Below are 72,089 nucleotides of genomic sequence, written 5' to 3'. Positions count from 1 at the left end.
ACCTTTGATCGATCTACGCTCACAACCCCTAAGCTAGCACGAAAATTTCATATTCATTTTGCTAATCGAACCGTAATCCCGAGTTGGAACATTGATTTTGTCAAGCTCAATTATTTCCATTTTGATGTGCTTTTCGCGAGAATGGGTTGGCTTCCTATTGTCTCCATGAAAGAGTTTGTTTATCCTAGGGTTGTCAAATGTTTCTACTGCAGTATGAAATTTGAAGATGAAGAACCAATTCCTACAAGCATTAATGGTGTACCGATCAATTTTGATGTGGCTAAACTTTGTAAAATTTTAGACATTCCAAATGAAGGGGTTTGTTTATATGAAGGAAAGAAGTGGCCAAGGGTGGAATGTTTCAAAGCTGTAGAAGCTATGCAGAGGCTATGTGGTTATCCAAAATCTGGTAGACCAACTTCTCATTCATTGACCTTGTTGAGTCGCATCCTACAACACATGATATCGTACATTTTCATCCCCAAAGGAGGCCATCGAGACGATGTATCTTTCTTGGAGGCATTTTTGGTTGACAGCATTCTCACAGAAAGAAAGATTAATATGGGTTACATATTTTTTCGGCATTTGAAAGCTTCTTCATTAAGCGAAGATTTAGTGCTCCCATATGGCATGTTTATCACAAAGATTGTCAAATACTTCAATGTCAATTTGCGGAATGAGACTGACGGGAAGAAACTCAAATCATTTGATACATATAATGCAACTTCACTTCGGCGCATGCATTTTGTTAGAAAAAAGGATGGTTCATGGGCAAGGAAGTCGGTTGTCCCCCCTTTAGAGGTGGATGTGTCTTCGGACAACGGGTCCTCCGAAGATGTTGAAAATGAAAATCAGGCTGTAGAGGCAAGAACTTTTGAAAATGCAAATGTGACACCAATACCGTCAAAAGAGGGTGTAGGAGCTACGACGGATGCATATCATCCTTCACATATAGGTCGGAACGAGGTTGAGGCTTTGGATAACCTGAGTGCCCAAATTAGCTCTCTTGGTACCCGCTTAAAGGAGATGGCATTAGCCAATGATCTACGGTTGACATATTTGGAGACTCGCATTGATGGTTTCCAAGAGGAATTCAAAGCGGGTATGCAGGTTATACGAGGGCAGCATGATGAGATGATGGCATTCTTGTAAGGCCACTTCCCACTTCATGGTCGAGACCATATTTGACCCCTTCTATATTTTCCATAGAAATATATTAAGTAACGTTTGGGAAATTTTTTTAACATTTGGATTATGTAATATGTTTTTCTATTTATGACTTCATTTTAAGACTTGTTTTGTTACTGATAGGCCATTCACATAAATGGCATAAACGTTTTCCCTCTAGGTTGGTGATGGTATATGGATGATGTACTTACGTTTAGATTTATGGATTATATTATGCATCCTTATATTGTTATTACAAAGTTGGTTTTTCATTTCCATTATTTTCATATTCGATGCGCCTCTAATCAAAAATTGAAAATCATTATGTTTTCCTATTCATGATTGGTGAACTTCCAGTTAAGTAGGAACATTGCTTTTTATTTTTCCTACCAGTAGGCATTGGACATTTTTGTGGTGCCTCAAAAAAGTGGCAGTGGCTACCGGTTGAGAAAGTGTATCAACCGGTAGCATTTAACCGGTCAACCACATAATGTTCAATGTTATAAGTTGGTAAATGAGTGCCTTCCTGCATAGTATAGAGTGAGAGCCAACTATTTGGAACATGGATAGAGCTGATTGTACTAGTTCAACTTCACTAGCCATATTTTGAATCTTGTTAATTTGAAGGGAAGCTTTTGTTTTTGTCCAATTCATTGCCCTTTAACATTTCCTTCTTCTTACATAAAGAGTTTGAAGAGTGGAGGTTATTTGAAAGGAGAATTGTAACAAGAAATGATGATTATTTGAGTGCTTGTTTGTTGTATTGGTCCGCTCTTCGAATGAGCAAAATTTAAAGGTTATGTTGTTTGTTTTTTATGAATTATCTTTACTCAAGTAGTTTTCTAGAGATGTTGAGCTTGCCCAAGCTAGTTTAGTTGTTTTATTGCAAGGTGAGGTGTTTCGTTGAATTTATGTTTCAATTTGTACTCAATTTTTTTTTATGGGGTTGGTTTTGATTAATCAATGACTTATATATAGGCAATAGAAGACTTTAAGATTAATTGAACAGTAGGCCTTCTAATTCATATTTAGCTTTATCATTCTTAGCAAAGAAAGTGTGATTTTGGATATCATTTTGTCCAATAATGTTTTATGATACCAATTTGATGTGCTTCAAAATGTTTGATTTCATAGATTTCTTTTCTTTATTACAATGTTGGTGAGGGAACAATTGATTTGTTCAACTGAATATTTATATATCTATGAATATCACTAGCTACCTTATTATTCTTGTAAATCTCATTATTTCTATAAGCGCTATAACTGCTGAGCTGTTGCCACATGTTGAGAGACTAAAATTTTCATATTTGCAAGTAATTTTGTTTCTTTACTCCATTCAATCCATGGAAACAACAAGAAGAATAAAGGCATTTAGATGATAAGCAATTTTTCCTCACTCAGCTGATAAAAATAGAGGAAAGGAATGTATATGTGGTCAAGTAGAGGAGAAAATATTTAATAGACAAGAGTATTAAATTTCTTCTTAAGAGTGAGCAAAATGGGGTATAGGAGTGGGGAAATTCTATTGGAGTTGACCTGTAAGCTTAGATAGGCAAATTCTAATTAGAGGTCTGAGTTCTCTCTTCTCAAATTCCAACCAGAGGACTTCCTTCATAACCCAAAAGGACATGGAAGTGGTGTGTTTACTTATCACAAATGACACTCCTACAATGAAAGGATGTGGCCAAAGTTTATGAGGTACACCACACATTGCACTTTTCCATTAACAAAATTTTGCCTATTTGATGGCACCTGCAAAACCAAAACAAGAAGAGAACAGAATGCTGCTTCCTACTTAGGTGGAAGTGGAAAGCACAAATAAAAAGCAATGTTCTCTGAACATTCCTACTTATTTGGAAGTTGACCAATCAAGAATAGGAAAACATAATTCCGTCAAATTTTACATTATTTGGGGCACACCGAATATGAAAATAATGGAAATGAAAAAACAACTTTGTAATTACAATATAGGGATGCATAATATAATCCATAAATCTAAACGTAAGTACATCATCCATATACCATTACCACGATAGAGGGAAAACATTTATGCCATTTATGTGAATGGTCTTTCAGTAACAAAACAAGTGTTAAGATGAAGTCGTAAATATAGAAACATATTACATAATCCAAATGTTCAAAAAATTTCCCAAACGTTACTTAATAATAACTATGAGAATCCCCATAGCTTTGAAGAAGGCAACCAGTTGAGATTTGGCCTCAATCGTTTGAGAAAATTCCTCAACCGGTTGCCATGGGTCAAAAAAATCCTCAATCGATTGAGAAAATTCCTCAACTGGTTGCTAAAATTTCTCAACCGGTATCCTTCATTCCTCAACCGGTTGCCACTGGTCAAAAAATACCTCAACCGGTTGTGAAAATTTCTCAACTGGTATCCTTCATTCCTCAACTGGTTGCCACTGGTAAAAAAAAAAACCTTAACCGGTTGAAAAAATTCTTCAACCCGTTGCCAAAAACAATCTACCGGTATCCTTCATTTCTCAACCGGTTGCCACTGGTCAAAATATTCCTCAACTGGTTGAGAAAATTTCTCAACCGGTATCCTCCATTCCTCAACCGATTGAGAAAATTCTTCAACCAGTCATTCGAACTCCGACACTGGTAGAGTCTACATTGAAATTTGTTTGAGCCGGTTGGGACAAATCATCAACAAGTTCACACTGCATCCATAGGGTCATTATCCAATTGAGGATTGTTCTCAACCGGTTGCCATAATTCGTATGCCTATGAAAACTGGACTAAGGTAAACCGATCGACCGGTTCTTACCGCTTGAATGTCATTCCTCAACCGGTCTCCTAATGTACTAACTATATAATTTTAGCATAGATAAATGAGTATTTGAAAATCTAATTAGGTAAAAGATCTTACAAAGTCACACATGTCAAACAGGAATGATACCAATATATTACAATTTCATTTTGCCAAAAGAAGAGTATTTGGATATTCAAATAAAATGGACTTAATCATTAACAATGTATGGTCATCCAAGGTCACAACTTCCCAATAAACATAACGATATGTGGAAATGGAAATGATAAATATTATAAAAACAACAAATATCATAATAATAATTTTTTCATTGCTCGTGTCGAAGTCTTTGTACAAACAATAGCCACGATGGTTTGTTTTTCTCTATTTCCCTCGTGTAAAACTAAATCACTTGCTATTTCCCGACGTATTTTAATAGAATTACATAAGTCGGACACCGTCATCGAATCACCATTTTTGAATCTCTGCATATGTTTAATGACATGCACTCTACAGTCCCACCTAAGAAAAAGAAAAGAAAAGCAAATATTAATGTGAGTTATGTATTCATACAAACCCATTATCTTGGGTCGGAATCGAAGGACCCCAATCAATGGAGAATTGGAAGACATCTTTCCCTATGTCATACAGTTTGAAGAACATTTGACAAAATTCAACCTAATTTATTTTGAAAGTGTTAATAAATATAGAAGAGAAAAAAAAAAAGCAAATTAAAAGGAAAACAAAAAGTTGAAAGCATACCACTGTTTTGACACTCTTAAACGGGAACTCGTCCCGACTCTTCGATCGTAATGAATCCAAAATTTGGATATCAAAGTTTTTGAAGTCAATGACACACAGATACCAATGACCGGGGCAATCGTCATGCATTGGAATAAATAGCTGTAAAGGTAGGAAAACAATATATATGAGATGGGGCACAAAATATATACTATATTATAGGTGAAAATGATATCTACTCTAAATTTCATATATGCAATTAAACATTACAAATAATTACTAACCTTCTTGCAATCATCCAATTCGCTAATGTGCTTACTCATGATGGATGTTTTTCTATCAAAAAAAGGATGAGGACTCCCGCACAAAATCATTTGCTAATAAGAAAACATAATATGAACATTAGTATATTATACTTAATATGTAAGTAAACAACAAGAGAAATATGAGCTTACTGAAAATGTCGTAGGAAGATAGCATCTTATTGATTACTACCCAAAAAGTGTTATTTTACACCTTTAATTCAATATCTTTTAAGCACTTTTGTGTAGTAATTCTCCATCTTTATTCCAATTGGCATGTTAAGGACCTAGCAATGACTTCTAATCATATTTGTGGCTAGTTTTAGTGTTTTGACAGCCTTTTGGATCATTAAGACAAGCCAAGTAAAGGAGAGAAGCAAAGAGAAGCAAAGAGGAAAAGCAAGCAAAGTGAAGAGAAGCAAAGAGGACAACAGCTGCAGTCTTCTTTCGCACTTTTGGAGCACTTCCCGAAGTCCATTTTCTATATGCTATATACCATTTCAAAGCTCAGGAAGTCAAGAATCCAACGCTTCAAACCGTGTATGATTTGGAGCTGAAATGAGGAAGATATGGCCTTTGGAAGACAACTACTCCAGGCTTGTGCGAAATTTTCGCACAACACCTTGTTTTGTGCGAGTGTTGTGCGAAATTCGCACAACACCTTCAAAATTCGCACAGCCCATGCGTGGTGCGAATTTTGCTCTGTTTTTTCCGACTCCACTTTAGATATTTTCTTATGTATTTTTTGATGTAATTTCCTTTCTTATCCTTGTAACTAACCAATCACAAGCTTTTGCTTTTGTAAAGACTATATAAGGGGTGGAAATCACCTCTTGGAAAATATAGAACATGCGTGTTACGTTTTACATTGAGTGATATACAGAGCTCTCTCGTTTCTCTTTTCTCTTTACTATTTTATTTTCTTAGTAGCCAAACAACCTCTGAGGGCTTTTCCTCAGAGGATGATTGGCTAAAACTTTTAGTTTCTCAAAGTATGGATGTTATGTGATGACTTGGATGCAATCCCATGGAAATTTCTCGCACTTGGAAGGTAAGGTGGTCGTTTTTCATTAAAGGTTCATTAATGCAAAGTTTGGTTTTTATTTCCTTTGGACAACTTCCAACGGCCAATACTTGATAAGCTTTTGGATTTCTATCCATTAGTTATCTCCTACGAGCTATTGGAAGGTGAGGTTTTCAATTCCAAGGTTTGCATTAATCCGTTAGAACCAATTTCAATGGCCATTGAAAGGTGAGTTTATCACTTGGAATGACTTTGAGTTGCCAATATTTGGTAAGCTTTTGGCTTTAGACCATTAGTTATCTCTTACGAGCCATTCAAAGGAAGTCTAAGGTGAATAACCATTGATGAAATTCACTACCATCTGTTTTGCCATTTTAAAGGATTAAAACTTGATTTGCTAAATCCATACCGGTTCGGGAAGCAAGCATCACCATAGTTGCAACCCCAACGCGAGGAGCCTATCCTGAGATTTCCAATTTGCATAAGAGCCAGAGCATAGCTATCCTATCTTTGAGAAACTTGTTTTTACACCCTTTCATTTTAGTCTTTAATGTTAGCTTAGATTAGTTTAAATCTTTCTAAAACATTTACATCTTCTTTTAAAGCTAACATCCATAAGAAAATCACCTATTTTCCTAATTTGAATATCACTAGTGTTTGCGAAAACCCTTCCCAGTGAATGATCCTAGAACCACTATGCTATAGTAGCTTGGCTACTTTAGTAATAGTATTTAAGGTATAAATTTTGTTGATACGCCTTTAAAGCTAAGCTACCATGAGTTGCATCACTTATACTTCGTATGCCTATGAATTGCCTTTCAAAATAATTTATCTTTGAGGCTTCTAGATTTATTACCTAGTGTTGAACAATAACTTCAATAAATTTATTTAATTAATATAACATGCATTTGATATAAATGAAGTAGGTACTTACAACATCCATCAAATTTTGTTTAGGACATAAGCACTCAAAATCTCCACGAACTCCATGTTCATGACCAAAGTCAACAAGAAGCTCACTAAAATAATAATATGTTAAAACATTCTTGACTAAATTGGAAGCATATGAAGGCTAAAATTGTAACAACACATCTATGAATGTTCTAGACACGACAAACCTTTTTGACAATGCTTTATTGAAAACATAATCAACGACAAGAGATTGAAGTACATTGAATGATTGAGTATCCACTAAGTCTTCACTAATGGACATGGGGATTGACTAAATCGAAAACAAGACATAATTATTAGCTATATATATTGAGTATCAAAAATAAGAACATGATATGAAACTATTTTATTATACCTCTGATGCTTGACGTTTTACGATCTTCTTTAAATTGTGTACAAACGAGGAGACCTTGAATTTACTTGGTTTCCTTTCCCTTGATGTACGTGTTTTCATGACATGATCAGGATAACCACATAGTGCTCGTAATGGTTCCTAATATGGAAAATGCCATTAATATACATCTATTTATTATGTAATGGTTAAGTAGTTGTAAAGAAAATAATTTTTCCTTTAATATGATACATACCTTTCCATAATCTCTTCTATTCCTTTTGATTGGAAGTGGTAAACTATCTACATTTTCGTCTGGAATGATATGCACTTCAATTGATGTAGCACATGCATCTTCATTATTTTCATTTAAGTCCTCGGTGCATAACTTCTCAATTGACAAAGCGTGAACATAATGTTCATTCACATTCTTATTGTTCTTATCTTCCAAACTTCTCTCGCATGAGAGAATGTCATTGTTCGTTCCTTCCTCGTGCATTCTGAAAGGTTTTCCGCTTGACCTAAGGAAGAGACCTTTCACTGTAGTATAATTCTCCTCAAATTCAGTCAAAATTTGTTCACAACTACTACTAATTGCACCATGACACAAATCAATTAGATGTGTCTTTAATTGTTGAAAGGTTTTATACATCTCCATTAAGTTCCCACCATCAACCTAGTGATATATATGAACTTGATTAATAACATCATAATACAAAGGTTCAATGCCAATATAGATAATAACGATGAATATTGTAAAACTTACTCGTTTAATAACATCTTTGTTTGGATTGATTTCAAATTTCTCATCCTTCTCATTCTCACTCGCCATTGTTGTCGCATTTCCATCAACGCAATCCCTTATCTCATTTTCTATCACCCATATTTTGAGCTACAATATATTCATCAAAATATAATACATATCAGATTAAAAATCACTAAAAACTTAAATCAATATTAAACGACTTTTGAAACTATAACTTACATTGTCATTTGCATATCCACCAAGTTTTTTCAATCTTTGTTTCGTGTCCAATACTTTATCATCTCCCCAAGCAGTAATCCGAGGAGAAGGTCGAGTATATAGCGGTAGAAATTTCTCTTCAAACGATATATGCTCGTGGTAGAATAACTGCGATTATATTTGACATAGATATATAGTTAGTTCACAAATTTTATTATAACAAAATCGAAATTCACTATGATGTAAATTAATTACAAGGACATTATCATTAAAAACAATAAGCAACCGCAAACCCCACTTTGTTGTTTCTTCTTAAACTCTTCAAAATCGTGCACAAGATAAGACACACAAATTCAACCCAATTCATCTTCTTTATTGAATCGATGTTTTCCACAAGATGTAAGAAAGAACGATTCACAAAAAGCTTCATTGTTGGGCACAATAATGCACTTAACACAAATAATACAAAACGAACTTTGAAATCGTTTCCACCCTCTTTATCCTCCCTAATTTGATTTTCTAACATCACTAATGGAAATCACCCTTTTTTTATCACAATATTTTTTACATAAATCATTCTTATGCCTAACATCTTTGTTCATGCCAATCTTGAACCCTCTTGCCCTCAATCCCATAATAAATTCAACATCAATGGGGGATAATTTGATACAAGTATTATACAACTCTAACATATAAATGTTCGGATTAAAACTATTTATCTACCAAAGACATAACCCATGATCAATTTTCCTACATCGAAGTTGCAAGAGGCTACCAAATCCTATTTCTTCTATGGCTGCTTTTTGCTTTGGTTCTAATTCTTCAATGACTCTAATCACTCGCTCGGGGAAGCATTGAGTCTGAAGATATAACTGAAACGATACACAAACATCAAACATGTTTACATTAATATAATTTGCAACAAATACATAAGTAAAGAAATTAAATATTCATTACAAAAAAAATTACCTTTGGAACCACACCCTTTTGAAGTCAATATTGTTTTGAACTTTCTTTGGACTTTGCCATGAAATTTTCTTTTTCTACTTTTGAAAGTGCATTCCACTTCTTGCCCAATTTTTTCCTCAACTACATTAATTGGTCACATAATTTAAATTCTAATTTTAAAATGTAATTATATTACACACAGCATATTACTCCTTACATCATCATTTATTTTCACTTCTTTATCATTCTCTTTGATCATGGCTAATTGATCGTTACTACAAAACAATTTCAAACAAATTTAACTATAAAAACCACAAAAATTACATTAAAAAACATATCATTTTACATATTTCTATTTTCCCTTACTAGTAATGTATCCAAGCGCCGATAAGCCTCTTTGAATTTCTAACAACTTCAACACCATCATGTTCACTCCTAAAAATTAAATCAAATCATTTAAGTCAATTTATATAATATGATTTCAGATATAATAAATCAAACATACTTTCACCGCCACATTATCTCAACATACGTTTTTTTTTCACATTTCAATAAATTTTATATTTATATCTTACTACAATCAATCAAATGCCAATTAAAAAGCAAATATCATTACAACTACAACATCCTCCCTAAATCTCTTTACATTTTAAATGATAACAAAATCAACATATAAATTTTTTTCAATGTTCAATTATGGATCTAACCACACTATTTTTCATTAATGTAATCAATCCATAAATCTAACAAAAAACATGAAATATGGATACAATATTGTAAACCACATAATTACTACTCACATTTTTTTCCTTTATATAGAACTCGACAAATAATCACGATACAACCGCCTTTTGAGTAACAAAAAATTGTGTCCTTCTTAGCTTTCTTTTTCTTAGTACTACACGTCTTCTTCTTCTTCTTCCAGCTAAGTCTTCAATTCAGGTTTTTAAACCATAAAATTTAGAACCTGAAAACACCCTCTTACACCTCTTAAACAAAATATAAAATATGAAGAACATACAAGGGTTATGAAAATTCCACTAAAATTTATGATAAATATTTATGAAAATAAATACCATTCCGTTGTGTGGATTCCAAATTTGACCAAGGCAAATTATTCCCACCTTTGTTGCACACAATGACATGTCACCTCCAAGTTCTTATCACTAAATTTACTTACCATTTTTTAAATGCAAGCCAATTAACTCTTTATTAATTTATTTATTTTTATTAATATTATTATTTTGGGTCAGCAACACTCACTCAGGAATATCATAAACAGTAAATTAAAAGAGAAAAAAAAACAAACAAAACAAGAATAACAACTAACAAGGGACCACCCCCCATTCAAATGACATTAACCCCGGACAGTGCACATTAGCACAATCAGCAATTATGAGAGGTGCATTTCAGCAGAAAATGAGCAGAGATAAACAAAAGGAGAGAAGGTAGTGGGTTTCTCAGATGCGGAGCAGTTCACATCGGCCACCTCCTCCACCACCGCCGACATGAGAGAATTTTGGCCTTTTTCGGATAAACAACTGCAATTCTCCGTGTGACAAAATGTCGGGGGGGAGGAGGAGAGGGAAGGGAGGAAGTAAAAATTTTGAAAATTTAGATAGAATCTTGGAGAAGAAGAATCTAATAGAGAAAATAGTTGACCTGGACATCGGGAGAAGTGAAGTCTAAGACTCGGATCTTGGCACCGACCTCGCCTAGAATCTTGAGCTTGATGCAGTCGTTGAGGGAGACGTCTTTGATGAGGTCTGCGACGTCGGCCTAGAGGAGGTTGGCCCAGTTGACGTGACGGTGGTCTCCACCCAACTGTGGACAATGAATGGAGAGAGAAACAGGAAAAGGGAAAGAGAAACACAGGGGCAACAACTACCCAGTCCGGCGACGAGAGCAAATTAAGGGAGGGGGAAAACGGGAAATGGGTGAGAGAATAGGATAAGAAACAACTGCACGGTTGGCTATGGAGGATGAGAGCACAGGATGAGGACGGGGAAGAGCTACACAGCCAGCTATGGAGGGGAAGAGAGCAAATTAGGGGGGAAAACGGGAAAATGAGGAGAGAGGGGGGAGAGAACAGGAGAGGAGGTACCCGGTTTCAAAATTTTTTTTTTTTTTTGCTTTTCATTTGGATGGCTAAGATTTAATCAATTTCATCCAACGGCTGAAAAAAACGGAGGCATGGTACCTCCTTCGGTATTGTAAAATTTTCCATATTGAAAGAAAAAATAAACTATAGAACGATATATAATTAGTTTTATGAAAGTTAATAGGATTTAAAGATATTCAAACTATATCACCATATGAAAACATTGAATACTAGAATTTTAAAAAAAAATTAATTTAACAAAATATGAATTTAATGTAGTTCACACTCATCACAAAATTCACAAAAATAAACTTTTTAAGTTTTTAGATAAAGTTTTAGTTCCAAATTTTACTAAGTATATGTAAGCATATGTGTTGACATATATGTCTTTATATGTAATCTTTAAACCTCCAACTTTTATATTTTCAAAACTAATATATTAAAAAAAAAAAAAAAGGCTTTTATTCATCAATTACCATCATTTTAAATATTAAAATTCAAATCATTCAAATAAAAATTCTATAATATTCATTCAAAGAATAAATTTATTTAACTTCCAACATGACCTTTGAAAAAAAGAATGTAGCTTTTCATATAAGCCTATTTTACCTTTATATCCCTTTTATGATCAATTTCTAATCTTACCATACATTTTAAACAATTAATATAATAATTCTTTTAACATGAAATTTTTTAATTTGATTTTTCTTAAAAATTATAAAAAATAATTAAAGGTGTATGCATTGTTGTATTATTAGATCTCATATTGTATTGTGTGTCATAAGCTCTGCTTAAGATATGATACATGTAATTAGGTAATTTTGCAGTATTTTAGGTTCTCAAAAGTTGACATAAGTTGTTGAAATTTGAGTTTCATTTAGTATTTAACAAGCTTTTTATTGAAATTTTCTCCTTAAAAGAAATTTGTATATTTCTAAATTTTGATTTGGTAAATGTCTTTTTTTTTTTTTTTTAAATAAAGTTTCTATATTCGAGTCCTTTTTAGAATATAAAAGTGTTCTTTATTAGAAGTTTCTAAAAGTTTTTATAATGTTAAGTTTTTAGTTCAAAAATAAAGTTTCTATTTCCTATTTAGTTCCAATTTGGGAATATTTAGGAGTGATAAGAAATAAATAAGAGTCCTAATGAGTTACTATATCAATTAGGTTTTTTACTTGGTCTTATTGAGTTTTTAAGGTTTTCTAAAGCCTATAATAAGGCTACTTATTGTGAAATGAAATTGATGATGAATAATACTAAGTTGTTTTGCATGTTTTTGCAAGTTTCAATGGTGAGGCTCCATTACTTTTCTTCTAAATAAGACTCTTAGAAGGCTTTAATGAAACTCCCAGGTTTCCTGTCTTTTCTTTATTTTTGTTCTGGTCCATACTTTTTTTTTTTTTCCCCTACTGCCATAATTCTGGTTCATTGTTTCTCTCCTTAATCCTAAAAGATTGAAGCCCTAGCACAACTTATTTGATTGTAGAAAACTATCCTAGGGTTATTCTACTTCGTATTTGCATGATATGCACCAAATAGAAAAAGCTTGAGAATAAGCTTAACGTTGTGCATACACCTAAAAACATGGTGCCATCTGCAGATTGAAGGTGAGCTACTCTCATAGTATCTTTACCAAATTGAAAACCACCCTCAACTATATTCCTCAGCCCTGGTTATCAATCTTTGCAAGAGTAAACAAGAAGAATAAAAGAGAGACTGTCAATACAACTATTACTATAGCTTCCCAGTTCCCACTAAAATTCAAAACTTCAAAGATAAATACAGAATTTGAATGAAGTTTCACATTGCAATAAATGAAGATGTACTTAGAAAATACATTCTCAAGAAAGACTCCTATAACAATAATGAAGATATTGTCTTGAAACCATATTAGTAGACAAGTAAATGTCAATGTTTCTTCAAAGAGGAAAGATGGCACTAAGTGGTAAATAATTGCATCTAAACTCAAACCACTTTTATTTTAAATGATTACTTCCTGTCAGATGTGCAAATAAGGAAATTTATCTAAAATATATGAAATAAACTCCTTTTGTATAAATATACTTATATATGGACAAGTTCAATTTACTCATTAGTTTTATTTATAAAATAATTCACTTTATACTCAAGGAAAACATGAAATTTATGCCTACATCAACTAAATGCAATGTATCTACTAATGAATTAAACTGACGGTAGTGAATGCCAATGTTTAGAGGGATTTATTCACTATAAGAAATTGCCAATGAAGAATGAGGATATTTCACATGTAAAGCTAATTGAACTACCTTATTTCCCTAAAAGAAAAAATGTAAAAAAGTAAAAAGAAAAAAAAAACATTATCATCATTGTAAACAATTCATGTTTTTTAATCAAAATTTCATAATTATTAAATTATTAAACTCAATATCCAAACATTTGATAAGGAGGAACCTATTTGAAACTTCTCAAAATCATATATAGGTTATGTCGAAGTACCTCTAGCTAATAAGATATTTATGGAACTTAATACAAACATATATTGGTCAAGCATTTAGCATGGTCCATTTTAAGTCATATACCTAAAATCTAAGCTTGTGTGATCTGACAAAGTAATGTTACAATGAAACTCGAAAAATCTTAATATTTGATCAAATTTCATGAGGAAGACAGTGTCATAGGTTTGTAATCTCAATTTGCTTATAAGAAGAATTTCAAATAAAAAAGGCTCATTTCTAGCATCAAAATGTATTTTTAAATTTTGTATTGAAGTTTTGTAAGATTAGAGCCTTTCATATTTTAATTAGAGTATTGTTTAAAATACCAATGCATGACAGCGCTTGCACACATATTTGTGTCTGTGTGTGTCCCTTTATTCAAGATATTCCTATTTTGGCTATATATACACCTAATATACAACTTATAAAACCAATTTCATTTGGTTGATGTAGGCACAGTACAAAAAAATCACATAAATTTCATGTTCTCCTTATGTGAATACTGAAATTTATCTATAATCTTACCTTATATATACATATATATATATATATATATATATATATATATATATAGAGAGAGAGAGAGAGAGAGAGAGAGAGAGAACTAATGATTAATTTGAACTTGTCCATATATAAGAAATTTAATAAGATTTACATGATTCGATGGTATTGTGCCTACATCAACCAAATGAAGTGGACAATTTCATTCATAGGTAGTCATTGAGAGTTGAAGAGAAAATAATAAAAATTATGGGAAAGAATCTCAACTTTCACCAATAAAGAAAGGGTAATAAGATGCCATTCTTAATAAAGAAATACTCATAATATTAGAATGTATCTATAATACACATGATGATTTCCTTCAATCTTCTTCTCTTGCACTTCAAGTTACTATGAAGATATCAACAAAGTTCTAACTTAGATAAGATCTTATAAAACTTTGTCCAAGGCATGACTTTTAATAAAAATATTTACAAATTGATATTTATTTGGAAGTATGCATAATATTGACATGTGTTTTTCTTGGATAACATGTTTTGTTATTTGATGAAATACTAAATTCTAAGGAATGTACATAGAATCTTGATTAAAACAAAAAAAAAATCACAAAAATGAATATGACATGAAATCATCAACTCATTAGTAATAGATGTTATCCCTTTGTATTCAACGGTTTCACATGATCAAACAATAACAATTTGCTTTTTATTTTCCAAGTGATAATATTACTGCAAGCAAATTAAAGGTGAAATACTCAATGATAGAATCTCTATTAATTAATGGAGCCTTAGCTCAATTAGCATCTACACACCCCCATAATCCTGGTATGACAACTTCTCTACATTTAAATTCCTCGAGTTGAAAAAGTCTTTAAGTACTAGAGGATTTTGTTAACATTAAGTATGAATATCTTTTGGATCATGCATGAATTTACTAACTAAGCTTCTTTTTATTATGGATAGATATACAATCTAGGAGAGAGTGCCTCCATAGTTCGAGATTTAATAAAGTTTATTTTTAAATTTATTTTGTCTTCTTCTCATTCATTCTTGGTTGTAAGATGAAGTCTTTTCTCCATATTTAGCTAAGTTCTTTTGATTTAGATGAAAGACTGCTTCATAAAGGAAGATCCTCAGCCAAGGAGTACATCTTCAGGTAAGTAATGCCATCATTATTCTTAGATTCAAATATTTCTATCAATTTCATATAAAATTCTTTGCAAGTTTCTTACTATAAGACCTATTTGATGTTTATTATTCTTAATGAATGCTTATCTTAAGAAAGTTTGATTCAATAAGGTTCATTTTGATCACATGTGTGAAACCCAAGAGTAGATCTTAAGATGAATTTGGGTTTCCATTGTTTTGAGAACCAAATATGAAAGAGTGTGACCGTTGTTAAAACCTAAGATCCTATTTCCTTTTATATCTAAACTTAAGAGCATTATTATCTATATTTGGATGTTTTTTTATTATTATTTATCATGATTTAGGTTTTATTTTAAATTAATCAAATAAATTAACTTACTAATTGGTCCTTGAAATTGATCAATTTCCCCACTGACTTGCCACCAATATCAAGTTTGGCATTTTCAATGTGTGTCTTGTCTCAAAGTTCTCCAAACCAAATTTTCCTATTTCCTTAAGAAAATCCAAAGTATATTTTCTATGAATTAAAAATGTGTTATTTCTTTTTATCATCATTTGTGATGAAAAATATGATCAACATCAACGAGAATATCACTAATGTCAAAGTACATTTTTTAACAAATAAATTGTACTGTTTTAAAACATGTGATTTATGCTAATATTTGCATACCAAACTCAAGGTGATTATTTCAATTCATGAATAGATTAGATTGATTTGTAAAAAAGACCTTTTATAATCTCTCAAGGATGATATAGTGGAAGAGGCTCATATATATTTCTTCTAGATATCCTTACTAGAAGAAATTTTCAACACTTATCTAATAAAGAAGGAAAAGAGGATTAACGTATAACAACAAGAGCATATGAACTATATTCATTTTTCAATTGGAACCATATAGTCTACTCCATAGTTTGTGAAGAGCCTTTGCCAACTAGTCATGTGATGTATAGTTCAATTGCTCCATCACTATTACATTTGATCTTATACATTAACATCCCATTGATTTTAATTATTCCTTTAAGTAACTTGACCATTTCTTAAGTATTATTTTTATGAAGTACTTTAAGTACAACATTTTTCCATTCTAGTTGTATGTTAGCCCAATGAATTTATGTTGATTCATTGATTTTGGAAATATTTTTTAAGATAGTAAAATAAGAATGTGACACATTGCTTTAAGTTAAGTAATTCTAAAGAGAAAAGATGTAAGGTAATAAATGATTCATTGACCTCACCTAGTAGATGATTTACTCTTATCAAATGAGGTTGAATAATATTAGAAGAAGAATTTTGAACATCTTCTTCAAGCCCTTGAGATTTTGGTGTAATATATCATGCACCACCTCCACGGTTTATTCACTATTTTGGACAAGATAGATAAAATCCAAATTACAATTAAAACTAGTGATAGGAAGACAAATCATATTAGTGAATCTCTCCCTCTTAGAACAAATTCCATATAGTTATTTAATTGAGCTTTAAACAAATGTTTGCCCAAACAAAACTACACATCATGAGAAATAAAAAGAGTTCAAGTCCTAAGGTTATAACATGTATACCTTTTATGGAAAGCATTTAGAAAACACATGTTGTGTGGTATGTGGCTCTAGTTTATATCCATATATTGAAGAAACACACGCATAATACAAACATCCCCAATCTCATAAGTGAAATACATTAATTTTTCAAGATTGAAGAAATCTTGAGGGGGACTTGAAACCGAGAATATGAATTGGAAGTTGTCATAGCAAATATGTAATAGTAAGCACTTTATGTGACTAATATGGTTTTGAAACATTCATTTGAAACATATAGAATTTAGCAGTTTCCAAAGTATGTTTGTCTTTTCATTCAAGTACATCATTTTGTTATATAGTATTTGTGAAATCAAGGTTTGGTTAATCTTGATTTTGATGATAACAAAACAAGGTTTAGAACTAATGATTATTTTTCAAGTGTGATTAAGCAAGACGATTTCTAAAGTGGCAATCACAAAAACAAATCAAGTCAAGGAGAAATTATGAAGAAGAAGACCACCTCAAAGAGAAGAGTTTTTCAAGACCCAAGTTTCATAAGATCTCTTTGTAAGGTTGTTGGTGCACTAGGAATTTCATGCATTCATCCTTTACTTATACACCAAAATCATCCAAGAGTTATTTTGTTTTAAATATTTTTAAAATTGGATGATTTCATGTTTTCAACTGAAACCTTGTAATAAATGTTATTTCAAACTTGTTTTAAAAGGTTTTAAGTTGACAAAGTTGGTCTTTGAGCCAAAAAAAGGCTCAACCGGTCGAGGCTATGGCCAATCGACTCAACCAGTTAAGGAACCGGTCGACCGATTGTGCTTGTTCGGTCGAGGGAGGCACAAAATCTTCTCTCTCTTCCAGTGGCCTTCTCTTCCCGGTCAAGGTGATTCTCTTCCCGATCGAGGTCCGGTCGAGGTCCAACGGTAACCTGCTAAGCATTAAATGCTAACGGCTAGTCAACTGATTGACTCCCAGCTCGACTAGTCAAACCCTCAAACGGCTAGTTTGGTTTTTTTCTTCTATAAAAAGGCTCCAATCTTCATTGTTTAAAAAGCTTAACCTTCCCAAACCTTTCTTGAATATATTTGAGCCTTGGAAGAGTGTTTTTGAGTGCACCATTGTTCTAAAACTTGCATATCTTTAGTGCACCATTCAATTCTAGTTTTCTTGTATCTTTTGAGCTTAAAGTTTTTGTGCTAGGATTTCAAGAGATCATTTTATTTGTAAACCTTTGAGAGAAAGTTTCTCAAGTGTGGGGTATCACTTGAGGGGTTGTTCAAGAATGGGATATCTCTTAAGAAGTGTAAAGGGTGCTTGGAGCCAAAAGTCCAAGAGGGTGAATTGGAACCACAATCCAATTGTATCACTTGAAGGCTTGGTTTGGAAGCCTTGAATTAATGGAACCTCAAACTCGGGATTGAAGCTAGAGGACAGTGGATGTAGGCCGGGTTGTGTCGAACCACTATAAATCTTGTGTTTACATTCTCTCTTCCCTACTCTTTTAATTTATATGCAATTATCTTTATATTATTTATTTTATACTTGCATATAATTATCTCTTACTTTCACATAGTTTAAATTTTGAGAAAAAGAGACCATCATCCTATTTACCCCCCCTCTAGGGTGATTACCATAGGTTGGATTAGCCTAATTTTTCTAACAGTATTAATCCAATTGATTAATATATAATTCTTTCACTACTTAAATATTTTATTAGAAGAAAAAAATTGGTGTACTCTATAGTATTGTTGTACCAAAGAATCTTAATGTGAGCACAAACTGGGTACCCACCATTTTACAAAATCCTTAAAAACATGAAAAACCTAGTAGCTTAACAAAAATCATGAATAAAAATGATAAAAATTTAAAACATCTTAAGAATCCATGTGGAACAAGTTTTGGAGATGACTATGTTTAAAAAAAATAACAAATTAATCTCACAAATATAAAAACTTAGTATTTATAGAAAAAAATCTTGCAATACTACAAATATAGGAGAAAAATTGACATCACAATTCAAAAACCTAGTGATTTTTCCAAGTAATTGGAGTTGAGCAAGGAAAGAGGAAATGTAGAGAACTTCTAAATTAACTAAAATAATCACTAAAGAAATCAATTTTACGATATTATAAAATTGATTTTTAGTGATTATTTTGATGTAAAATATCTTTAGTGATTGTCATTAATAACAATAACAGAAAATGGTAGATTTTTCACTAGATTTTGATTTAAAATCTAATACATAATCTTAGATAATTTGTCATGTTAGAAGCGACACCTAAATTTCATTACTAGAATGTGAAGACAAAAGTTTCTCCAAATCGATAACCTAAGTATCAAGACTAGCTAGACAGTGAGATGAAGAAGGCATTAAAATTTATTGAGTAAAAAGAGTCGATGACTAAAGTATCAAGCTTAAAAACTTCTTGAAGAAGTTGGTAAGTTGAGTAATTAAGATTGAGGTCTTAGATGAGGACAACAAATCCAACAATAATTTTTTACTTGCAGAATTTGTTGTAATGGCTAAGAAGGTTGTCACCAACAATTTTCCTTGTCATAAGAAAAAAAATAATAATCTAATGGCCTAGATTTATTAAAAAGCATGACATTGATTTACTTGACTTTTTTATGTGAATTAATTCTTAAGAAAAACATACTTTTGAAAGAAACCATAGTTGAAAACTATGTGAAAACTTACAAATAAAATTAGTTAGATAATTAGTATGTTAAACCAGTTGAACAATGACTTAATGGTAAACTAAATTTATTTACAAGAGAGCCACTAGATTCAGCATTCATACAAGTTGGCAACTAAGTTAGTTTATTTGTGTGGCTAAGAATTTATCAAACATCGATCAGTAACATGAATGGTTATTGTTGCCACCATTAGGCACCATCAAAATCAATTAAAAATGAGCTAGAACAAGTATGAATGGAGAGCTGATTGGGATACTAAGAATGATGATCATAAGAGATATGGTAGCAACTAGCTAGAGATGAGTTAGATGCTAGCTTAAAGTTATGCCTTTAGTTGAGTAACTCCAAATGTGTAAGGGAGAAAACTGAAAACTAAAGAGAATGCTATGAAATTTTCTCTATTTTTCTTTGAACTTAGAGAGAGAGATCAAAGGAAAAATCGAAAGCTAAAGAATAATCAACTTGCATAATAGGTGGAGGAATTGCTATTTTGAAATTTAAAACCTTGATGCCTTTTATGAATTGAAATTAGTTTTGTAAATAGATTTTGAATTGTGTATATGCTATAAGAGTAGTTAAAATGTTTTTTGATGATCCTTGAGAAAATCCTAAGTATATATCATGTTAAACATAAGTAATATTTGTTGGTATGTTCAAATTTGTTGCTTATGATTGAAATATGTTCTCTATGGAAATATAAACTATGGTACTTAGAGTTATCTAGGTTTGTAGCATGAGCAACACGGAAAGGTTCTTAAGGCATTGTAAAGAATGGAGAAAAGGCACCAAGCTAGACAATCTTGTAAAGTAATTAATATGGGGTGTATTCGAGCAATGTGCATGTACTACATTTTTTTTATACTTGGATGCAGAAAATTTAATTTTCCAAAATTACACCAAAGCAGAGTCTAAGAAGACAACAAAATTAAATTAAAAAAGACCAAACTAGTTATGATAATGGTTTAGTTTAATTATATCTTATTCACCCAACTTTACAAATGGATTTTATTGTATGAGTGGAAGAATTACAACTAAATTCTCAAGCATCATTGATTAGACCACAACACTTTTAAGCTCATTCACTTAGGAAAGTCACCAAGCTACATTGCATTAGATTTTTCTTCTTGAATCTCCCCGATTCTCTCATTGTAGAATCTAATGGATGTAAAGCTTTTGGTGTGGATATCGATCTCATGTTCACCCTCCAATGATGTAGATGTTGAATGTTGTAATTCATTGTTATACTTGGTTGATGTGGAAACCCTAATAGCTAAGAAATTAAGTCACCGTCCTTAATCCCTTAGAAAATGATACGATGCTTGAATATCCACAAGGCTCTCTCTAAATTGGATAAAAATGGTTAATCAATTCGTTAGGTAATCGTAGTAAGAATAACATCCACTAATAAAATTTTTCCACATGCATATGAAACATAATTATATTAGCAATTTCTAGTAAGCAAGGATTCTTACTCTCAACGACTCCATTTCATTAAGTTGTATATACACATAAAGTTTGATGATCAATACCTTGGGCATTGCAAAAATTGGAAAAAGATTTGATAACATATTTGAAAGTATATATTACTAGAACAAGAACTGCAACTAAAGATACCATACTGATTTTGTATTTCATTACAAAAGAATTGGATTGCATGAAGTCTCACTAATATCTCCTGCAATAAAACTAAATGTAATCTTAGAATGGTCATCTAGAAATAAAACTCAACAAATACCAAAACTCTCGAGTCTTAGAATGGTCATCTATTGACACTTCTTTAATTAACCCGAAAATGAAAAGCAAATATATGATGCTTCACAAACACACATATTCACAATCTAGTTTCTCTCAAACCCAAAAATGCTTAGTTGCTGAAAAGAAGCATGATCCAAACTGATCATACTATGATGAGATAAATTGAAGGGGAGCATAAATGTGCAGTAGAGATATTCTTATAGGGTTGTCCTTCAAAGAAAGAACCAATAGGATAGTAGAGTTTCTCAACCTTAAGCCTTCACTGATCATACTCTTCAAGTCAATATCATAAAAATCATAATTAAAGAGGTATTAGCATTTCAACAAAAATGTTTAATCAATGAAATATTTTAATCAATTGGTTAATGTAAAGAAAATCAACAAGGAAGTTGGGAAAATAAAGGATAAAACTTAATTGAAAAATAGAAAATGGTATTGTGTGAACCAGATAACCAACTTATATTTCTTTGTCCATGTACAAACAACCATCAAAACCGTATTAGAGATGAAGTCAAATCTTCATAGTGTCATTTATTTTTCTAGAATGAATATGAGCTAAGTCCATTTTGAGGACTAATGATTTTATCCAATGAAGAAAAGAGACAAAAAATGGAGTAAAAAGCATCATTTTAGCCAGTTTCAAAGGAAGCAAGATCTCATGAGGTTGATGGAAGCAAAGAAAGGCATGATGAGAAGAAGCAAAAGAAGGCCAAAGATAAGCAAAGCATGGAAGTTAGTGCACGAATTCAAGTTTTGGAAATCACAACCATCAAAAACAAAGTGGAGATAGAAGGATAGGAGTGCCTAAATTTGAAATTTTGAGTTGACGAAAGGAATTTTAAATTGGAGAAGAGAGATATGATGGACTAAACATTGTGTTAATTTGAAATTTGAATTCACAAGCTGCCATTTCGAATTCAGCACACCATTTCTAAATTTTGAATTCACTAGAAGCTCAATTCTAAATTTCCTATGTATTTTCAGGATTTTTAGTGATATGTTGCAGTAAGTGGCAAATGGAAGTATGCCACATGTCCTTCAAGGGTTAGGAAACTTATAAATTTGCATGGTTAGGGTTTTTTTATTCATGTAATGAAGAGGAGAGATTAGAGACTGGTGTTTCAATTTTCTTTCTAATAAAATTTAGTTTTCCTTTATTTTCTATTCTATTTTATTTTCTTGAAAGCCCAAAATGGGTTATGAGGAGAAATCTTATACCATGTTTGGCTAGTTTTGTGTGATCCAGAGAAAGTACCATATGGTTGGATAATTTAGAAGAGGGGTAAGAATAGCATGGTAACATTTTGATTGGTTTCGTTTATGTTTTTATGTTTAAATTAGTAGGTAAGGATTCTTTGTATAGTTTTGTGTAGATAAAGGACAAAGGATGCTTACTGATGTACTAGTGATTACTAGTTAATTTAGTTTTATTTTTTGTAAATAAGGGTGTGAGTGAATAAACGAGAAACTAAATTGGTCGATATATTTGAAAGGATTAAAATATTTGGCTCAAAGTAAAAAATTCAGGTTCTATATGCAAATTGATCTTAAGATTCAATTTAATTTTCTAGACACTACATGAATTACTTAACACTAGATTGTCAAATTCACTAGACAACCTTGCTTTGGTTTTGTCGACTTCTTTTCATGTTTTAGAAAAATCTTATTTCGTATTTTTATCCTTTTTATTTTATATTAGGGTTTGGTTTAGTTTAATAAAAAATTGTGTCTATTTGGATGCATTTCCTAGTTTTTATTTTTTAAATGAAAAACTATAATATAAAAATAGAACATCTTATATAGAAATAATAGATTTACTTTATATCTTTAAAAATCACTTTAAAAAAATTTAAAATTTAAAATAGTAAAAATTTTTAATACCTCAATTTTTTTAAACGGTTTTTAAAATAATTACTTTTTCAATGTAAATTTCTAAATGTTCCTAAATGTTCTTGTACACATGGATGAAAATATTAGGATATATTGGCGATCAAACGCAGTACAATGCCTCCTCAAAAATGTCTGCTCACCTTACCACTATGGCAAGTTTGCCCCTCATTAAACATATGCACTAAACATATAAATTCAAAGTCATCATATAAAAAAAAATATTAAAAGAATATTTTAGAGAACAAATTAATTATAATTATTTTATAATTAAATACAAAAATTCTTTTAATTAATTACCAAAAATATAAAAATTATCATGATAATTTTCTTCATAGTGTTTCTAATATCATTAATAGATTAATTAAATATTAAAAAATTATAGATATATCACAATTTATTTTATATCATTTAATACAATTGAATTAAATGGATCATAATTTTAATATTAATATATATTTTAAATTAGACATATAATAATCAAATATCATAATATTATTATGAAATAATATTTGATATAATTTAATAATAAATGTACATTTATAAAATTCATATTTTTATCGATGCATACGATATTATTATCAAATATGATAAATCATATTATACATATATCAAATTATTTAATAAAACAATTTTAAAATATCTATTATACTTCTAATTACATTTTTATGAAGTTTTTCTTATATTTTTATAAATTCTGATTAATTTTAGGCCTACCGATATTTTTTTCCAAAATATCCGTCGATATATCTCCGATATATTCGATACATCCGTAATATCGAAGTACCAATATATCCGTGATTACCGATATTTTCATCCTTGCTTATACCTTATATAAAAGTTACTACTATTTTCTAATTTTAAAAATAGAAAACATAAAATGTACTCAAATGGACACTAGGCTTTTAAATTTACATAACAAAATAGTATTGATAGCAAAGGATGATAATTTGTATACTACAAGTTGTAATGATATTTCTTTGGCGTTTCTTGATCAGGATTTTCGGTATTTTAGGTCTTCGAATTATTAAAAAAATTACCATCAATCATGTTCCCCTTGTTCACATGTCATTATTGCTTTATAGAAATTTAAGTGCTTCTCATATGACATAAAATCTAGTTTTCATGCTCACACGAAACACATTGTGTTAGATTGTCATTTCATGCATAAGAAGGTAATTGAGGGTTCCATGGTTGCACAACACATTCCATCTACAATGCAAATTACCAATATCTTGATTAAACACATTATAGTTTTAGCCCTTTCAAGTTTGAGCCAGGAGTTCATGTTCTTCCACTTCCAAGCTTGAGAGGGCTTGATAAACCAAGTGATATTTCTTCAACTACTTCCTCTACACATGTACAACCAACTCTCCATTGGAGAACAAGTGAAACATTTATGTTTGGTTGCTCGAAAATTTTGAAGGAAAATGAAGAGGAAAGAAAATTGAGAGGAAAAGTATAAGGAAAGAAAAAGCGAAGGAAAATAGGATAACACACCCATCTGCTATAATAACAAAGGACGTTTTTATTGATATTGAAATTGTAAACATAAGATTAACTTACAAGTTACGTGATTTTTGGAACCATTATTACTCAAAGATGTAACCTGATTTTCCCAAGGTAGTCTACAAAATCTGTCCCTGCACTTGTGTGAGGGATGATTTGTTCTTCCTTGGCGAGAAGAATGTCCATCTCCTTTCTCTATACCTCTACCTCCCATTCAACCTTTGTTCCTCTGCCCTCACCTCTAATACTAGGCTTACTAGCATGTTCTTAATAGATTATACAGACAGTAATCATGTAATTTTTTATATACCATGAATTAATTTTTTTGCTTGAATATGACATTTTGACATGAATGTATGTCATATAAGATCTTGAACAAAAGGCAATTAGAAACACCTTTTTTTTTTTTTGCTTTTTTTTTTTTGTAAAAACAAGCTAATTACTCAAAACTCATTTGGCAGTGTCTTTAAAAAGCACTTCTAATCACAAAAATGTCTTTGAAAAAAACAACTAGGCGTTTGACAAAATTTATAAAACATTTTTAAAAAGTTAAAAAATCACTTATAGTATTTTTTTTTAAAAATATTTTAATAGGTAATTCCCAAAAAACATTTCCAATAAAAACATTTCAAAGAAAAACACTATCAAATACACTCGTGTTTGGCAATGATTCTACTCAGTGTTTTTAGTAGAAGCGTGTTTTTTTAAAAAGTGTTTTTAGGAGAATCACATATCAAGTATTTCTCTAAAAAAACACTACAAGTGATTTTTCAACACTACAAATAATTTTTTAGCTTTTTTAAAGTGTTGCCTAAATTCTATGAAATACTTAACTTTTTTCAAAAACAGTTTTTAAGCTAAAAACACTTGTTACAATCACTATCAAATGGACTATTAATGTCCGTTTGACAATGCTTTTAGACAATACCTTATAACATAAAAATGTTTTTGAAGAAAAATCAGACATTTGATAAAATTTATAAAGCACATTTGAAAAGTTAAAAAATCGTTTTTAGTGCTTCTTAGAAAAACATTTTATAAATAATTCTCCCAGAAAGGCTTCTAGAGATTACACATTATAACTAAAAATTCTTCAAACAAAAACACCCATAAAAATAATCTTAAAGTACATTTGGAAACATTTCTATTTAAAATGTTTATAGTAAAAAAAAAAGTGTTTTTTTTAGAAGAATCACCTAGTTCTTCTCAAAAAATACATTACAAATTATTTTTCAACTTTTTATAAGTGTTTTCCAAATTTTACTAAACACTTAGGGCCTGTTTGGTTGCTGTTTTTGAAAACTGTTCTGGAAAACAGTTTTTGAGAACAGTTTTTAAGAACAGTTTTTAGTGTTTTTAAAAAAAAAATTATGTTTGGGAACTAAATTTTGAAAAACAGTTTTTGTTCTCAAAAACAAAAAAAAACATGTTTGGTTGAGTTAATAAAAAAAAATTTAGAACAAATAAAATAAAAAACACGTTTGAAATATTTTTTTTTTCTTTTCTAATTAATAAAATATTTTCTTCAAGTAATTTTATATTATAAATTTATAAATAATTTTTAGATATATAGTTCATTTAAATTAAAAAAATTATTTATTTTATTAATTTAAAAATAAAAATATTTTTTATATTTTTTTAAAATAAATCAAACATAATAAAATCATTTTTATTAATATTTTTTTATTTAATCTTTAACTTTATTAAAAATTATAGCATTTTCTATTAAATTGAGATAAAATTGTTCACATGATTTGTTATTTTTTTTTTATCTCTACTAAATATAAAATTCAAAATGCCACCATTCTCTCATCGGGCATCAAGAAGCCCTTTTATGAAGGAAGCCCTTTTCTGAAGTTGCCCTCCAGCCGAGAGAATCCCTAAAAGGCCCTATTTTCCTCTGCCACTCTCAATCCTCGCAGGTACTAATCTAATCATGTTATTATTATTATTATTATTTTTGCAACCCCCGTTTGATTCCCAAGAAAATCCATCCCCCATTCGATTTCCGGGAAAATTCATCCTCGTTTGATTTCCGAGAAAATCCAAGCAAAAACCCTGCAACCCCCGTTTGATTCCCAAGAAAATCCATCCCTCATTCGATTTCCGGGAAAATTCATCCTCATTTGATTTCCGAGAAAATCCATACAAAAGCCCCAAGGAAAACCAAAAAAATTGCTTCTTTTTTGCTCCCTGTGTTTTCTAGATTTGTTCTAGGGATCTCTTTGCTGTTGTGCCATTGGATTTAAATTTCACGAACCTTGAATCAAAACTGAGAAACGGGAAAAATCAAGAAGAGGCGATGCGACTGTGCTGGAGAAGAGATGAAAACGGGAAGAAAAAAAAAACACGGAGAACAGATGGTTTTTTTTTGTTTAATTTTGTTCTGTAAACAGTAAAAAAACGGGAAAAACAACATTTTGTTGTTCTCTAAACAGTGTCATTTTGAGAACACGGGGAACAACAAAAACAAAAACGACTCTCTCAACCAAACGAGTTTTTGGTGTTTTTTGTTTTCAAGAACAGAAAACAGTTCTTGAAAACACTAAACAAACAAGCCCTTAATTTTTCTCCAAAAATGTTTTTTTATGCTACGAGTGTTTTCTAAAAGTACAGACAAACATACTCTTAGGTAATGTTTGGTTCTCATTAAGTATGAAGAAAAGAAAAAAATATATAAAAGAAATTATTCTTTCATGTTTGATTGCATTATAAAAAAAAATGAAATAAAAGCAAATATAATTAAAAATAAGTGAAAAAAATTATATATTTTCAAATTACTTAATCTTTGTATGAAAAGTCAAAATAAATAAAATGAATTTAAAATAATATAAAAATTAACTTATCATCTTTAAACACATTTTTTATTTTCCTTCACATTTTCTTTCATTAACGTTTTCCCTCAAATTTTCCAATAACCAAAAAGTCTTATTGTTTGATTAAATACTCTTAGTTTTATAATTTTAAAAACAAAAATTAATAATAACTCTTACAAGAATTCTTGAATACTTATCTTCCAAAAGAAAAAAAAAAATTAAATATTGAAAAATGATTTTTAAGAACATAGAGTAAATTCACTTCTTCTTTTTTTGGTAAAAGAAATTCCCACATTTTTTATAAAATTTATTATTATTTTCAAAATAAAATAAAATAAAAGTGCAATCAAGCAAGATGCTAATTATTACAATTATTTTAACAATTCCAGTTCGGTTGTATCTTATTCCATTTTAAAGATCAGAAAATCGACTGCTTTTGAAGAGGATATAATCCCTTTTTGAGAAAGTTATAGAAGAAATACATTTAACTTCCATTACTGAAAACTTTCAACTCCACAATGCATCATAAAAGCAAGTCCTACGTAATATCAGGGACTAGACTGTAATGCTAGATTTCTTTGAACTGGTTACTAGTAAAGCTCAGATATATTTGACTAGTTGGCTAATTGACAAATGCATGCATTTCGATTAGGTCGTATTCTATGATTACGATTCTATCATATATGTCTTTTTCATTCATCGAAAATTGATTTTACGGTATAGTTTACCTGTTCAAGAGAGTACGGGTGAGTCTTGTAAAACCTTGAATATACCTACCAACAAAAGAAATAAGCAGATTAATTTTAGTGAAAATTCAAATAAGTTGTGATGATAAAGCCTAATAAATCTATTACTGCCCAAGTAAGCTTACCAACAAGACAGCAACAATCTCTTCAGTCCCGGTGACATCACATTCAATAGGAGGACCTGCCAACAACAAATGTCAGCAAACTGAATGGGAAGTCAACTAATTGCAGCGAAACAAGAGTCCCAAGTAGTAGAGACATGCTTCAAGCCCCCAATTGAATCTAGAATTTCAGTGATCAAATAGTAAGACAAGAAGCCTGCCCTGCAAACATTTAAGTGTCGTTTAATGGTAAAAGCCACAAATTTTGCTGCATCCACAAGGGTTTAGGGTCATGCATTATGATGATGATGCCACACGACTGGATTGTTGAAACAAAGACCTCAACAACAGGCTCCAAAAACATATCAATCCAAGTGTATGGTTTTTGCCTTGCTCTCGGTCATGCACTAATCCTTGTGACGTGTAATTCTTGAGAAATATCAAATAACATATAAAATATTCTGAATTTCACCAAACTAAGTTCAAAATCAACATCTAGAAAAGGGGGAGAGAATAGAGTTGCACGACAAGGTGCAAGCACCAAAATGCTTCTTTATTGAACAAAATTTAACCATGTGGGATGCATATACCATCTTTTCCCAGTCACATGTGTCCAGTGCAGGCTTCCTCCCACACCCTTTTTCTAACTCTATAAAATGGCTCAACATTGTTTATAATACAACTAATACATACAAATGAGCAGTGTACTTTTGCCTCTGGCCTTCCTCCATTATATATATGTAGGATTGAATCTGACTAAAAGCAGGTGGCAGCTTTAACAGCACCTAAGTGTGAATGAAATCTTTTCTTCTGGGGTCCAACAATGAGAACTAAATTCGCAGTGCAATTCCATAACCTTGAATCTGTGCTCAATTCCCAACTTAACCATTAAATACAAAATAATAATAATAATAATAATGATAATTAAGAAAGAAAATTAAAGAAATGAGAGGACAAGAAAAATGAATATAAACCACCTCAGCTGACTTTAAATTCTCAGCATTTATAAAAGAAAATGGTATTTTGGTCACACCTAAAAATTGTTCTTTTTTCCATTGCATCAAAAGGAAAGAAGGAAAAGAAATAGAAAGGGATTTTAGGGGCAGGGCATCTCTCACCAAGAAGCAAGGGCAGCCTTAACCCACGTGTCATAGATCCCATAATCTTTCACACTGTACAAATATAATGTTAATCATAATCACAATAATCACAAACAAAAAAAGAAAAGAATTCTTCAGGCAGTCTACATATCACTAATAAAAGGGACTAGAAGGTCGTTTTCAAATCAAGCTTTAACATTATCAAACACATAACAATTAAAATCATTATAAAACTCCATTTCCCTTTTCTCTAGCTATGTCAGGATGCAGTGAATGGTCCTCCTTTTAGTGACTGTATACTAGTGTATTAATATAAGGATGCCTTGAACTGAATCAGCTGATGAAACATACCATGCGTTGAGCCTATCAAAAATTAAAAAAGTAAAAGAGCATACAAAAGTTTACCACCCTAATAACCATCAAGAACATAATAGTGGAAGCAAAGTTTAATATGGTACCCTCTAATCTGATAAAAAATATATATACTCTCTAAGAAATGACAAAAAGAAACGAGAATATAGTGTAAGCTATAGGGAAGGGAATAAATACAACCATGTCTATGAAATTTATCAATTCCTAATTATTTTCCCTACAGGAAGTCTAATAAACTAGCGAATCTCACCCCAAGCATAAACGTTTCTAAACTTGAAATATTAGCATCAAGAGTCCAAGAAGGAGCAGGAAACAGATTAACATCACATCTCAATCATATTACACATGCTCCACAAGTCATTTTAACCCTACTGCTTAAAGAACTAGACGGTAAGGCCAGAGGTAAAATCACTATTTTTTTTCTTGTTTTTTATCAGAAACCAACTGTTCATTGATAACAATTTTAGATACAAGCAAAAGATGAGAAATTCTTCCAAAATACAAAGGATGATGAAAAGCAAAATCCTAATGGCAGCAGCAACATACATACAAAATATGCAACAATCAGCAATCTCATTAACTAAATGAGAGGGGACCAAGAGAAGGAACAAGGTGAGATCAATATTTGCATAAAAGTAATTAAGTAGGTGCACTTATGCATATAAATTTTCTTGGTGTTTAGCTATACATCCTCATACATCAAAGAAAGAGTTGAAGAGGCAAGTGGCATGAATTTATGTGAATGCACTAATCAAACAGCTTTCACGAATTATAGAGAAAAGAACTAATCGTGCCATGCTGAAATTCCAGATACAAATCAAAATAGCATGAATAAATTGTTTACCGTTTTTTAAAAACCCATGTGCAAGGCAGATTAAGAAATGAGATGGCATTCCAGGGGTAAAAATGGAGGCAGGCAATTCATTAGTTTTTTATCTTAGAAATTGTGTAAATAAAATCAGGAATATGCAGAAGTTATATTTTATAAATATACCAGAAGTTGTAGAATGGATGACATTTGAATTCAAAAGATATGGCTTAGCTACATTGAAAGAGCAACTTACAAGTATAAATCACTTGGATCAATTTCATGAAAGAAATTAATATAAAATTGAAATCCATCTGCGCTTACATCTCTGCATAGAAAACCTGCCAACAGTATCAAATAGTAAATTTAATTTCCATTATATCCATAATATTCTCAAAGAATTTTGTAGATAAGCATGCTGCATACCTTTACTCTCAGCAGTTAGAAGATGCTCCTTGGCCATAGCTGGAGCAATCCCTAATGTCATTGCAGCATCACTTGCACTCAACCCAGTTTTGAGAGCATCAGGCTTGAGGGCAAGGGACTTGATCCTAGCAAACACCTACACTTGGTAGCACAACTCAATTATGCAAAGCAATTTGCAACAGCCTCTTGAATAGAATGTTTAGCACAATTTATAAACTCAGGTGGGTTCAGAGACTCAAAATTCATACATTTAAGATGTTAAAGTTAGCCAAACTAGAGTTAATCTGCCTGTTTACCTACACCTGTACATTAAATACACTTTAGTGTGACAAACAATGTTCAAAAGAGATCATTGTTCTAGCATTATTTTTTCCTTTTTTAAGAATAATCACTTGAAAAAAACAGCATCTGTTTACTTTCAAGAATGCTCAATGCAACAATTATGACACAGACAAGGGTGTTTCCACTGTTGAGACACTCGAGAAAGTGAAGTCAGCCACACAAGTGTTTATCTGTCTATTTTCCTATCCTACTCTCTGCACATTAAATCCACAGTGACACATTCAAGAAAGTGAAGTCAGCCACACTAGTGTTTATCTGCCTATTTTCCTATGCTACTCTCTGTACATTAAATAATCTTTTGTGGGATGAACCATGGTCATGTTATAAAGAGACCCTTCTTGCGTTGTTTTTCTTCTTAGAATAATCACTTCAAATCTGATCCTTACTTCCAAGAAGGCTCAACACAAAAATGGTCAAAGTTTAGCCTATATCTTCATGGTACATACCACCTCTAAGAAATCACTAATAACAGAAGAATGAAAAGCAGAAAGTTGTTTCTAGATAGGTCTTATAACAGAATAAAGAGCTATGCCTTCCCTTGCATTTGAACAAATATGGTCAAAATCTTCTGTGGAGCACAGGTTTTTAAGTGGGCCGTTTGTGAGGACAGTTTGAAATATTCAGTCTGATAATATAGAATGTGAGCAATGCATTCTGTGGAAGAATATTACTCAATAATATGCAATAAGCTTCAGTAGCACATTCTATTTCTAACGGACTGTAACAATGCATATGGAGTCAATAATGAAAAACAGAGAGTTGTTGCTATGTATGGCCGCGTACAGAATAAAGGCCTATGGCTGCCCTCTGTTGTACTACTTGAGTGATAAGAAACAGATTCTGTACGAACTGAAAGACTCTTGTATGTATGGTAACCTTCTTTTCCACTAACGGTGGACTGTTGCACAGAAAGGCCAATAGAAGCAATCTTTCTTAGCAGCCTTTTCAAGCGCTTAGCTCCTGCTAGCAGTGGGTGGAAAGGCCATTAAGTCCAGTTGGAAACCTAAGCAAAGAAGGTACGAATGAAGTGACAGGCCCCTTTAGAGATAGGGTAGGAGTTCAGCTTTCTTGTGGTAGTAATTGTGAACATCTCTCTTCTTCTCTTGGCATGCAAAGTTGTTTCATACTGCCTTAGGCACATCTTTCTTGTTTCATGCTGGCCTAATGAATAGAAGTCAGTCTTTTAGTAAGTCTTATATTATATAAGGACCTGTTTATTGTATAAGCAATTCTTTTGTGGCTGCACTGAAAGGTGGTTGAAGATGATGTTACATGGTGTTCAAAACCAGCTGAGAAGAAAAGACGAGAAATGAGAGCTAAGTCAAAAGGTAGAGAAGATTTGTGGCTCTTCTAAGGGAAGAAAAATGTTGTTTTTAAAAAAGAATGGTTTGATGGATAAGATAATGAACATGTTGGATTGTCTTTGGGAACGAGGTCCACTTATAAGGAACTAATGCTGACAGGGAATTGCAAGACATGAAAAAGGATATCTTGAATTGAACTCTACTTCTCAGTTTTTCTCAATGTATCGCTCATGGATTCCTAAACCAAACAAACCTGGGCAAATATGAGCCATTACCCAGCCGAACAAGACCAATATCATCATTATGGATGTGCTTTCTCATTTATTAAATATTATCTTTGAAGATATTTTTTTAAGTCAATCTCACTAGTTTAGGAAAGGTAGAGCCCTTATTACCTTTACTAAAATCCAAAGCTGGAACTGAGTCAATAAACTAATGAAGTCAGATATTGGAAAGTCTTTTGACAACATAGATCAGGGGCTTTTAATGTTCATTTTGCAATCCCATTTAGGAGAAGAGAATGCATCCTTCTATGATCTAATATCCACCTTTCTAAAAACCCATATCTTAAACAACAAAGGTAATTGTTATTCCAATTATATGAAGGACATACCACATTGTGGTTCTCTCTCACCTGCCCTAATGAATACTTTTATGCATCAACTAGATATAAACCTCCATTATTTATGCAAACAGAGGAAAGCCTAAGTTATGCTCAATATTGGGAATCTCTGGTGATAATCATCCACGTCTAAAGCATATCTTAACTAGGGATGGGAATGGGGCAAGTGTTTCGGGCACCCACCTCATCCCACTCCTAATAGAATAGGTTTACGAAAAGCCTAAACAAATTAAAGGCAAGTTTGGGATTTATTTTTTATTTTTTATTTTTTAACTCATAGTGGGTTTGGGGCAAATTCAAGTATTACCACACACACACACACACACACACACACACACACACACATATATAATTAAGTAAACACACATATATATATGCATATATATAATTAAGTAAAAAATAATTTAATTTATTTCTTTATTTCTTTCTCTTTAAACACAAAATAAAAAAGGGGGAATCATGTAAAGATGTCCTATCCATAAAATACAAATAAATTCAGAACCCAAAGGAGTCATGATTACTACTCAAAACATGTTATTTTGTAGCTTGTAATTAACTCTTTTAAACACTCTTGAGTAGTAATTATTACCTTTTAACTCAATTGACATGTTAAGGACCCTTGCAATCGTTTCTAATCAAATTGTGTTAGTTTTGGTGCTTTTTGATAGCTTTATGCTCACCAAAGCAATTTAAGAATGAGGGAGAGCTATATATAGTCATGGCAAAGCTTTTGGAAGCTCAAATTCATGAAGAAACCAAGCTTTGGAGCCTCATAGTCCTTTGCCTTAGTCGTTCAAAGTATGCAAGGAGAAAGCAATGGAGAGAGGAAAACAGAGTAAGGAAAACAGAGGACGGCAGCTGCAGTCTTCCTTCGCACTTTTGGAGTACTTCCCGAAGTCCATTTTTTACATGCTATATACCATTTCAAAGCTCAGGAAGTCAAGAATCCAACGCTTCAAACCGTGTACGATTTGGAGCTGAAATGAGGAAGATATGGCCTTCGAAAGACAACTGCATCAAGCTGAGGGACAATTTCGCACCTTGCGAAATTGGAACTTCAACGTCCGAAATTGAAAGTGGATGGCAGCTGTGTAGTCGCAGTGAAGCCTAGCATTCGAAGTTGATTTTGCAACTTGCGAAAGTGGATCTCAACGTGCGAAAGTGGATTTCAACGTGCGAAAGTGGATCTCAACGTGCGAAAATGGATGCTAAGTTGCGAAATCAACTTGCGAAATTTTCGCAAGTTACCATGCAACGTGCGAAACTGGGATATTTTTGCCGACTCTTTTTCTTCTGATATTTTTGTGTCTAAATTTCCATTTTCTCCTTGTATTCAGCCACTCATGTAATTCCTTAGCTAGGAAGTATCCAAGGAAGGGTAAATTACCTTCCTATATAAACTCTCTTGTAATCACTGAAAACTCACTCTCGGGGAGCTTTCTCCAGGAGACCAACTTATGTAAATTTTACACTTAGTGAAATACAGAGATCTCTATTGCTTGCACTTTCTCTCTACTATTTTCTTGGAAGCCAAACAACCTCTGAGGATGTTTTCCCAGAGGATGAGAGGCTAACTTTTTGGTTTCTTGGAGTGAAGGAAGCTAAGTGAAAAGTCCAGATGCTAAAGTGGAAAACTCTCGTGCATTAAATACAGGTAGTTGGAATTCATAAATGGCTTCTAAATCTAAAGTTTTGCTTTAAATCCCTTAGAATCACTTTGAATGGCCAATACATGGTAAGCTTCAGGTCTCTGTGGATGCTTATTGCTAGATCCATATCAGTCCATTAGTTATCATGTACGAGCCATTGGAAAGTGATTCAAGGTGAAGACCCATAGTGTCTAAAGCCATTAATGGAACTTGACTACCATTTCTATTGACTTTTTATGGATTAAATCTTCATTGTTAAACCTATTCTGGTTCGGGAAATAACTATAGGTTAAATCCCCAATGCGAGGTGAAGAATCCGGAATTTCCACTTTGCATTCTGAACTTGATCCTAGCAACCCTTAGCTCCGGGAGACTTTCTTTCTTCCATTTTTACTTAGTTCTATGTTAGTTTAATTTCAGTCACCATTTTCAAAACAAATTTTATTCTCTTTTAAACTTTAAGTTTATGATAAAGGAAATCATCAGACTCAATTTCTAATCTAGAGTTTATCACTAGTAGAGTGAAAACCCATCCCTGAGTTCGATCCTAGAGTTGCTATACTATAGTAGCTTTGCTACGCTAGTATAAGGTCATAGGATTTATAAATATTTTTGGTTAAAATACTCAACTGGGCATGAATCAAGTCACTTTCATGGGAAGTACATTTTAGGGAAATTAATCCTCATTTTATGTATTAGAATAGTAACTTTATGTATATTTGCAAAATTGCCCTCCAATCAATTGAAAGTGGGCTCCCTCACTTTTTTTCTTTTTTCTTTTTTTTCTTTCTGTTTGACTTTTTTTTTCCTCACTTGAACGGGCCAATTTTTTAGCCTCCCCCACCTTTTTTTTTTCTTTGTTTTCTTTTTTCCCTTCTCCGCCATTCTCACCTTCTCACCAAATTAAATTAAGTTTTATATTACAATTAAATAAATTAAATTTTGTTCTTTTTTAATACTTTGATTTTAATTAATTTTGTAATAATTCTCATCTTTTTTCCCTATTTTTTTAAATCTACTTAATTAAAAGAGCAAACTTTATTTTTTAAAAGTAAAATTCATTTATTCATTTATTCATTATTTTTTTCCTTTTCTTTATTAAATTTTTATTTTAACATCATGTGTAATTAATGAATTAAAATAAATTAGTTTTTAATATAAAAATATACTCACCTATAATAATTAACAATCTAATAAACAAATAAATGAATACTAATATTTTAAATAATATTGATTTCAAATATATATATATATAATATTTTATTTTGTTTCGCATTCATAATATTTTTATATTTATAATATTTATAATTTTTATATTATGGGTCTCATTTTTTTTTTCTAAATTTTTTATAGAACATTAAACCTAAATTTAAAAAAACTAAAAGTAAAAAAACACCATCCACATGTGTAGAAACTACATTTTTTGTTTTCTTCAAAATAAAAACAGAAAAATAATATTAAAAAATATTAACTTACGTTTAATTTCATCCAACAAAAAATTAGTAATGATCATTCTTTAAGAGTATTTAATTTTAAACGCAATATTTGAAGGTATGTAAAATTAAAATTTTTAAAGTGTTTGCATTAAAATTTTAAACATAAATTCACAATTCCCATCATAATACAATGATATTTAAAAAAAAAAAAAAGACTAATGTTTTTTATTAAATATGTAAAAAAAAGTACATTTTTGTTTAATTAAAAATTTAAACCATAAAATTGTTTTTATTTTAATAACTAATGTTTTTAAAAGGTACATTATGTGTATTTTTCTAGCATATTATTTAATAATCACTGTCAAACTCATAGCAATGACAATAAAAAAATTTAATAAGCTAGTACATCCTGCTATCTATAGTGATACTTTTAGTTATTAACGTTGTTACTTTTAAGTAAAAACAATGTCGCTATCTTTAGTGGCATATTTGATATACAAGCGAAAGTGGTGATGAATTATAAATAGGCTAGTACATCCTTCTATCTGTAGTGGTACTTTTAGTTACTAGCATTGTTGCTTTTTGGTAAAAATTTTGTTACTATCTCGAATGACATATTTGATGTAAAGGCTGAAGTGGTGATGTGTGATGTGATAGCTACGTACGTGGGTCCAATCAAGTGTACTTGTCAGCTAGTTTTATATAAGTGGTAGCCCACCTTCAATTGGTTGGAGGGCACTCTTGGAAACTTGCAAAAAGTTACTATTCTAGTACATGGAATGAGAATTATTTTCCCCAAAATGTACTCCCCATAAAAGTGACTTTTTTGGATTCTGAATTTATCCATATTTTATGGACAATTCATGGTTACATAATTCCCCCAATAAAAAAATGTATCATTTATTTTTAATATAAGAACAATTTTTAACATATATATATTAAAAAAAAGAAAGTAAATGAGCGTGGTGAGTATGGAAAATTGCCCACTAGTAAATGGGAGTGATGAGTATGGAAAATTACCCACAAGTAAATGGGTGCGGTGAGTATGGAAAATTACCCACCATACCTCACCCCATTTAATTTTTTTTATTGGGATGGGGATGGAAATTGATTTAATTAATAGGGAAAGGATTGGGATAGGGGTGACCTACCCTAAATTCACCTTGTTGCCATCCCTAATCTTAATGCCTAAAAGTTAGATAGGATGACCCCTACATAAGGATTATATTGCACCTAATTTTATGAAACACAAGATGCTTATTGAATGATAAGAAACTAAGAACTAATATGGCCATAATCTTCCACAAAGGGTTTTCAAATTAACAAGTTAGCACAACAATGTCAAATATTCAAAATGGTCATTCAATGTGAGTGCTTATGACTTGTATGAAAGAATATAACTCAATAACATGTATTAAGTTTTGTAATTTGCATTGTCCTAGAAAGGGTTGTATGCTTTCCTCATCATTTTTTGAAAGTAACAAATTTGTTACTTCTCTTCTCTCATTTCCTTTCTCATTGTAAATAACCTAGCAACAAATTCAAGATTCCGGAATTATTTGGCATAAGAATAATCTAGAGTTAGGGAGTTATTCAGAAAAGCTGCATTTTGATTCCATTTAAACCCAAAAAAAAGCCCTAATCAGCCGCCTTTGCCTTTGCTCATGTCGTGTGTGTTGCAACCTAATGTGAGAATTGAGAGCAGAAGAGAAGAAGAAGAGGAAGAAGAAGAAAGGAAAAATCAAGGAAAAATAGACATACCTTTTCGAGCCTCTTTAAATTTAATTATATATGTAAAATAGGTGCGCCTCACTTCACTAAAGCCCACACCTTAGGTACGCCTTACACCTTAGGATTCAAGAGGACTTTGTGCCTTTGTACGCCTTAAGCTTTTTAAAACTATAGAATAACTTGATGCCACGGAGCAGAACTCTCCCTAGGAAACCTCTACAAGCATTTCCCTAATAGAGCACGATTCCTTAGAGAAATCTTCCCAAACCCCAATCCCCCTTCCACCTTAGGCTTACATACTAAATCTCAGCTTATAAGATAGTCTCTCTTAATCTCCCACCCCCTAACCAAAGAAGATCCCTTTGCAATTTCTCAATTTTTCCAACCACTACAGCGGGAATCTTGAACAATGATAAAAAAAATAGCTAGGAATATGGGAGAGACATGAATGGATAAGAATTATCCTTCCACCTAAAGATAAATAGGCCTTTTTTCACCCATTTAATATTCGCAAGATTCTCTCAATCATTGGATCCCAAAAAACACGTCTTTGGGTTCCTCTCCCCCCCTCCCCCAAGGGGAAGACCCTCTCATCATCATCCTACTTAACACATTAGCTACAAAGGCAAAGAGAAAAAGTGGATAGAGGATCCCATTGTCTTTGTCCTCTAGTTGCTTTGACCTATCCTTTGGCATTTCCATTCACCACAATTGCAAAAGTTACCAAGGACAAACAACCTCTCATCCAAGTCCTCCATCTAGGACTAAACCCCTTCATTTCTAGTACATGGTCCAGAAAACCCCAATCTACATGATCATAAGCATTTTCAAAATCAATTATGAAAACTACACCCTTCTTTTTTATATTTAAAGGACTTAACAGCGTGTTTGGTTAACATAGAGTACTTTAGATGAAAAAGCTTTTCCAAATAAAACCATGGACTGGATGCTTTTGCAGAAAAGCTTTGAAGAAGAAAAAAGAAACTCTTCAACAGGAATCTATGGTGCTAAAAGCTTCCAGAGGGATTTCAACTTAAGAAAATACCCTAACAAGATATAAGAGAAACTAAAAATAAAACTCTAGTAACTTCAGTCAAAACTACAATAAGCTTAAGTTGTCCCATGATACAAAAATGCAAACTGTAACTACCAGAAGTAGCTGGAATAGTCCCACAACAATAGCTTGCTGTGGTACCACTACTGTAACTACACACTAAGATTAACTTTCTCATGAGTTAACCACTAATATTAAGTACAGAACTAAGGAATGCTAATAAGATTAGCTAAATACACCACCCACCTGATTTATAATAATTGCAGTTTTTTCTTCTTCTTTTTTTTATTGTTTCTTTTTAACATGTTAGCATAAGGGAGATTGATTTTCGAAAGTCAAAGGAACTTCTTGGTTATTAATAGTCTAAGCCTTCAAACATTGTTCAACTGATGACACAAGATCCTTGTTTTGGACCAAGTTTCCACTGCTTTTGGTGAATTTGCATTACATACATGTAGTGACAGGCCTTTCCCATCCATATTTATATGTAAGGCCCCAATTCCATTAATGTTGCATGGTTTGCTTGGATGCAAATTTTGGATGAACTCAGTGATTTGCAGATGCAGAAGAGAACAGATCAAGTAGCACCGTTCCAGAAAAATCAGCAACTAAGAAATAAGCTCCTTAATTAGCAACCTTTACATATTCACTATTTGCATTTAAATATTATCTACGGATGATCTTGTAATCAAGTTGGCAAGCATTTTAAGATGCAATAGCTATTTGTTCAAATGGCATCTCCAATCTTCATTAGTTTTCTTTCATTGTAAGTATTTTTCATCCTCCTATATCAAATTTATATCTCTAAAGATAACAATATCAAGAATTAATAGTACCCATAATCATTGACTTCTTTTATTCACTAAAGAGCATCTCTGGTAGAATGATTCATTGTGAATCATTCTAATCTCCACCTCTGCAAATATTTTTTTTAATAACTTTAGGACCATATCCATTGCTCTTGTTATTAGTATAATATTTATTTTTTTAAATTTATATGGATTACATGGGACAGCAACCAGTTAACTTAAAAAGCCTAACTTGCTCATTTGACTCCTTTAGTTCCAAATGCGAAAGCTTGGATTCCGTCCTCTCCCGGATTTTTCTCAATTAAATCTTTTTTTTCAGCCTTAGCCAGTGTCTCAAATTCTTTTCCTTTCTACCTAGCTAATTTTTGTGGAACTCAAAAGTCCCCTCTAAGGCCAGGGCCTTTGCTTGGTTAATGGCTCATAAGAAGGTAACTACCAATAACATGTTGCAAGTGAGAAGACTTTTCAAAACCCTTAGCCCAGATTGGTGCATCCTTTGTAGGAGCAGAGAAACGATTGATCATCTCTTTTTGCATTGTCTGATTACTTTGGGACTGTGGCATAGAATCTTTTCATAGGATGGGATGGAGTGAGTTCAGCCTAACAGTATTTGCAATATGTTGGTGATCTCCTTCAAGTGTTTTGGGAATTCTATAAGAGGCAAGACTCTTTGGAGGATCACATCTCTTTCTCTCCTATGGATTGTGTGGAGAGGAGAAGTGTTAGGATTTTCGAGGACATTTCGAAAATGGCAGAGATGATGTGGGATCAAATTCATTTTCATGTTTCTTTTTGGGCTTACTGTACAGACATTTTAAACCTTATCCTTTGAATGTAATCCAGCTTAGTTGGCTTCAGTTATGTACACCCCAGGGTTGGGTTATAGGGTCAGGATTCTTTTACTTGTATAGGCCTTTCGTTCCTTTTGTATAGCCCTCATTGGGTTAGTGGAGGTTTACTTAGTTAAGTTAGTTCTTTCAATCATGCGGCCTTTTGTATCTCTTGTATAGCCTTCCTTGGTTAGTGAAGGTTTACTTAGTTCTTTTGATCAGGTTTGTACTTATTGGGGAGGATTTCTCATCCTTCTCATGTCTCTTTTCTCTATTAATACATATATTTTGTTTCTGATCAAAAAAAAAAAAATTGTGTAGCGAACTTATGCCAACTAAAAGACAGAGATGATAAATGGCGACCAGACCATGATTTGATCAGCATGAAAGAGGATAGAGATAAAAGAAATTACCTCTTCATCCGTGTGAGACTTGTTTTGGATGACCATGACTCCACTATTAAACTTCCGAAGCATCACTGGACTGTCAAACAAAAAACAATAAGAAAAATTTCTAGAAACATCTAAACATGAGCCCATAACTCTGACAATTAAATTTCTCTGGACATGAGTAACGACAACCATTAGTTTCCACATTTGCATCATAATCTCAAATTCAATATATGACCCTAGTGCAACATGAATAAGCTCAAAATAAAGTCATGCATACACATCAAACTTCTCCCAAATAGAGCACGCTTGTAATAAATCCTCTGGCGATATTAATTCTGTGTAAGAGAGAGGTAAAGATCAGTTTGTTGTCATGTTTCACAGCTAACAAGAAATGAAAGAAGTTATAAACAAGCACTCATAAACTAAAAAATATAACAAAACCTGTGCCACGGGCGCGATTGAAAAGACAATAGATGTCTATAAGATTAATCATTCCTCCAGCTTTCTCAAGTGGAATTTTGACAAAATCTGCCAACTAGCAGTGAAAAAAAAAAGACAATTTGTCATTCAACCATTGAAAAATATCCATGAAAAATCATAACAAGAAAAATGGAATTAAGTAAAATATGAGGAAAAATGAGATTGGTGCTGTGAAACCTATATTACATAGATACTCCATAAAGTATAACATACCCACACTGGACATGACATGACAAGGGCTGATTATGGGATAGTGTGTTCAAGCCTATTGATTGTATGTAAGCCCTTGAATCTTGGATCAAGTGGTAAAGGATAGGGGAGGGTTTGTGGGGGGCTCCAGATTCAAGTCCCAATGGAGACAAAAATTTACCTATTAAAAAAAAAAACTGTTGATTGTATGTGTACTGAATGAGCATGTCCAATAAAGAAAAAAGGAGAACAAAGTCCCAAGTTCATTCTAAGCAATCTTAGATTCTTGTGATTTTTGCCTCTATTGCATGGTATGATACAACAGCCATAGTAGATATTATACACATGCACTACTTTAAGATGGCTCGCTCCATCCAACTCTAGATATTGCTTGCACCTTGGATTGTTCTTCCTCTTGGTCTCCTTGTTCAGCTATTAATGTCACCAATCTTTTAGCAAAAGGAGGAGAAATGTATTAGGGTCCTTTTTTGGGGATTTTTTACGCCTTTGAGTGTCGAGCAGCTTTTTCTTATACATGTTCATGTAGTGCTTCAGTGATGTATGGTTATACTCTTAATTCCATTGGAGTAGTTTTCTCCATCTCTTCTTTTGATAAGATTTGAAAATGCAGCTACTTAAGCAGTGCCAGGTGAAGTGGTGGGGAGACTTCTTGGATGAGGCTCCACTGTTACCTCCTTTAAAGGAGTGGGCTAGATATCATTGGAAACTAAAAGGGAACCTTAAAGCTATCCTTGTTGGGAGGCTCCATTATCTTTTTTTAATTTGAGCTTGGAAGGGAGGCAAAAAGGGTGTTGCAAGAACGGGTGCATGTTTTTAAGCAAAAGACCTAATGCTAGAAAGATGATGCCCAGAAACTAGCTGTTTCAGAGGATTGTGGGCCTTCTGCTTTTCCTTTGGCAAAGAGATTTCTTCAAACAAGTGGGTGATGCTCATGGGGGCTATCTGGGGGTGGATCAGGAGACTACAGGGGGAAAGAACCTTCAGTGGGCAAGGATTTTGATCAAGATAAATGGGAGAAAGGTGTCAGGGAGGTTGCAGGTGGTTGTAAGGCAGCTCTGTTTCACTGTTCAATAGCTCCCACCTGGGGTCGCTCAGGTGACTCCTTACAAGGAAAGGCTGGAAGCAAGGGAGAAAACATTGGGGGCTTCACACATGCCTGGATGCATGGGGTCTGCAGGTTTTCAACAAGCAGGTGAGGTGTCGAATTTTGGAGGGTTGAGAGTTGTAGGAAGTGAGGGTTCTTCAGGCTTTTCAGTAGGCTGCAGACGGAGATACAGGAGACTGAGGGAGTTGCTTTGGAATGGGACAACTAGTCTTCTGCTGTAGGGGCAATGGTATCCAGGAGTTGGATCTTAAAGATCTCCCACTATCTAGTAGATTCGTTTACTTGGTGTGGCAGATTAAATAACAGGTTAGCTTCTAGGCTGGACCATTTTCTTCTTTCTAATGATTGGGAGAATCAGTTCAGTGGCTTGTTCCAAAGCACCCTTCCAAATCCAGCCTTACACCATGCAACAATCCTACTAGATGGTAGAGAGATAAGGAAAGGATAAACTCCTTTCAGATTTGAAAATATGTGGTTGAAGGTGGAAGGTTTTAAAGATCTTATCAAGAACTGGTGGGACGGGTACAGTGTAAGAACTGGTGGGATGGGTACAGTGTACAGTGCTCGTACAGTCATATTCTGGCGGTTAAGCTAAAAGCCTTAAAGATAATATGACAATATACCTGCTGAACTTGCTTCCATTAAATCATTCCAAGATCATCTAGAGAATTGTGGATCAAGAAAGGGGCTAGTTTACAACCTATCAACATTTGGGCTCTCATGCATATTCGCACAAATGGAAGCTTGATAAGTTAGACCAGGTCAGTGGTGTGTCTGTTTGTGCAGTTTATTCAATACTTCCAGAGAGCAGAAAATATTTCTCATTAAAATTTTTATTTTAAATTTAGTTAGCTTCTTTAACCAACCCACATCTTTGGATTTAAAATTAGTTTGCAACTACTAGCTCCAAGAAAGCTCCCCACCACTTCAGATGTCCCTGGCCCCACTCTCTACTAATTCTATGCTTTGAGGCTCCTGCTTTTTCATCTTTATAATTTTCAACTTATTGTCAGAACCATTAACATGACACTAGTAGGGATATTCTATCTTTTATATCCAAATTGTCCACAAGGAAAATTATAGAAAAATTAAGGAATATTCATGTTTTTGTTTACTTATATTTTTCTTAACCCTAAAACCATATGAAATCTCCCTACCCAACATAGTAACACACTAGGACTCAAATTCCATTCTTAAAGCCACTGAAAATTCTTTAAGGAAAATAGAGGAAATATAAAAATGTCCTTATAAATAGACTTCCAACGGCTTCTGTTTCCCATATCAATCATATCTCCCAAAACTGAGCCTTGTGCTACTCATGAGGACCACCTGATGTGTTGCATTACCTTAGGGTTATGATAGGGTGCATTAAATTTGAAGTGTATGTATATTCAAATACTTCAGACATAGGTTTGACAGATATAACTTATAAAACTACCAAGTCCCATTAATGATCAAAAAGTTTTTGCATCAGTAATAATTTTATATTCCATCACATGTTTTAACAGGAAAATGCTGAAGTTGACTGTAAAAAAACAATGATAATAAGTTAAGTTCAATAACCCTATCTTGACATCTTCATCTCTCTTTGCATGCTTTTCTAATAAAGGTTATATTTAAAACCTCAGTTCTGTTACAAAACAGAAAAAAGAGAGAGAGAAGAACCAGGCGGGAAAGTTGTTGGTGATAAAGAGCACCAGCAGACTCTTTTGTCACTGGGGATGCAATACCAACACTCAACATCCAATCTTGCATCTCTTGTTTGGAACCCATTTCCTCATCATTTGCCCCAGGTTGAGTTGTTGGACCAGATAAAAGTTTCTGCCTCATTTTCTCAGCTAGCATCACCATCTCTTTAGCCTTACTCTGTAAAACCACTGCGCTTTTTAAAACGTAAAACTAGCTAAACCAAAGAAATTTAGTAAAGAACACAATAAAAACTATTACAAGCTCAATTGATAGATTTAGTACTGGCCAGAATTCTGTCTTGGCAATTTCACTCATGACCGATAGGAGAAAAAGAAAACTTCAGATTCTGAAAAAATAAGCCTCACATGCATCTATAATGTGGGCCAGAAGGTTGCTCATGCTACACACAAGTGTTGCAACCATTATCCAAATTCTGGAATTGCTTTCACATAATTCAAACTTTTTGTCTAACAACTAAAAGTTAATATACAGGAAGTTAATATACAGCTTTTTTTGGAATATTATGGTGAAACTGGTGTGCCCATTTTCACAGGTGTAGCAGCACCTTTGTAAAAACAGAAGCTTGGCAGTGTTTTATATATTAGCATGGATAACTGCAAACAAAATTGCATTTGCCATGACAGTGAAAGTGTGCACATAATTTAGAATGAAAAATAAGGTTTCACCATTTTCTTCAATTTAAGCAAACACACGAAAATAGCCCTCCTAGCACTTCCATAAAGGGCTTGTACCTTCTAAGCATAATGGTAGTTCTCAACTGCTATATCAAGTCTCTCTCCAAACCACCTCATTTTTAAGACGTATTTTGGTGCATAGAGAGCAATTTACTTTCCTTTCTACTAACCCGAGTTCTCTACCTTTCTATCCAGTATGGATGAATCAACAATTGGAAATGAGAAGATTTTATGAAGCATGATATTATCTACTCTTTTATTCTCTTCTTCCCTAACAAATGGAGTGATAATTCCAAATCAATGAAGTGCAAGCAAACTGAGAATATTAATAAAAAGAAACCAAGACCTTGAATTTTAACATTCATCCTGTCTTGCTTACCACAAGGTGGAAACATCATCCGTCAAGCCAAAATTCTAGGCCCTAAACACAAACAAATTATCTTTTTGAAAATAGTTGTAGTTTTTCAGGAAAAAGAATAAGGGCAAAGGTAAGAAAGAAAAAACCTTTTGCTTTGGGTGTCATTTTTGAAAGCAGAAAGAATTGAGTATGTGCTCCATCTGATTGTTCACTCCATAGCTTCTACTTTTTGAAAAATGCAAAAAATGGTTTTCAACAAATATTTTCAAAAGATAATGAAAACTTATTCAGTACGAACCATATTTTCTTAAAATTATACATTCAGAAAATCTTTTCCAAGTTAACAAACATGTTTTCCATTCCATGTTTAATTTTTTACATTTCCAGCAACACAAAATAATTCTCATTTCCACCCCTCTATTCATTTCCAACACTTTCTCAGCAACCAAACAGAAAATTCCACAAAACACACATACCATGAGAGCATTCAAATCTTGAAAAGCCTCCTGCAAGCTCTTATCTGTGCTCTCCCACATCTCCTGCTCCTTCCTCAGAATCCCCGAATCCCCCGCCAACCGCATTCCATTACTAGACCACCCAGACTCCCCCTCCCTCGAACCAGACCCTCCGGTGCCCGAACTCTAACCCGATTTCGGAGTCTCGCTTTCCCAAGCCCGAGCCCTCCACGCCTCCCAAAACTTGCTCACGAAAGCTTCGTGATCGCCCTTCCCTCTCAGCACCAGCGTGATCACGGCCAGATTTGATCCACCGGCATCCACTTTGCCGTCCGGGGCCGCGGAGACCTGGAAGCGAATCCTTGGGGAGGCGAACATAGACTTGATGGACTTCTTGAGGGGGAAGATGTGGTTAATGGCAGCAAGAGGAACGGCCACCGCGGTCGCAGTGCCAGGGGCGGAGTCAGAGATCCAAAGGAGGCGGTGAGTGGTGAGGATGAGAATGCCGGACTTGAAGTTGGGGAAATTGGGGTTTTCTTCAGAATGAAGGTCGACGGAGGAGAGGAGGGAGCTCTCGATTTCTCCGGGGGAGAGAACTGGGCGTCCGCTTGCGGTGAGCTCGGCCGCCGGGAGCCATTTTCCGGCCATGGATCGCCGGTGTGAAAATACAGAGAAGAGTGGCGGCAATCGAAATCTCACTCCAACCCGCTCACTGGGTTTGGAAAGAGCGGAACGCCTGTTCGGACCGGCTTGAGCCTTGAAGTCAAAGAGCTCCTCTGAAAAGGTTTGTTTTGATTCGCTGATTTGAAAATGTGTGAAAAATGTGAACATCTTTCCATGTTTATTCCAATCATGCCCTTCTGAAAATATTTATTATTTTACATATTTCCATGTGGTATTAGCTTTTAATCATATAGGTTTTATCTTGAACTCGATTAGATAATATTTTTGACGAGTGCATAAACTTTTCTTCTTTATTTTTTTTATAGACAATTCATATGACCAACGCACTTGATTAAGCCAATCTCACAATTCTTGTAGTCATTCTATTAACATTTTTATGTTTATTATATTAAAAATTTGTTAGAAATCAAATCCACGATTGTAATCACTCCATGTATCAAGACATTATATGTGTATACACCCATGTGAATTGTGAATCAAAATGGAGAGTTTTTCTCTTCAAATGTTTTATTTCTTTATGGTATTAAAGTCGTATAGCTCTACGAGCAACCATTTTAGTAGACTCTCAAATTTCTCAATCCCCAATTATGTGTTTTTCCATCCTAATACGATTTCAATGGTCGAAGAATCTCACTCCTCCAAATCACCGTCATATCCCACTCTTATCATGTCAAGTGGAAGCACTCTCTCAACCATACTGGTGTCGATGAATGCAGCAACAAAACTTCCCCTAAAACTCACTAGTGGTAGTAACTATCTCTCTTAGAGAACAATGTTCTCTACACTAGTTTTTGGTTGTGATTTGATGGCATATGTTGATGGATCACATCCGTCACCACTAAAACTATTAGGAAAGGTAACACTTTCATATCCAATATGTTGATGGCATATGCTATCATACAAAATCATAATTGGGAACTAATTTTAAATTCTAACACACAAAACATAGTTGGGTGTAAATGGATTTTCAAGATTAAGTGTAAGTTGGATGGGTCAATCAAGTGCTACAAAGCTCAAGTCATTGCAAATGGATTTTGTCAACATCTTAGCATCGACTTCCATGGCATGTTTAACCTCGTGGTGAAGCCAAAAATAATTTGCCTTATTCTCAGATGTATTGTACAGTTTGGCTAGTCTCTTTACCAACTTGATGTTAACAATGCTTTTCTTTAAGACTCTTTCCTTGAAGACGTCTGTATGCAACAACAACCTAGATTTGTTGACAAGTAGTTCTCTCATCATGTGTGCAAGCTATGTAAATCCATTTAGGCCTTCGACAAGTGCTGAGGGCTTGGTATAATGAATTAAGAAATTTTCTTTTTTCCAATAGTTCCAATAACCCTCAATCTAACATGTCATTATTTATTCTTCACCAAGGACAACTAATTGTTCTTTTGATTATTTATGTTAATGATATCATAGTCACGAACAACAACGAAGCAACTAAATAACAGGTTATTGATGCCCTCTCCCTTCATTTTTTTCCTCAAGGATCTTGATTCCTTAAGCTATTTCTCAAAAATGGAAGTCCTTTGCACCACTCATGGCTTACTTCTCTCTTAACATAAATACTTTAAGGACATTCTTAAGGAAACAAACACGATATGAGCGAGTCGACCCACGCATGGGCAAGCAGCGGGAAAGAAGTTCATAATCCCTTATCTTTGAAAATAAAGTCTAAGTTTAGGGGTCAAGTTACCTATGATGAAGGTACCATAGGGTAGCACCCCTTTAAACCTTAAATAAATGTCTTTACTAATTAAGTTGAGATGATTATGACAATTGATCTATAAATCATGGATACTAAAGAACAAAAATAGGGTAAAAATGATAATAACAAAAGCTTAGCAAAATATTACTTATAGAAGACATGCATATCAAGTGCAATTAAGCATATAAGAAAGAAAATGAACGTACCTCAATTGCAATCCAAAGCGCTTCCATAAAACAATAGGGTTAATTCAACAAGTATAACATAGCAAATGTACATAGCCATAAGAAGAAGATAAGGAAAAAAGGATTCTTTTGGAAGTTGAAATGGAGGACTTTCTTTGGAAGGAACACACATGACTATTAGGAGAAAAATAAGGAAAAAAAAAAAATTATGAGACTCTTTTAGGAGATCATGACATTGAGAGTTGGGAAGAGGGTAGCCATAATATTGAAAAAGAGTTGGAAGACATCATTAAAGAGGGAGATTCATGCATTAGAGAGAGAGAACATGATTGCCACTAATTGAGTAGGAAGAAAAAAATGAGATCTTGAAGAAAATGAAGTATTGGGGAGAAAAAGTGAGATATCGAGAAGAAAAAGTGGCATCTTAAGGAGAAAATGTGGTGTCTTAAGAGACAAAAGGTGAAGTCTTATAGGGCTAGAGGACATGGCATAGTGAAGAAACAAAAAGAAGAAGCAAACTTCATTTTTTTTAGGAGAGCTAATCCATTTGATCTTATGAAAGCACTTTATATGCTATCAAGGTATGTAACACCCCAAAATAAACTCTAGGGGCAAAATAGTAAATTAAAAATTAATTAATTAATTAAAGGTAAAAGAGTCCTTTTACAATTAATAATCCTAGGTATAAATTAGATTTTCTTATTGTCTTCTCTATTAAAAAAACCCTATTAACTAAAAATCAAAGAATTGTAGAACTTAAAACTGAAGATTTGAAGGTCTAGAGTTTGAAATTAAGATATTTCCAAGTAATATTATAACCTTAAATTAATATATTAGAATTGTTAGTTAGTTTTGGACATATTAGATGTTTTTTTAGAAAATTTTAATTTAGATTAGGCTTAGTTTTTTTTTTTTTTTTTAAGATCAAAATATTGGAAACTTAAAATTATGGGTTGATTTATTATTGGAAATTGGGAAATTCTGGAAATTGGAAAATTTTAAGTTTTTAGATGAAAAAAAAAAAAGAATTGTGACTTTTATATGCTGAAAGTATGTTATAATTTATATGCATATAAAGTTTTGATGCATTGTAGATTGTGGCAATTTTTATTTTTTTTTTGTAAAAAAAAAAGAACATGTGTGCACTGGAGAGAAGGCATTGGAAAAAGAAATATATAATATGCAGGCTATGCGTTGAGCATGTAAGGAAGGATGAGTATGATAGGAAAAATAATAATAATAAATATAATAATAATAATAATAATAATAATAATAATAATAATAACAATATTAATAATAAAGGAAAGACACATTCGGAGTGTGTGTTTGATGGTATATAATTATATTAACAATGATGAAGAGTTGTTGTGTATACATGTTATGTTTGGTGAAAAAAAAAAAATTGAAAGTGAGAGAATAGAATATATAAATAAAAGGAAGTGAAGTAAAGTTTTTAGTATTATAATTATATTAATGATGGATGTAATTTAATAAATAGAATGGAATTTGATTAGTGAAATAAATTGTAGTTTAATTAAATTATGTTGTGTCCCCATAAACAAATTGAAAATAAAATTAAAGTTTTATATGAATTAAAAATTTATTAATTCTTCTAAAATAGGAATAAATTAAATTATCTTTCATAATTAAAAATATTAATTTTAATACCTAAAATTTTTAGGATTGTCAAACTTATCATTTTAGATAAATAGTAATAATTATTTCTCTTATGTTATGTTAGGTGAAGAGTAGACTTTCCATAATTACTTTTCTCCAAAGATTTTGAGAACTACCTTTGAGGTAAGGGAACAGATTTTGCAAAAAAAAAAAAAAAATTTTATATATGTTGTTTGAAATGTGTAATAGTTATTTTGCTTTTAAGCATGGATCAAATATATTTTTACATGGAAAAATGTGTTATAACATTTATTTTGTGTTTAACGAAACACTTGGAGATATTCTACTTTTGTAAATTGGAATAAATAAAATAAAGAATTTGACTCTGGTTTGTTTGACCCTTGTCAACGGGATATAATAGTTGAATTTTTTACCCATGTCAACGGGATATAATAGTTGACCTTTACATTTTCATGGTGAGAAATGTAATTGATTTGGACCCACATTTTTCATGTGCGTCCCCACTCAATCGGTGAGACTCGCTTTTATTTTGGTGAAAATTTAGTTTTGGAAAAGTTGGAGTTGCCACTTATTTTATTTTTATTTTAAAGGGAAAATAAAATAAGAAATAAAACCCTAAATAAATGGCTCCATAGTTTTTGGAAAAGTGTGTCTTTGTAAAACCCAAGTCTAGGTCCGAGGATCAAGTTACCTATTGGGCAGGTACTTTTAAAAGGTCGAACCCTTCTAAGCCCTAAAGAGGTCTCTACTGACCTAGTTAAGGGAAATGAGACAATTAATTGGTTGATTATAGATACCTAGGTAGGGTAAGGTGATTTCGAGATTCTATCAATACTAGCATGTCAAATAAGAAATCAAATTACAATCATAAAAGAGAGAGTTAGAGTGTGTACCTGAATTGCTTCTTATTTGCTATCATAAGACAATCAAAGTTAATTTGAATAGTATATCACTCAGCATGCGTTTTATTAGAAATAATCAAGCAAGTATCAAGGCAATCAAGGATAGCGTTCAAACATGGATATAGCTCATGATAACATGATTTTTCATAGAATTTTGGAATTAGAGGATAGAGAATGTACTTGGATAGAAAGTATATTTTATAAGATTCCTCCGAAAATGCTAGAATGGTTAGGGCAAGCATAAATTATATAAAATATCCATTATGTCTAATATACAGTGTCAAAGCCAAAATTGAGCTAAGATAAATCAAATGACTCCAAAAATAATAACAATTTCAAGTAAAGTATAAAACCATCAACATGCAGTTAGAAAAGGAAGCATCATAAAACAATTTCTAAAAAATGGCTTAGAGTGGAATTTGATTACGAAAAATTTCAGAAAATAACTCCTACACATCTAGATCAACATACCAAAAGCCAAACACTTATTCAAAGGACAGATTGCAACAAAGACCACCTAAAAGTTCTACAAAGTCTAGATTAGATAAGAAACAGTGACATGCATAAACAAATTTTAAAAAAATAATAAATGATCACATAAAATCATACAAAAAATCACACACATAGTTCAAAGTGTCTATATCACATAAAAAAAGAATCCAGGGTCGAATAGTACTCAAAAATATTTTTAAAACACTCAAGCTAATCATATGTCCAGAATCTAACATGCACAGTAGGTACGACTTTGAAAAATCATATCTTCCTCAAAAAGACATAATATATATATATATATATATATATATATTATGTGTCTAAGATCAATTTCAAGAAGCCTAGAATTGAGAAAAAATATCGAATCAAATTTAAAAAGTCGTCTGGTATTTTATTTTTGCAAGAAGATCTCGGGTGTCCAAAACTAGGTGAAAAAGGAGCCCTTCTAACAATTCATTTATATCTTCTATTCTAGAATGACTTTCTAACTCAAACAAAACTTTAAATTCAAGTTTAAGAGATGAGGAAAGTCATACAAGTTTTGAAAATTTTTTAAAAATATTCTAAAGTTACTAAAACGAATTTTAAAGCTAAATGGTCAGTGGTTAAGTGAAAATTGGTAGCAAGGGAGAGTTTTGAAAAAATGATTTTGTGTAGGGGTTCCACCAATTCCCCAATTGCTTTTGCATGAGTTGGTTCAATGAATTCAATTATTTGGCACCATGAGGTTCCAGAGGTTCATGTCCAATGTTCTCAATTTCGTCAGTGACCCACATAATTGGTATGGGGAATCCCAATATAAAAAAGTAAGGAGTGCCAGCCATTGTTACAACATCAGTTGTGTATTGTAAGCCAAGGATAATCAGATTCTGTACTAAGAGTTGGAAATTCAACTTGGTATTGATCTCTAATTTGAGGAAGTACCTCTAGATTCCCGAAGGCATCATATATACTAATGGATTCTGAAGACAGTGACTGTGCATTAGATACAACTTTAGCAAAACATCATCAATATCTTTACCATCCTTCCCCAACCCACTAACAATCATGCACCCGTGGATCCCTCTACCATGCATCAACACTGCTAAACGGAAGCAAGCTGGAAAGGCAACTTGGCATTTTTTTGGTTTTCTTTCCTTTTCAGGCATCTCTATAATTGGATCAGATAATAAGCGATGGTCTGATTCATCAACAACCAATGTCCCCGTAGCTCTATTATGAATTGTCATTGTTAACAAGTTGTAAATAAAAACCCTAAGAGACAAAAGGACCAGAAACAGTGGTGAGATACGTGTCATGGCCTTCCTCCCAATCATTTTTTTTTAATTATTTTATCATAAAGGAAACAAAATTCTAATCCTCAAAGCCAAACAAACCAAATCTCATACTCGAAACAACTAATGAAGAAAACCATCAGCTTGATGAAACTCCTCCAATTCACTAGTCCATGATATCATGGAGCCATAGTTTTAAAATTTGATTTATATGAAAGATAAATGAACAAAAAAGAAAGCTTTAACAAGTTATCTGAACAGATGAATGAGCACCAAGAAAAAAAAAAGTAAGAACAACAAAAACTAGAGCAACTAGAGCCTAAATAAACATGGAATTGACATAGTGATTAAAGAAAGAGTGAAGACGATAGAAAAACAAATGAGTGAGAGGTGTCAGTGAATGAAGTGAAGGAGTTAAAGAAATGTGACAGAAAAATTAATTCAGAAATATAGTTATTAAAATCAGAGGGACATGGAGAGAGTGAGGTAGAAACGCAATTGAAGGTGTTTGAACACAGAATGAAAAAAGAGAAAAAGAGATAGGAAGCCAACAGATCAAATACTCATCATTTAAAGCTAGAAAAACTAAAACAAATTACACACCCCTAAAAAAAAAAAAAACCTTCCCCAATCTCATGGTTCAAAAACAAAACCTTAACTTTATTTCAGCAAGAAAAGAAGTCACAAGAAATAGAGTACAAATGAAAACAAAAGATTGACTAACTTGAATCGACTATTAAACGCAAAAGCAAATCCCAAGGCTAATATGGAAGAACCTCCCTTTGAGAAGTATTTATTGGCTGAAAGTGAAATAGGTTCTCCTTCTCCAAAACCCACCAGAAAAAAACGTGAACCTCCTTTCCCCTTCCTTTCATAGAAACCCTAAAAAAAATCCTCCTTCTACCACGTGTTGCACTTCTTTTGTAGTTGTGCATGTTGTAGGATGATATCCACCATAGAATGTGTTGCTCCAAAAATGTGCAACCTAGTGTGTTTCTATCCTCTACAATGGTGCGTCAGTGGGATGGATATATTACTGAGTGGGGCATCAGTTGAGAGAGAATTATGATTAGCATGCATGCTCGTGTCTTTGGAGATGTAGTCGTCTAGATCAAGAGTGTGTGTAAGTTGCTCCCCCTGGTTCCAAAACCGACTGCCCTCTTCTTGAATGTGTGTTGAAAGTCCCTCTTGAAAACCTCTTTTTTCTCCTATCTCTTAGTCTATGAAAACCCTCTCTTTATGAAAATAATCTCTGAATGCCCCCTAAAACCACCAGCCTGTGTTTTAATATCAATTGGAGTTATCCAAATTGAGGACTCCTCTTCTCTCCAAATTCTACGTCTCATCCACCATAAAAGTCATTTTTTTCCCCAAAAATCAATTCATGCATATCACCTAAAGAGTCCTACATTTTCCAAAAAAATCACCTAAAGAGTCCTACATTTTCCAAAAACTTCTCCATTGTTAGATTTTCCTATAAAACTTCAAATTATTAAATCGGATAAATAAATAAAGAGTAAATAAATAAAATAACTATAAATAAATAAAAATGATTGACAACAATAAAAATAAATTAAAATAAATAAATAAATAAAAATATATTAAATAAAAGTGATTGATAATAATAAAAATAAAAATAAAAATAAATAAATATGTAAATGAGATAAATGGGTCATGCGACCATACAAGTCATGCTAAGAATGTCTAGCAGGCCAAGTGTGGCTAAGTGGGCCTAAATGAACTTAGATGAGCCTAATGTCACGGACTTAGTCGTTCACTAAGCTCGTGCGGCACTTAGGCAAGACAAGACACTTGATCTTGCTAAGTCAGCCTTGCTCCCCAATGCTTAGCTTGCTAGGCTAAGACACTCACAACTCAAAAGCTTAAGAAGCTTAGTAGGTGGCTCTTTAAAGAATGGAAGCTCTTATTAACTCAAAGAAGCCTTTACAAGTGCTTGGAAGCTCACTTGCTTGGTTATGAAGTGATTTGGGTGGTGCCTTGGCCAAATGAGGGTCTCACCTATTTATAGACACCAATGGAACTATCTGGAACCTTGGAGGGTTCCTTACAAATCAAGAATATTCTAGATCATCCTACCCTATTCTATGTACAACCCTATATACAAGAATATATAAGAGATTCCTAGAAGTCTCTAGAAAGCCTTGGACTCCTCTCATGCCTTCCACCATAGTGTAAAGATGTGTGGACATCTCTAGGCATTTCTAGAACCTTCCACACTCTTCCCACCAATGGCTTAGTGTAGATGGCTCCAGGAGTCTCCAGAAGCTTCTCTCCTCCTATATAAGCCCATTGGGAGGGTCATTTGAAGCATCTTGTGACACTCTCCCCCACCGATGCCATCGACGTCCTCGTTGTTGCCTCATTCTGAAACCTCTCGATGTGTTTCTAGAATTTTCTCAAGGCATCCGCATGTTCCCAACTTACCTACCTCTTAGGTAGTCCTTTCCATCAGACTAAATACTCTATCACAAGAAGGACCTCTTGTCTCCTGGTGACCGGTTCAGCCATGATATTCTTCACCTCCTTCTCCCGTGAGGCTTTAGATAGATGCAGACCCGTGCGCTTTTGATGCTTAGAGTGTTGCTTCCTCTTACCCATTGAGTTCACCTTTCCCTTGGTGACCTCTTCCATGTGTGTGCGGGCTACCTCAGCTCGCTCCCCTTTTTCCTCCTTTACTTGCACCCCTGCTAATAAGGAGTTCTTAGGCATATTAGGCTTCGGGTTGAATTGGAGGGCACCTAGTAGCTGCATTGAGCCCATATGTGCTTCGCCCTCCTGCTCCCTCTACTCGATCATGGCACTGAGCGCCTTCCTCTTGGAACAATCCCGTTCCCAATGTGGACCGTCACACAGGAAGCATTTGATTTTAGGCGTAAACTCCTTCCTTTCCGCCTTACCCCTTCCTTCTCGGACATTAGACGTCTTGCTTGATCCCTTTTTAGGAGCATTGTGGTCCCTTGGAACCTCGTCTCCCCCACTCATGGCCTGGCTATCCTCCAAAGACTCAACCTTGGAGGAGTCTCCCCTCTTACAATTCGTTAAAGACTCTACTACTGCCATGGCAGTGGCTAAGTCTTGAACACCTCGAAGCCTCAATTCCTGCTCGGCCCACCCTTGCAGGTTATCCATGAAGTTGAATAACAACTCCCCCTCAGTCATGTTAGGAATCTCAAGCATGAGGGAAGAGAATTCCTTGACATAGTCGCGTATCGAGCCTGCATGCTTGAGATGCCTCATGTTTTTCCTAGCCAGGTAAGCCACGTCCTCAGGGTAGAACTACCTCTTGATCTCCCTCTTGAAGTCCTCCCACGTCTCTATGGTGCAAATGCCTTTCTCCATATCGGTAAACCTCCGACGCCACCATAGAGTAGCTGTGTCAGTAAGGTAGAGGGTTGCAGTTCTTACCTTAGCCGCCTCATCCGTCAATGCGATAGCCTCAAAGTATTGCTCCATATGCCATAAGAAGTTATCCAACTCCTTGGCATCCCGATTGCCACTAAACCTATGTGGCTTTGGCACTTCCACCCTAGATGCCTCCTGTGTGGCCATGACTCATGCCGACACAACAACCTTGTAGATGGCCAACTCCTGCCTAACCTCCTGGTCTCGGGACTCCATTCGAGTGGCCAAGGCCTCTATTCTTGACTTCATGCTAGCAAGCATGCTCAAGACCTTTCCTTGGAAGGACACAAACTCCTCATGTGACACTGGTTGAACATGTGAGACTAGCACCCTCTCACGAAGGTCTTGGATCTGCTCCCTTAGATCCTCTAAGCCCTTCTCCATGCCTTGCTCGATCAAGTCCAACCCCTCCCGAGTGTCCGTCATGGCTAGCTCCACCTTGGCTAACATTGCCTCCATGTTGGCAATGGCATCACGGGATTTATCCTTCTTGCCCCTGCCTCGTGCAGTAGGCTCAGTCTGCCTCCCACGGGTTTGCTCGCTACTCTCTTCCATGTTAGAGCCCGACATGCTTCCTTTGCTATGCCCACCTTGTAACCGTGCTCTGATACCACTTGTCACGGACTTAGTCGTTCACTAAGCTCGTGTGGCACTTAGGCAAGTCAAGACGCTTGATCTTGCTAAGTCAGTCTTGCTCCCCAATGCTTAGCTTGCTAGGCTAAGACACTCACAACTCAAAAGCTTAAGAAGCTTAGTAGGCGACTCTTTAAAGAATGAAAGCTCTTATTAACTCAAAGAAGCTTTTACAAGTGCTTGGAAGCTCACTTGCTTGGTTAGGAAGTGATTTGGGTGGTGCCTTGGCCAAATGAGGGTCTCACCTATTTATAGGCACCAATGGAACTATCTGAAACCTTGGAGGGTTCCTTACAAATCAAGAATATTCTAGAACATCCTACCCTATTCTATGTACAACCCTATGTACAAGAATATATAAGAGATTCCTAGAAGTCTCTAGAAAGCCTTGGACTCCTCTCATGCCTTCCACCATAGTGTAGAGATGTGTGGACTCTAGGCATTTCTAGAACCTTCCACACTCTTCCCACCAATGGCTTAGTGTAGATGGCTCTAGGAGTCTCTAGAAGCTTCTCTCCTCCTATATAAGCCCATTGGGAGGGTCATTTGAAGCATCTTGTGACACTAAGGTGTCTAATGGGTCAAGTGTACCTAAATGGACCTAGGGTGCCTAAGTTGGCCTAAGGTGGTGCTTAATGGGCCAAGTGTGCCTAAATGGGTCTAAGGTGGTGCCTAATGGGTCGGGTATACATATACAAGCCTAGGGTGAGACTAGGTGGGCCTAACTAAGTCTAACCTAAAGTGCACCTAAGTGAAGCCTAGTCTAAACTTGAAGGGCAGCCAAGGTCATAATGTGGAACTGGATAAACCCCTCAACCAAAGTCTCCAAAATGGCTTAAAAAAGGTAAGCTACATGAGTAGTAATGGGCTATCAAAGAAACGCTGTGGAACATTGGAAGTGAACTCAAAGACATGTGCTAAAGGGACAAAATGGAGGGTCTACACCAGCCTCTAGGGGTTTGGTTAGAGGTTACTAGTACTAGTACTGTTTGGTTCAGTCCATTTTAAAAGGAACAATTGAGGCTAACCACTTATTTGTAAAGTCCTACTTAAATGAGCACTATTTGTTATTTGATAACTAGAGTGAAAACATTTGAAATGTATTTGATTTGAAATGGATATGAAATGATTTTGATATATATGAAACAGTTTGGTTGAACAGTTCAAATATATTATCATATTTAACTCAAAAGTTTTATAAATAGAGTATGTGTTATATCTCTTGTTTATAAGTACAATTGAAAATATTTTATCCGTGAAATTGTGTTAATGTTCCTTATTGGGCTTTGTACTCATCCCTCTTTGTTGATAAAAATTCCAGGTACTCTCAGTTCGAGCAAGGAGTGACGGTTAGTAAGGGAATTTGGCTTGTTAGGACTTTTGTTAAAACTCTTTTTATTTCGGACATTGTTTAAATGTTAAAATTTATTTCCTATTTGAATTATTTTAGTTTGGAGTTACTTGGACAATAATACTATGGTTGATTTATTGATTTAGAAGTTGAGATTTGAAGATTTTAGACTTTTTGTTCTACTACTTTGAACAACAATTTGGTAATTTGAACTTTCCAATTATAAGATGAATGTTTGTGTTATTTACATTTTAAGCATTTGGGCTTAAAGTGTGAAATGATCGTCATGCCCTTGGAGTGGGTTTTGAGGTGTGACGAGGTATGCTTCCTCTACCCTTTATTTACTTAATTCCATGGACATGTATACCTTGTTTTTCTATATTCCATGCTTGATTACATCTTGTTGTGCCTTAATCACCTTTTTTATTCTTGATTTGAGTAGAATACATGTTGTGTGTATTATAAGACATTTGTTATGTTATACTAGATTACATTTCCATGAAAATTTACATTGTAATTCAAACTATCCTTGTAACATTCCACATCGGATAGGGGGGAAAGTTTCTGGCTCTATATAAGTATGAATTCCTCTTAACCTTGTAGACACGTTTTAAAGCTATGAGAGCCCCTTTGGGTCCAAAGCGGATAATATCTACATGGTTGGGAGTGAGTCATTACAATTTGTGACATCCCACATCCGATAAGGGGGAAAGTTCCTGATGCTATATAAGTATGAACTTCTCTTAACCCTGTAGATATGTTTTAAAGCCGTGAGGGCCCATTTGGATCCAAAGCGGACAATATCTACACGGTTGGGAGTGGGTCGTTACAAATGGTATCAGAGTTGATCCCCGATCTCGGTATAGGAGTTTGTTTGGCCTCGTAGGAGGTGTTTGTTTTTTTGGTCTCGTAATCCCATGGGACACAACAAGAACGTTGTGTCTGCATGGGGGTGTTTATGACATCCCACATCGGATAGGGGGGAAAGTTCCTGGCGCTATATAAGTACGGACTCCTCTTAACCCTGTAGACACGTTTTAAAGCCGTGAAGGCCCTTTTAGGTCCAAATCAGACAATATCTACACGGTTGGGAGCGGGTTGCTACAATCCTTGTATAAATGATTGAGGAAATGATGAAGTTTATGGGATGAAACGTTAACTTAAAAAACTTGGAAGTTATGATGATCTAAAGGCAAAGTTTATTTGTTATGTGATGTTGCAACCATAATAAAGTTTATGGATAAATTATAGGCCATGATATGGGTTTTAAAAATAGTGCAATGTGTTGATATTGAGCAAAATAATGATTTAGAAAATAAAAAAGATGAAAAGATTAAGGTGGTTGAGAAAGACAAGTGAATGATTAATCATAAGGATGTTGATATGAGAAATATAGAAGATGTTGATAAATAAAATGTCAAAGTTGATGGACAACAAGAAGAAGAAAGACACATGGTACATATTCATCCTATATTTATTTGCATGAGTTTATTCATTATCCCAAACTATTTTTTCCTTGTCAGTTTGTAACCTCCTTTATATTATTTTTACTGTTGTTTGCATTGTTTGTACCATTTCTTACATGCTTTATATTTTATTTCACATTATTCGTACTATTCTCATATTATTTTTACCTTATCTCATATTTTCTATATTTCTTCACATTCTTAGTACCATTTCTCACATTGTTTGTAACCTCTTTCACATTATTCATACACTTTCTCACATTGTTTGTACCTTATCGCACATTCTTCGTATATCACATTATTTGTATCATTTATGTCATTATTTAATATCACATTATTTGTGTCATTTCTCACATTATATCTATTCTCTATCGCATTCTTTGTACTCTCTCTTATATTTTTCATATCATGTCTCACATTCTTGATACTTTTTCTTACATTATTCATATCTTATTTCACATTTTCCATACCTCGTCTCATTTTTTTTTTATACAATTTCTCACATTATTTGTACTCTTTCACATTCTTCGTACCATCTCTCGCATTGTTTGTACATTTTCTCACATTATTTGTACCTTATTCCACATTTTTCATACCATTTCTCTCATTCTTCTATCATTCTTCATATTTTTTATACAATTTTTTCACAATGTAATCTTTCTCAAATTATTTGTACCATTTCTTACATTGTTTGTACCTATCTCACATTCTTCATACTTTATCTTACATTATTTATACCCTTTCTCACACTATTTGTATTATCTCTCACATTCTTCATACTCTTTTTCACATTTTTTTTTATAAGTAAAGATAATTTCATTTATAAAGAGACGCCAAAAAAGTGACTCAAGGTATACAAACCAGTGCAAGGTATACAAACCAGTGCAAGGTATACAAACCTATACACCCACCACCAAAAAGGCCAAAGAAAAAAGAAAGAGACCAAAAAAAAACCAACTGGCCCAAAAAACAGCCTTAAAAGGATCCTAATCACTCAATAAAATTAACCATAATTAGAGGGCATTCAACTATAAACAACTTAGCCTCTGACCAAAGAGAGAGAAGAAAGGAATATTTCAATCTCTAGATTGACAACTCATCATCCTTGAATGCCAATCTATTTCTCGCCTTCCAAACTGTCCAAAATATGTGAAGAGGAGCAGCTCTCCACACCTTCCTGCACTTTTTACCCATAAATGAACCATGTCAGCTAAGAAGAGTCTCTTTAACTGAAGAGGGCAACACCTAAGACACCCCAACCAAGGTAAAGAGTAACTCTCATAAGGCCCTTGTTTTTGAACAATGAAGAAGCAAATGGTCTATGGTCTCCTCATTCTCAAGACACATAAAACATTTATTTGTCAAGGACTATCCTCTTTTCTGAACAAGATCTAGGGTTAATACTTTACCTCATGCAGCCTCCCACTCAAAGAAACTAATTTTGGGTTGTACCCACACATTCCAAATACAGCTAGATAGAAACAAAACAGGGTAGTCAACTTCTAGAGCAAGGCCCAACCCCTCTCAACCAAGGGATCCCATACATTCGCTACCCAAACTTCCTTTTCCACAAACAAAGCAAAGAAGGAAGGAAAAGACTCACACAGAGGGGAATCCCCACACCATCTATCCCTCCAAAATCTCACTCTCCTCCCATTGCCAACACTAAAAGAAATCCGAGTGCCCCCCAACTCCCAGTCCATCTTATTCCTTTCCAAAGCCCTATACCATGCGTCTCTCTCACTTCCCGAGAGCACCAACCCCCTCTATCTTCCCCATACTTCCCTCTAATCACTTGATTCCACAAAGCCTCTCTCTTATTTGAGAATAGCCAATTCCATTTGGAAATGAGAGCCTTATTGAGAATGGAAACACATTTGATCCCCAATCCCCCTTTATTTTTACTTAAGCGCACCAAATCTCATCTTACTAAATGAGGTTTTTGCTCCAAGTTGCTACCACCCCAAATTAAGTCCCTTTGAATTTGCTCTAGTCTCTACCTAACTAAACTTGGTAATCTCAACAAGGACATAAAGTAAATAGGAAGATTCGGCAAAGTGCTTCGGATTAGAGTTGCTCTCCCTCCCTTGGATAAGTATTGTCTCTTCCACATGGCCAATCTTTTACGGAATCGCTCTTCCACTCCATCCCACACTAATATTGACTTAAACGGAGCACCCAAAGGAAGACCCAAATAAGTGGACGGAAGACTACCCACTCTACAACCGAATTTCAAGGCAATATCATTAATATTCTCTACCCTCCCTATTGGAATGAGTTCAGTCTTCTCCAAGTTAATTCTCAACTCCGATACGGCCTCAGACCACATAAGTAACCAACTTAGGTAAATTAGATGGTCTTGAGAATCTTGGCAAAACACCAAGGTGTCATCAGCAAACAACAAGTGGGAAATCTGAACCCCTTCTTCATTCCTACCCTTCACCTTACAGCCCGACATAAAACCTCCATCCACAACCCTTTTAAGAAAAGTGCTAAAGACCTCCATGGCAATCACAAAAAGATAAGGCGAGAGAGGATCACCTTACCTCAATTCCCTTGAGATTTGAAAGAATCCCTTAGACGTTTCATTAACCAACACAGAGAAACTTGCAGTGGATATGCACCACTTAATCCACCCTATCCATTTATCCTCAAAACCCATTTTCTGCATAATTGTGAGGAGAAAAGACCAATCCACATTGTCATCTATTAGCACTGCATCTAGAATTTGTCTACCCTCCATAAAGGCCCCTTGAGCCTTAGAAACCACATTTTTAAGTCTATTGACTAAAACTTTAGACAACCACTTGTACAGGCTTCCCACTAATCTTATGGACCTAAAATCCCTCAAATATTCAGTCCCCACTTTTTTTTTGGATTAAAACCAAAAAAATTGCGTTTAGCCTTTTAACAAATTTACTATGATCATAGAACTCCCTGAAGAAACTCATCACCTCCTCCTTCACAAAGACCCAAGCAAACTGCCAAAAAGCCATTGTAAAACCGTCAGGACCCGAAGCTTTATCCTCACTACAACCCAACAGCGCGCCATACACCTCATCTTTCATGAACAACACCTCCAAAGCACATCCAAATTCTGCAACGTTTCACACTGTAGCCCGAATAAAGGAGGCCGTCAGTCCCTCGGATTGGACAGCAGAGATCTAAAGACATTTACTATTCCTTCGCTAATCACATTCTTCTTCAAATGCCAAACACCATTAATCCTAATTCGGTCCACATTGTTTCTTCTCATGTGAGTGTTTGCCATCATGTGGACAAATCCTGTATTTCTGTCACCCTCTTTCAGTCACACCTCCCTAGATTTTTGTCTCTAAGTAATTTTTACCCATTTTTTGTATTCTTCCATCGCTTCTCTTCTAGCATCCATCTCTTCCCAAGATAGTCTGTTAGTCTTCTCCTTAGCATCCTAAAACTGCAGTTGATCCAAAGCCAAATTCTTCCTGTATTCCACCCTGCCAAAGACATCTCTGTTCCACTCCTTCAGTTTAGACTTGACAACCTTTAGTTTTTCAGCTAGAATAAAGCTTGTAGAACCATTAAAGTTGTTCCCCTCCCATTAAGCCTTCAATAGATCCTTAAACTCCTCTATTTTAAGCCACATATTCTCAAATTTGAAAATGGATGGCCTCTTCTCAAACCCCCTCCTTCAAACAAAATTGGGAAGTGGTCAGACACTGGTCTCGGGAGGACACATTGCCTTGAACCATTAAAACAACAATCCCACTCCTCATTGACCAAGAAGCAATCTAGCCTTGAGAAGAACTGGTTATTCACCGCTCCACTCCAAGTAAAAGGACCCCCAATCAAAGGCAAGTCCTTTAACTATAAGTCTTCTATTACATCTAAGAATCTTCTCATGTCTGAATTCAAGCTCCCTCATTTACTACGCTCTTCAGGGCTTAAGATGGCATTAAAATCACTAACACCACACCACACCCATTCCAAACACCGTAAATGGCCCCCAACTCATTCCATAAACATTCCCTGTCTCTCCTCATGGTCGAACCATATACCCCTATAAAAGTCCACGTAAAGCCATCCTCACAGTTTTTAAAATGGCAGGAAATTGAGTGTTCTCTCTTTTCTAATTCGATCAATTCCAACACCCTATTATCCTATAACACCACTATACCACCCGTTGTACCCCTTGAGTCCACAGTTCCCCATTCTAAAAATCTCCCCACTCCTAAACTCCGAATAAGACCCCACAAACTGTTAGTTACATAAATTTAAAACCATCCATGATAGGAGGTATAATTGGAAACATAAAACAAAACGTAAACTGAAAATCACAAACTTTTATTTACATAGCTTAAAAACCATCCATTATAGGAGGTATAACATAAAACATAAAAGAGATATCTTATAATGGGTGTAACCCTTGACATTTCCTGGATTTTTGTTTCCTGCAAGCAAACTAAGTCCGCCCTATTCTTCTTAATCAAAGCTTTGATCACCTTTCTCTTATCACAATTATTAATCCCTCTAACATTCCAAGAAAGTAGATGAATATTCATCTAAACTTAGAAGAACTGCCCCCCCCTTCTCCTCCTCCAAGATAATTCACAGTCCATTCCAGCTTTCTCAACTCCCTTTCGAACTTTGAAGATTCCAATTTTCTCTTTTTCCTACCATCCAGCTTCCCCTTCATCCCTTTTTGAATTTTCTTTTCTTTCATTTTTTTTGAGTAGAAATAGAATCTCTCCTTCAAAGCCCTCCGTCGGCATCCCGAGGCATTAGCTAAACTTAGCCAAGCAATTGGACTATCAACATGGCTCACCCACTTTGTACCCCTCCTCCATAATCTTTTGAGGAACCCTTTCCAAAACGTCTTTTGTCCCCTCCTCAACAGTCCCGTTAGCCAACCCGGAGACCTTCGTCTCCCTTCCATCCGCCATGATCATCCTTAGAGGACCTAACTCTATTCCTCCAACTATTTCCAAAATATAACCCTGACCGCAACCCCCATCTGTGGTGACAAACATCTCATCCCACCCAGAAAGAGAAGAAGAAGAAGAGAAATCTCGCTTCCCCAACGAGAAAAAAGACTGAGAATGAGAACCTGTGTACCTAGACGCCTCCTCTATCAAAGCTTCGTAGGTAAGCTCCTTAGTATATGGCGTTGGAGAAGACGAGCCCTATTGGAAGCCGAAATAAACCTCATCTAGACATCCACATACCACCTCTCGACATCCCCTACAAGCCCTAGCCCCAAAGGAGTCTTCGAAAGTGGGTTGCCCCACCACAACTGGGCCTTTAGGTGAGTTCAAAGTGGGTCGAGTCATTTCCATACAACTCTTTAAATCTGTACGTGTGTGCGTGTTTGGTAATGGGCTTAAGTGGGACGGGCCATGGTCCTCCTCTGGAAATTTGTCTCCAGCATGATTGAAAGTGGGCCTAAGTGAGACGACCCATAATCTTCTGTTGCCAAACAGGCTCTCCTCATTGGGCCTTCTCTCCACTGTCGTCTCCAAGTCCCAGCCCAACGTTTCATTAACTTTGGCTGCATGCCTTTTGAATTGTTTGCCCAACCAGACTTCTACCTTCTTTTGGACGTGTCCGCCTCTACCCCTCTTGTCGACATCAAGTCAGAAAAATGAGCCTCCATGTCTGTTATGCAACATTTTTCTCCACCTTCAGGCGGCATAACCACCTTTGTAGGCTGCCTAGTTGACTGCATCTGCTCTACCACATAGCTGGCACGTGAAGCACCCCCTTCTTCTTCCCTAACCTCCTTCTCCTTTCACGACCCATTTCTGGTCGCCAGAAGCACTTCGGCTACCCTTGGTAGCACCTCTCACCATAGTTGAATAGTAAAGCAAGTAGTGCCGATTACCACTTGCAGGGAACTTGGCCATTCTATTCTCTTCGACTTCACTAATAATCTAGCCCATTGGAGCTCCTTAAATGCATCAGTGCTTCCATCAACTGCAACAAAGCCCCCACAACAGTCTCTAATCTTTTTAAAAACTTCTCGGCTCCAAAGGTGCAGTGGTAATCCCATCACTCTCATCCAAACTTCCTTCAATTGTTCACAACTTTGAGAACACCCCACTTTGGGGTCCCACCTTTCCAAGTACAGAATCGAATCCTTAAAACGCCGGAAGCCTCTTAATAACATTTGTCTGCCTCTGCTTTATTCTCAAACTCAATCAGAATGAAAAGGCCTCCTATCCTCGCAAACTTCACTCATCCTTTGAGTTTCCAGTGATTTTTTTCTCTAACTTTCCAAAGCACACAGGTCTGGAACTGAAACCAAAGTCTCTCCCCATGTCCCAACCAGGCATCAATCCAACAACTCCCTTCCTCTTGACACATCTTCTTTTCCCAGTTGTAGCCACGCTGCTTCCCCTAACCTTCTCACTCTTGAAACTCCTCCTGTTTTGACCGCATCGACGTAGGAATTTTCTTTCTTCCCCTTAGAATCCCCATCTTTGCTCTCAATCTTAGAGGAAGCAAAAACTGCCCTAGGCTCATCACGTGTCGATATTCCAAGTGAGCGAAGTTTTTCAGCTAGCAAGTCCCAGCCTCCCAAGAAACCTTTTCCTTCTAGGAACACTAAACAATGTCTCTTTGCATCTGAGTCAACCACTAAACATAATAAAAATCTGCCGACCTCATTTGCTTGACATTCTAGTTTAAACTTCCTACCTCCATTCTCCCAACTTTTGACAAATCTCTACGCAAACTCACCCCTACAGCTAGCCTCCATTCCCTTCAACAGCTAGCACAAGCTGGAGCTTCCAAATCTAATACACGAAGTGAATCCTCTTCTTCTTTCCACAATGATCCCCTTTAGTTTCTTCCCAAGCACATCCACAGAAATTTCAAAAGACTTGGAGTCTACTGCAAACCAAAAGCTCCCTCATCTTTTCCCTATTTTCTCTCTTTCACATTTTTTGTACATTTTCTTACATTATTTGTATTTCGTCTCACATTTTTCATATTTTCCCTCACATTCTTTATATCGCTCCTTACATTGTTTCTATCCCCCCTCATATTCTTTATACCATTTCTTATATTGTTTGCACCATTTCTTAGATATTCGTACATCGTCTCACATTATTTTTACCTTATCATATTCTCCGTACCCTTTTTCATATTGTTTGTAACATCCTTTATATTATTCTTAGTATTTTTTACATTGTTCATGCCAGTTCTAACATTATTTATACATTTTTTCATATTCTTTGCATCCTCTCTCACATTACTTTGTTTTACATTCATGGTATCCTTTCTCACATTATTCTTACCTTATCTCACATTTTTTGTATTATGTCTTACATATATTGTTTGTATCCTCTTTCTTATTCTTTATACCTTGTCTTATACTTTTCATACCTTGTCTCATATTATTTGTACATTTTTTCACATTATTTATATCATTTCTCATATTACTTATATCATTTTCATTATTCTTTACACCCTCTCTCATATGGTTTGTAACCTTCTTCACATTATTTGCATCATTTTTTACATTGTTTGTCCCTCTCTCATATTCTTTGTATAATTTGATAACAAATCACTAAATTATCTCAATAATCTAAATCCTTATGAATCGTTATATATTCAAATGTTATTTAACATGATGTTTCTGCTTTTAAAATTTACATTTGGATAAAAAAGATCAAATATTAATGTGAAACCAAGGTTTGGTTAATCTTGATTTTGATGATAACAAAACAAGGTTTAGAACTAATGATTATTTTTCAAGTGTGATTAGGCAAGACGATTTCCAAAGTGGCAATCACAAAGACAAATCAAGCCAATGAGAAATCATGAAGAAGAAGACCACCTCAAAGAGAAGAGTTTTTCAAGACCCAAGTCTCATAAGATCTCTTTGTAAGGTTGTTGGTGCACTAGGATTTTCATACATTCATCCTTTACTTATGCACCAAAATCATCCAAGAGTTATTTTGTTTTAAATATTTTATAAATTGGATGATTTCATGTTTTCAACTAAAACCTTGTATTAAATGTTATTTCAAAAGGTTTTAAGTTGAGAAAAGTTGGTTGTTGAGCAAAAAAAAAAAAAAAGGCTCAACCGGTCGAAACTATGGCCAACCGGCTTAACCGGTTGAGGAACCAGTCAACTGGTTGTGCTCGTCCGGTCAAGGGAGGTGCAAAACTTTCTCTCTCCGCTAGTGGCCTTATCTTCCCGGTTGAGATGATTCTCTTCCCGATCGAGGTCCACTGGTAACCTACCAAGCATTAAATGCTAATGGCTAGTCAATCGGTCGACCCCCAACTCGACCGATCGAACCCCCAAATGGCTAGTTTGGTTTTTCTCTTCTATAAAAAGGCTCCAAACTTCATTGTTTAAAAAGCTTAACCTTCCCAAACCATTCTTGAATATATTTGAGCCTTGGAAGAGTGTTCTTAGTGCACAATTGTTTCATAACTTGCATACCTTTAGTGCACCATTCAATCCTAATTTTCTTGTATCTTTGAGCTTAAAGTTCTTGTACTAGGATTTTGTGAGATCCAATATTTGTATATCTTTGAGAAGAATTTTCTCAAGTGAGGGGTATCACTTGAGAGGTTGTTCAAGAGTGGGATATCTCTTGAAAAGTGTAAAGGGTGCTTGGAGCCAAAAGTCCAAGATGGTGAATTGGAACCATAATCTAATTATAAGAAGATTGGAAGCTTGGTTGAAGTTTCAAGTTAGTGGAACCCTTACTCGGTTAGAAGGTTGAGGAGAGTGGACATAGGCAAGGAAGTGTCGAACCACTATAAACTCTCGTGTTTGCACTCTCTCTTCCTTACTCTTTTAATTTATACGCAATTGTCTTTATATTGTTTATTATATACTTGCATATAATAGTCTCACACTTTCATATAGTTTAAATTTGTGAAAAAGAGACCATCACCCTATTTACCCCCCCTCTAGGGTGATTACCATAGGAAGAATCTTAATAGTCAGACCATAATAATTCCACCAACTGTAGAACCAAAATGGGAAAGAGGAAAGTTGATTCTTAGATGGAAAATAGAACATCCATGAATGATGGAAGTCCCTATTCTGGATCAGAAAAGCATTAAACCATGCTCTCTGATAATCCCAATAATTAAAAAACCTTGGCTTTGATGGTTCAGAAAATTCCCTTGAAAGATTAGGATTTCCACCCCATTGCTTAACAGTAAGAATCTTATAGATATGGCAGGTGGAGAATGTCAAACCCATATTGCTGAATTTGTCAGCATTATGCTTAATTTTAACAGAACTAGTTTCTGTAAGGACTGCTTCATAAAACTCTCTTGTTTTCAAAATATCACCAGAGGGATAATGAAAATTTTCTTGAAAGGCTTTTACAGCAATCTCTCTAGGGTTTTCAGAGAAAAATTCTCTTTCTATAACCAAAAGAGGTCGATTTAAATCATTTTGCCAATATCTTGATTTTGTTGAAAGAGGTGTGGGGTTGGCAGCCACCACAATTTGCTTGTTTGAAAAAGAGGAGCTTGATGCTAATTCCTTTTGAGAGGGATTAGCCTTAGTGACTTGCTTGAAAGTCTGGGACCCTGAAATGGCTGGGTATTGGGTGGCCTTGACTGGATTAGCTGGATCAGAATGATCATAGTACAAGGTTATCATCTTGTTAGGCATAGGGTTAGAAGAATGAAGCCTTGCTTCTTCTTCTTCAACTTGTTGGCTCCATAGCATTTTATGGGGAGAAGGAGCTTGACTGGGTTGGGTTTTCTGGTTAGGAGCTTGAGTATTCTTTTTAGGGGCCATGGTCTCGTGAACCCTGCAAATTTCGCAAGTTGAGTGATTAGGAATGGAACTTTCTCCTTTAATAAACTTAATTTGAAAATTAGGGTTTAAAATAATCCAATCAGTTAAATTACACTTAAAAGCTATATACTTAATTGTTTTCTCAGATGTGAAAACAACTTTTAAAATTCCTTAGTTCAAAATATCAGTTTGAAATTTTGAAATGCATAAAGGAATGCTTAAAATATCATTTATAATGAGATTATGAATGAATTGGGTACCTAATATCTTAGATGGATCATTTATTCTAACAAGATTAATTTCTTGATCACAAAGAGTGATGTTTTCAACAGGATTAGCAAATTCAAAAAGAATTTCCTTATCAAAAAACTTTGTTCTTATACCTTGGTTATCTACCCACAAGGGATAAATAGAGCTTAAGAAGGGTATTCCTAGAAGGGCTTTTTCCTTAAGATCCTTAACAAGGATAAAGGTTTGCTTAATACAGATGTCATGGCTACGGATATGAACATCTATTAATTTATACTTAATGGCAAGTCTTTTGCCATTGGCTCCAAATAGAGACTGACTAGTCTCTTCACATAAAGGAATAGGTACAAGACCTTCTTAAAGGCAATTTTCAGCTGTTCCTGAATCAATCAAAGCAATAATATCAAGGACAAATTTATCTTTGACTACTATAGTAAGGGAGACTTCCCACCTCTAGAAGATAACCCTACTCACAGTATTAAAAAAAGTTTTGTCTCATTATCATTAACATGAGAAGATTTTGGAATATCCATAAGGTTTCTTTTGTTGACAATTCTATTGATTTGTTCTTGGAGATCAGAGAGACCTAAACCTATGAATTGTCTTAATTCCTTAATCTCCTTTTTATACTGCCTAACTTCATCATGAAGTTCCTTAATGCTAATTTCCTTGGGAGACTGTTGGTCAAACCTATTTAAGATATCATTAAGGTTATAAGGATTTACAGTCTTCTTGGCTTCTACCTTAACAACAGATTTTTTAAAAACTTCATAAAGATTTTGCTTAGTCTTTTCATCTTCAACTTTTCTTAAAGTATCTAGGATAAATTCCTGATCTTGGCTTATGACATTTATAGTTTTAGGACGGCAATTACAATTACCTTTAATACATTCTGCTTGGTCACTAGAAGATTGGCTAGAAACTTCACCACTACTGTCTAGTTGATTAATGTCATCTTCATTATCTGAATCAGTCCTTGATTCAGAATCTGTGAAGTTTAACATTACCTTACAAAGCATATTTTTTAGGTCATCTGAGACACTTAAGTTATTAATCTTTTGCTTAACTCTACAATCTTTTTTATAATGGCCAACTTTGCCACATTTAAAACAGATAATTGGCTTGACATCTAAAGGAGTTTCTACCTTTTTCTGGGTATCTTTGTTGACCCTTCTTTGGAAGTGTCTTGACTGCTTAGTATCATTCATCCTATAGTTGTCATGGGTACCTCTCTTACTGTGGTAAAACTTATCTTTGCTAGGCTTCCTACTTGGTTTTTGCTTAGAGGGAGGCATAGTTTCTTTTTGTCTGAATCCAAATTGGCTACAGAATGATCCAAATTCATTCTTGTAGATTTTTTGTTCATTCTTCATTTGTTGCTTAAGCTTGAAGTCATTGCACAACTTAATCCCTTCAGCTGTGACAATGCTTATAATCTCACCATAGGTTAGATTATCATAAGGGATTTGACCATTATACTGTTCCCTTATCTTGATCCTAATTCTCTCAGAGAAAAGCTTGGGTAATCCTGAGATGAATTTTTCTTTCCAAAAAGACTGGTTACAATCTGATCTTAGCATGACTTTGGTTAGGAAGACTTCCTTATACCATCTAAAATCATGAAGTTTGGGACACTTAAGGTTGGTCAAGAGATCTGCAGTTTTATCCTTAATTTTTGCAGGATCTCCAATGAAGTGCTTGGATATTGAGTAGATTAGAGTAGCCACTGCATCCTCTATATCTTGGCCATCTTCGTCCTTAGCAACTTCACTATTCTCATTAATCCTATAGGCTTTAAGGATACTATTTCTATCATCAAAAGTGAGATAATTATCCCACCAACCCTTAAGCTGACCTGTAAACCCAACAACAATGGTCTGAGCTACAGCATGATCTGGCAGTCTATTGTTTAATTTATAGGTTGTACTTACCATGTTCATTTCTTGAAGCTTAGTGAGTATGTTATACTCGGTCATACCGTCTATGTTCCA

At 34.1% G+C, this 72,089-nt stretch overlaps 1 pseudogene; it reads right to left on the bottom strand.

The window, feature by feature from the left end:
- Window positions 1–28,985: 28,985 nt before the first annotated feature.
- LOC100253384 (vacuolar protein sorting-associated protein 36-like) lies at window positions 28,986–47,176 on the bottom strand (annotated as a pseudogene).
- Between the last annotated feature and the right edge of the window lie 24,913 nt (window positions 47,177–72,089).

This window comes from Vitis vinifera, chromosome 13 (genome assembly GCF_030704535.1).
Source record: "Vitis vinifera cultivar Pinot Noir 40024 chromosome 13, ASM3070453v1".
NCBI lineage: Eukaryota > Viridiplantae > Streptophyta > Magnoliopsida > Vitales > Vitaceae > Vitis > Vitis vinifera.
Note: the sequence above shows the minus strand (reverse complement) of the source record. Positions and strands in the feature narration are given on the sequence as shown.